The following is a 71,573-nucleotide window of genomic DNA, read 5'->3' on the forward strand; positions in this document are numbered from 1 at the left end:
GGTTTTCAAAACGTGTTTTAAAAGACAATTTTATAAAATTGTTCTGAACAGAAAAAACAGAAACAAACAGTGCTAAATCATTGGTTACATAACTGATGCTTCAGATCAAAGTCAGATATCTTTATTTCTTTTCTTTCTTTTTTTGGCCCAAAAGAGTTAGACATCTTACCGAGATTTAAAAAACAAGTACTTTTCCGGTTCTTAATATAAAATTTATTTAACTAATTTATTAGATTTAAAAAGTTGGGTAAGTTAGTTGATTATAAAAAATATGATATGTTTTTCTTAAAATATCATAATCATCTTTCTTAATATCCTTTTTATTATACTTGAAAGAGTATTTGTATGGATAATTTAAAATAAATTGATAGATATAAAAATAGATCGTAAATTTAAAAAAAACAACTTAATAATTATGTCGTATATAAAAACAGAAAGAGCAATATACTTGTGTTATAAAATATTAATATTTTATCCGTTAGCCCGGTAGCAGTCAACTTGCCTCGGGGATTAAGGGCTATTGCATCCATGGCTGCTCTTATGTATTGATTGGAAAAGCAGAGATATGTATACGTTAACCAGAAAAACAAATGCTCAAACTGCAAGTCGGTGATATTTGATAAATGTGAAGCAAAGCTTTATCAAGGTCCTTTTTTAAAAAAAAAAAACTATGCTGGACTTTTCGTTTTATCCAGGCCGATCAGAACTGAAACCCTCTTAGGATGCCACGGAATATGAGACGAAAAACAAAGCATCCATCTTTATTTAGGAGGGTAGGATTGCGACAGGGTTGTCCTAGTCCCATCCTATTCACAGAACAGCCCTCATATCTATGCTCAAGATTTGAATACCCTTGGATTATAATTAAATCCTTAATCAAAGCTAACATATTCTATGCAATCACAATAGTGACATAATAATTAAATAAAAATTTAATAAAAAAAGAAATTATATAATAATATATAAGAAATAGATTCATAATAAATCTAATTATCAACGTTATAATACTATAATTCCCGTAGGAAGAAAACTTACCATATGTACTCTGCAATCACCTTCTCAGTTGTATCAGAGAGGTTGAGGCTGATGAGACCTGAGAGCAAAGACATTATTAGTTTCTTAGGGCTTATCAGAAAGAGGATAGAAGCTAAGATCTTGATATATAGCTTATGATCTTGACGGGTTATGGACTCTTACGCTGGACATGAGGATCCTTTTATAGAGTAGTCTTTTTTTTTTTTTTTTTGGGGGTGTCGGTGTTAAAGGCAAGGTTATGAAATGAGTTAAAACGTGAAAAATGAAAAAAAAAAAAAGGGTCTGGATTTGTTTTAAAAGGGGGGAAATAGGAATTCAATAGGAAAATTGTGAAGTTTGATCCCTTTTTTTTTATTTTTTTAATTTATTAATTTGGATTCTACCCAATCTTTTCTTTAGACCAAAAGAAGAGCGACCTTCCGATGTCATTTGTTTGACTTTTTTTTTTTTTTGTTTACAATGATTTCAATTCGTCAGATTTTGTGGCTGGTTCCATTCTCATATTATCCCCAACAATTACGAGACTATAACAAAAAGAAATACGACCTAATGACGGGTTAAATGTTGCATTATGAATGGTGAGTGACAAATAAGAGGCTGGATTGGTTTCATTTCCTAATATGATATTCCTCCGGTCCTAAATATAAAACCCATTTTATAGTGTAAAATGGGTTTTATATTTAAGATCAGAGGGAGTATTATATAATATCTTAAATATAAGAGCAAGTTACGTTGGCTTTCAATTTAAGATCCATCCAATTTGTCTTTTCTTAATAATTTTTTTAAATTAAAGTATTAGATTTTAAAGCAAATAATTTGAAGGGACACTTTCAATATCTAATTTTTTAAATTTCATTAAGTTGGCTATACAGCTCCTATAAAGTATTAGGTTTTAGATACTGCTTTAATTTTTTTCCCCCCTCGTGAATCTTTTTACAAAACTAATGTTTATTAATTTCTCATTTTCAAATTCTATAATGCCTCTCTCCTAATTGTATAATTTTCTTCACTTTATATAATTTTTTTATTAGAAAAAAATACAGAGATAGATAAGTTCCGGCCGCGTCACAAGATAGAGAAACCCTAGCGCAGCATGCTCATGGCCTCGTTTTATTTGGTTTATTTGGGAAGGAAAAAAGAAGAAGTGACATCTCATTTACTTCTAACAACCCCCCAAAAAAAGAAAAAATTGTTTTTGCTGTATTATTGTTTGTGTTGTTTCATTTCGGCATAAAGTGTAAATTTATTTTTTAAATTTTCGCTCAGGATCATTGGCCACTCAAAGTTTTAATCATAGAAATATTACTCTATATCATTAAGAAATTAACATTAGTAATTAAAATAGTGATATTGGGTCGTTAATAGTTTTAATGGTAAAGGCTAATGATGTAGCAAATTTACATAAAAAAATATTTAATTACCTAATACTCCTAAATAAAAACTTTCAAAACAAATTGTAGTATAATCCGTTTATTTTTAATCTTTCCATTTTATCTAAGTGAATAGTAATCCTTCCTGTGTTTTTTTTGGAAAAAATTACAATGAGGTTCCATCCAAGAGAATTAAATACAAAAAAAATCTTAAAATCATGAAAGTATTCTGAAATTCAAAGAAACTTTATTATAATAAATTTATTTTTTTAATTACCAAATTACCCTTCTTCTTTTTGGAAGTTTGTATTGACAACTAAAAGAGCAATGGTTGACAACTTAGAGTGCAAGGATGGACAACTATCGCGGCAGGTATTGACAATACATTTTCTTAGCACATCACAAAATCACTCAAGGGAATTAAATACAAAAAGTCACTTAAAATAATGAAATTATTCTAAAGTCCTAAGGGATCTTATTACGATAAATTTTATTTGTTTAATTACTAAATTATCCTTTTTTAAAGTTTGTATTGATAACTGAAAGAACGGTGATTGACAACTTAGGGTGCAAGGATTAACAACTATCGCGGCAGGTATTAAGAACTAATCTTGTGATATACTAAGAAAATGTGTTGTCAATACTTGCCGCGATAGTTGTCAATCCTTACACCCTAAATTGTCAACTACTGTTTTTTTTAGTTGTCGATACAAACTTTAAAAAAAATAATTTGGTAATTAAAAAAATAAAATTTATTATAATAAGGTGTCTTGGGATTTCAGAATAATTTCATGATTTTAAGAGATTTTTTTATATTTAATTTCTTTGAGTGGGACTAATTGTAATTTTCTTTTTTCCATTTTTACCAACCTTCCCGCGTCGCTGTACAAACGTGCTGATTGCTTTGTTTGGTTCAATGTAAGGGAGGGGAGGGGAGGGGAAGGGAGGTCATGGTTTTGTTTGGTTGGAGGGGAGGGAAAGGGAGGGGAGATTTCTTATTTGGTTCATAAGGGGAGGGGAGGAGAGGTAATTATAAATTGACAAATATACCCTTATCTCTATATTTAGATTAATTTATTTTTTTAATACACACACGATATAATATATAATTATAATACACACATGTTATGATATGTATATATTAATACATATGATATGTATATATTATATAATTATATAATTATATTTTATTATCAAATATTATTAGTGGCTAAAAAAGAAAAAAGTGAAAAAAGATTTTTAATAAGATGGACAAACTTGGAATATTAAAAAATTAGTATGGGTAGTTTGGTTAATATTAGACATAATATTTCTCTCCCCTCCAAAAACCCCAAATTTGGAGGGGAGCATGGGGAGGGGAGGGGAGCACTAAAAGACAAAATTCTTCCCTCCCCTCCCCTCTATTTTTCCCAACCAAACAACTTATCCCCTCCCCTCCCCTCAACAACCCTCCAACCAAACCAAGCCTTAGTCGCATTAATAATTCCCAATTGACGCCCAATTTCCCAGTCAAATCTTCATACAATCATGTACACACCTTTTTTATTTTTTAAAATATGTGCTGCAACGCATATACGACTTTTTTTTTTTTGACCAGCCTGCAACGCATATACGAATGCAGTTCGTCAATTTAAAAATGTTTATTACATTTAAATCATGTTGATTAGGTTTTTTTTTATAATTAGGCACGGATCTCCTTCTATTGAATATAATATTGTTCAATGTATTATGAGACACTAAATATGACACCTTTCCCGGTATGAATTTAAACCTTCATTCTATATGTTGCGAGAAATTAATCCCTTCGCTAGACTCAACTTCAAATGGTAAATTATGTTAATTATGGATTACTCCTATGAGTATAAGTTCATAGCTCAGCTCAACTACTATTTAAACACTTTTGCATGGAGTATTCTTTTTATATACCACTCCAATTCTTATTATAAATTTATAAGTTATTTATAGGAAAAAATTTTAATCATAAATATAAGTCAGTTATAGGGTATTACTTTTTAATTTTACTTTTATTTAATTTTTTTTTACAAAAAGGAGAAAGGGAAGAGAGATGTGAGAATAATTTGTAAATGGCGCAAGAGAAAAAAGTTAATAAAGATAAATTTTAAAAAAATTATCAATTTAATGGATTTATTGATATGTGAGAATGAATTACTACAAGTGACTCATAATAATCACTAGGGGCTGGTCAACTATTTTGGAAGGGAGGGAATTACTTAGAGATAGTCTGTGTTGGAAGATAGGAGGGGGTAAAGTTTTCTCTAATAGGTGGATTCCCTATATTGAAGGTAATTGTCTGAGGACACTGGCAAGTTTGGTTGTTAAAGATTTGATCATAGATGAAGTGTGAAATGTTGAAAGGGTGGAAGGGTGCTTGAATGAGGAAGAGAAGTGCTATATTAGTAGAATTAGATTGCCAGTGACTCAACCGGTTAATAAATTGACGTGGGTACACAGTAGGGATGGTGGTTACTCAGTAAAAATGGGTTATAAGGTAGCTATAAATAAGCTGCAGGGTGGAGGTAGAAAAGATCCCCGTGATGCTATTGCAATTTTTATGAGATTGGTTGATGAACGTTTAGCATTGATAGAAGGTTTTAAATGTGCAGATTTTGTTAATACAGATAAAGTGGTGACAGAAATAGATTGTCATGAACTTCATAGTAAAGTGAAGAATAAGGAAGTTAAAGGTTGTGAATGGGATAGTAGAGATATTTTGTATCAGGGTGTGATGTTTTGGAACTCTTTGCATGGTTGTTCATTATCCTTGACTGCTCGTGCGGGGAATGAAGCTTCTGATCATATTGCAACTGTTGTTTTGAGAAGAATGGTTTCATCAGAATGTCTAACTCAACCAGCATCTTCTCTGTTGCTAGTTTTGCAAAGAGTTTAACAATTTCTGGCAAGAAAGGGACCGCTGCAAGATGATTAGTTGTTTTCGATTGTACCTTTTCAATTGAAATTGGCTTTGTTTGTTATGCTATTTCACAGGTATCACAGGATATTGGTGATTGTAGCTTTCCCTTTGTTTTTGAAATAAAATGAAGTATTATTCAGCTCAAAACTTAGGAAATGAAATTTGACTAATCAGGGGTGTTTTCATTTTCCAAAAAATAAACAAGCTCCAATTAATTTACCTCGAAAGTAAATTTTCACATGAAGATTAAAATATTATAATTATATTGAAATGTTCATTATTGTTTCAATTATTTCAGCCTTGATTAAAAAATATATTAAATAATGATAGGTAGAGCCTAAATACTTACTTAAAAAATAACTAACATATTTCATTAAAAAAATAATATAATGACATTTTAATAAATTATAATTAGATTTTGCTCTCAATTTATGCATATAATTTCAAATTTCCAGTTATTGGACTCAAGTTAGTGAGAACATGATTGCGCGCCTTGCCACGTAATCATGATGCGTTTCTTTAATTTAAACACGTGTTTCATTTGTTATAATTAATTTTAACTAATTATTTATTATATAAAAATTAATTTAATTTTTTTTAACAATAGCGCCATTTAATTATTTAAATTTATTATAAAAACTAGATGGAATAAGACAAGGTCAGCCGAACATAGAAAACCGTGTTCTTATGCTCATTTTTTTTGGGTCGAAAAATAGTATCATGCTTAATTGGAAATAACTCTTCTAATCCTGAAAACTCAGACAGGCTAAGCTACTTCTTAAGAAATTTAATTTTTTTAGATAAAACATAAAAATTAAATTTTTGTAGATTTGATATAAAAATAACATGACTTATAAAAATGAATTTTTCTTTCTATCCGTACTGAATTTATTTCTTCAATACATACGAGTAATTTTCCCTATTATTATTGGTACTACTGGCTCCATTTGTTTATAAGAACTTATGAATACAATACTTTTCACAAAATTTATTAAAATTTACATGACTTTTTGGCCCCAAAAAAAAAAAAAAACTCACACGACTCATTTTCAGAGGGATCATTGTTTCTTCCACGTTTAACTTAAATAGTAACTTTAATTTTGGTTGAAGGCAATTCTAAGAAATCATAAAAATTTGGATGGAATGGAAGAGAGTATTATTCTGAATATTATTAAACTCCACAGACAGAAGTGGGCATATCACTTCAGATCTTAAATGGTAACGAAATTCAAGCAGATGAAAGCCAAAGAGACGAGCGATAGGATTAATGGTGGTGATGTTGAGGATGATGTTCATGGTTTCCAGAGGATAGTGGTCTCTGCGACGAGGGAGGTGACAACGTAAGGATCCATGTTAGAAGCTGGCCTTCTGTCCTCAAAATATCCTTTCCCTTCTTTCTCTGTGTCTCTCCCTACTCTCACTGATGCTCCTCTGTTCGCCACCCCCTGTTCATAAATAGTACATCTCATTTCTCAGATTCTACATAGTTCATAAGTAATACTCCTCCGGTCCTAATTATAAGACCCAATTGACTTATTTGAGGAGATTAAAGAAGTAAGTTAAGTTGGTTATTTATAATAAATAAGTGTTGTCATTTTTAAAATATCCTTGCTAATTAAGTATATTGGCTAAAACTATCATTATTAGAAGGATTATCTTGAAAAAAAATACATAAATACAAGAGACAAAATGGATTTGGTCTTATAATTAGGACCAAATAAAAAGTCAAATTGGGTCTTATAATAAGGACCGGAGGAGTACGACTCATTTTGTCAGATTCCATATATGCTAATCAATCTTGGAAACAATTGGACGTACCCAGGAGAATGTGTCAATGTCTGCAGTTTCGTGTTTCCCTGTGAGACGCCTCTCGTTGCCTTCCCCGTAAGCACTTATGTGCTCTTTGTGCCTTAAACCAAGCTTTTCAATGGCTTTCTTTATCACCTCGTAGCCTCCCTCAGTTCTCATCGACTTTGTGCTGTCATTATCATCCATCTATTCTTATCACAACCCAGACATTCTTAAACTCCAAAACAAGTCTCAATTGATTATGACAGTACCTGTAGTTGGTGTGAGCCCCAGCTCCATTCCAGTCTCCTTGAATAGGCTTGGGATCAAACGAAACCACAACCCCGGCAATCTCTGCGATCCTCTGCCAACAAACCAACACATCCTCATCAATATTATATCTTAATCATATGTAAGAGAGCTAACGAGATTGGCTTTAAAATTTACCTCCAGAATGTAGCGAGCAACCCAGAGCTCGTCTCCGGCAGAGATGCCGACGGCAGGACCCACTTGGAATTCCCACTATATAAGCACAAAAGAACATTATATCTTAAACAAGATGAGATTTTAATGGGGTAATAAAGATAAAGACAGAATCTTTGTGATGATGTTTACCTGACCAGGCATCACTTCGCCATTGATGCCACTGATATTAATGCCAGCATAAAGACAGGCTTTGTAGTGTGAGTTTACTATGTCACGCCCATAAGCTTTATCGGCACCTACCCCACAGTAGTATGGGCCCTGTTCAAATGTCAACTCGAGTTTTACTCATACAAGCCACCATTCATGCAGAAACCCGCCAGCCAAGTTTGACCATTGGAAAAACCTTTGTTTCAATTTCAGCAAAACAGTTTCTATGCATTGTATCTCATCTTGCTTAATTCTGATTGACTTAAAAGAGAAGCGTTCAGTGCGACCAACTTAGAAAGCTACATGTTACCAGTGGAAATGCTTTTAACAGAATTTATGAGCCTTAATTTAATTTTGGCATGCCGAGAGTTGCAGACCTTGTGAAAAATATATATATATATATATTTATATCATTTTTGCTTTCTCGAAGAAGATAATCAAATGACATTTGGCCAAAAAACAAAAAAACAAAAAAAGATAATCAAATGGCCACTTAATTGCGTAACCAGTGGGACAGCAGTAGAAATGTCCAAAACCTAATAAGTTTTGAACAGAAAAAGCTACATATTACCATTAGAAATGTTTTTAATAGAATTGATGGGCCTTAATCTGATTATGTGAAAAAAATTGTTTTGATTTTCCCGAAGAAGATAATTAAATGGCCCCTCAATTGCGTAACCAGTGGGACAGCAATAGAAACGTCCAAAACCCAGGTTTTGAACAGCAGAAGACAATTCACTAATTGGTTGGGAGGTGGATTCAATGTTTCTTGCAAGACCTTCTTTTTTTTTTTGACACGCTTCTTGTAAGACCTTCTATTCATATAACCAATAATAGAACTGTTTGAAGCTTTTGCGGATGACATATGTACAAGGCAAGAAAAATTAAATAACTGAAAAAAGCCACAAATATACACTAACAGACATGGAAAAGTTTTTGCACCTGTGGTCCAGGATAGCCACCAAGTGGCCAACCAAGGGGCCAATTTGTATCCTTCTGCAACAGGGTATACTCCTGCTCTATGCCATACCTGTTTGCATACGCATTTCAGTATATTTGAAGGCCTAAAATGTGGAGTTGCATAGAGATTATTCATAAAATATTCAAATTCAGAATATCTATATGTACCATGGTTCCTCTGCAGCAACTTTAGGGTGGCTGAAGGTGTTGGCAGCATTATGCCTCTTATTGGTTGGAATGGGCTCTCCAGCTGGAGTGTAAGCATCACACATCACCTAATAAATAGATTTTTACCGGAAGTGAGTATACACCCAAAATTATGGAAGATAACTCTGAGAGAATGGCTTCTCTAATCATAAACTAGTTATATCTTCAAAGTTAAGACAAGCTTACAAGAATGTTTTTGCCTCTCCTGAATGGATCCCTGAAGATTGCTTGTGGACTTTGAGACAATACATCAAACAGAAAGGGGACGATAGTCATTAGTTTCTGTAGGAGTAATAAGGAAGCACTGATAGAACAGCATGAGGATGAGTATATGAACATTACTATAAGATGACTTCACTGTCTTCTCCAGGAGCTTGCCCTGTGCTTGACCCATCGTAGTTCCACTTGGGAAGTTTTGCAGGGTCAGTCACTGGGCTAGAAATAGTCTGTAAAGTCCAGATTTTAAAAAGAGGTAAGTTCAAGTGGCTTTTGGTAGTGGTTCACACAGTATTAATCATCCATAGAAGAGAAGGGAAGGGAAAAAAAAAAAAAAAAAGCGCATTTACCCTGGCTTTACTTCTGAGGTCCATGCCAGATCCACCGATCCTGTTTGTTCATATATAATCAAGGATCAATTTTTATGTGTCAACTCAGTTAACAGAGTAACCCCAGAACATGGTTTTAACAATCAGACGTGGTCTAGTACAATTTTATTAGCCTGATTGACTAAAAGAACCAATTGGACTAACAGGAGGATTTAGAAAATGCTGAATACGAGGATATCCTCGAATCAGAATAAAAACCTTACCCAAGGCTAACATATTCATCACAGTCTTGATGAACAGACCCAAAACAGAAACAAAAACAAAAACAAAAACAGAGAAGAGTCCTGTTGTCCCTAGTTTTGAGTATGTTCAGGAAATATGTTAAAAACAGATATTCCTGAGAAGAAAACTTACCATATGTACTCTGCGATCACCTTCTCGGTTGTATCAGAGAGGTTGAGGTTGACAAGATCTGAGAGCAGAGACATTATGAGTTGCTAAGAAGGAAGGGCTAATCAGTAAGATATGAGCAGAGGATGGAGGCTAATGGTCTTGATAGGCTATGGCCTCTCTCGCTTGGTATGAGGATCCTTTTATAGAATAGTCATAGGTGTGAAGACTGCATTCAGACACGCAACGCAAGATTCTGAAATGAATTGAACTTGGAAAACTAAAAGAATTTGGAATCAAATATTCACTTTCAGTTATTTATTTTTTAAAGAATAAAACAACAAAAAGAAATAAACAACTTGGTACCAAAAATGACGGACTAAAGGCTGCATCATGAATGGTAGGTAATGAATGAGAAGTGGGATTGGTTGATTTCATTTCATGATATGATATTATACAATACTTTGCTGAAAGCTAAGAAAGGTAAGAGATACTTTCAAGATGAAACTTTGGTGCTCTTTTCAAATTTCAACAACCTTTTCCATGTTCCCATCGTTAGGCAACTCAGTCCAAAATAAGGGTTATTTATTCTTGAATACTTAAAGGGTATATAATTTAAAATCTGTATTATAATAATAATAATAATAATAATAATAATAATAATAATAATAATAATAATAATAATAATGTTGATGTATTTTGGAACTTTAGATCTGGCAGTTTTTGTACGGTGTACGTTTCTAAAATGGATCATAATAATCAATAAAATAGGAGGGCACCGAAATAAAGGAGCTTCCAAGTAGAAAAGATGAGATTGGGTTCGTCCTCATAAATTCTGCCACCTTGCTCACATGAAACCCTAAAGCAGCATTGCTTATCTCAAGCTTTGATAGATCATATACGATGAATAATGAAGGTAAAAAAAAATACGATGAATAATAAACGAGTCAATTATGATCACCACAAAAAGAAAAAAAATCTATGTGTTTGTTCTCCACAAATATTCACATTTTTAAATATAAATTTATTTAAATAAAATTTCAATTAAAAATTAAACCATTTGAATAATTAAACAATCCTTAATACATCTAGAAATCAATAAAATTCAACCTGATTTTTATTTAAAAAAATTGCTAAATTAATAGTATATATTATTGTGTGCCTAAATCTTATTTTTTTTTAAAAAAAATAAAACTTCTCATCCTTGGAAAAAAATGATACCTTCTATTCAAATGTTGTTAGGTCTAGAGGGTAATCTTTCTAATTGTCAAAGTTCAAACTCTTGATGTTACTCAATAAGAATCAAATTCCTAATCACTTGACTCGATGCCATTAGTCGTATATCTTATTTAATGAAGTGAAATTATAATTTGTACCCGGAGAATCTTATGATGAAAGACCAACTTAAGAAATCATAAATAACAAATGGGAGGATAAAAAAAAAAATCTTCCAATACTAAAAATAAGACCTATTTTCTAGTATAAATTATACTGAAGAATGAGTCACATTTTAGGATAGAAGGAATATAGAGCTAAGGACTAAAATCTAAAATAAACTAAGCTTCAGTTTTTGGGGTCATAAAACATATGTAAAAAAATTTATAAAATTATACTACTTCCGATCCTAATTATAAGACCCCATTTATAATTTACAAACAGAGTCTTATAAATAGGACAGGAGGTAGTATATTTTAGCTAAATGCATTTGAGATGATAAGGGCCCCACTTGGATAAGAAGCCGCAGGCATTTAGGGGACCTATTACAAGCATAGATCCCTAACCATATATTTATTAAGTAATTAATTATCAATTAATATTAATGAAGAAGTAAATTTAAAGGAAAGAAAGGAATTAGGCATTAAAGTTTGGTGAATTAGGCAATGTAAAATTGGATTTGTGGAGTGAGTTAATGCAATTAAGATATGAAAATTAGGACACAACATATTTATAGCTTGCTTTTGCAAGTAATACTAATTTTGTGAATGGTGGCCCACCCACAACTTCATTATATTTCAATGTCATTACCCAATTGCACAATAATCCACCGTATCAGCATCATCAATATCCAAGATATTTTATTCCTTTTCTTATATTTAGTATTTTATTAATATATGTAATTATACTAAAGCCCATGCAATTTATACGAAGTCCAAGTATTATATAAATGCCTGCTCTTTAACATGTGAGTCCTCTTTTTATTTGGCGAGTTCTGGTTGGAGACCCAAGTTACCAAATTTAATTTAAATATTAAATTAAAAAATAATTCCAACTTTGGATGCTCTCATTTTTTGAATTATTAATTAATTGATTGAATATTTAAAGTATATAAGAAGGCCTTTCACTGTTCAGGGTATTTGTCAATTTTGCATAAAGCCAAACTTTTAAAACTTATCTTTCCTATTCCAATGATAGCATCCACCACGTATGTATTCTATGTTTTGTTTTGTTTTTTTTTTGAAAGCAGACTGTGCAACAATATCTGAAACCCCGAAACCAAACTTCTGAAATGTCATGTTTAAGTAACTATAGTGCTTTTCATATTATCAACTTTTCTTTCTGTCGCATTCTTTGGTTTTACAGAAAAACGGTTTTTTTTTTTTAAATATGTATAGGCAATCTAAACAATATCAGACACTAAATATGAACACATCTTCTAATAAATATTTAAATTTTAATTCATCACATTATGAGGGATTAACTATTTTCACTATACTTAATCCTGTTAGTAAAAAGGAGGTAAATAGGTTTGATAAAAGAAGTTGCAGATTGAAGGCGGAAAGCCTGAGCATTGGGTTTGTCGCTATTGCTGGCTCTCTATCGTGTTGTTGTCATTCATTATTTTTATAAAAATATAAAGTTGTTGTTATCAATTTGGAATTGAATATCTTTGATAACAATTACTATACCTCTAATCCTTAATATAAGATTCTGTTTGACTTTTAATTTGATCCTAAATATAAGACCCCAATCCACTTTGTCTCTTATATTTATGTATTTTTTTTAAAAAATAATTCTTCTAATAATGGTAGTTTTAGTCAATACACTTGATTACTAAGAATATTTTAAGAAAAACAACAATTATTTATTACAAATAACTAACTTAACTTATTTTCTTAATCTTCTTAAATTAGTCAACTAGCTCTTATAATTAGGATCGGAGGTAGTATTAAGTATATCTTTGATGTAGTAAAGACAAACTATTTATAAAAAATATTAATATTTTGAAATTTGGAATTAATTTTTTTAGTGCGAGTGAGTCTTAACTCTCAAAAGAGGGAAGAAAAATATAAAAGAGATTCAAACTCTCCTACTATAATAAAAGAAATATATGATAAGCATCTTTTCGGTGGACTGAAATCATGATCATAATTATAACAAGGTAACTTATTTATGGTTTGGCTTCTTAAGCTGCCCACCAGATCAACAAAGAAATCTGAAAAAACTGAATACGCCTAATTTTCCATTTTTACATGTCATAAAACTTTGCTATTAAGGTTGTTGGACCACAAACTTTGACATCCAGCCCCAATAAAACTAGGATTTGAATACTTTTCAAAATAGCAAAGAATAGCGGAAATCACACGAATTAAAGAACTAGACTTATCAAAAATACCTCTGATAACTTGCTTAAAACCTGACTGGTAAGAGTGATGCACAATGACCAGAAGATTAGTGGCTCGTTCAAAATTCCCTTCCTTGTATAGTAAGGTCATCCTTAGAGGCTGCAAAATCCTCTTGTGAAAAAAAAAAAAAAAAAGCCAACTATTTTCACAGAGAGAGAGAGAGAGAGAGAGGAGTGAAAATTATTGACCATATTATCCAGTCCGCCACTGAAATCAGAAGGAGCGAAAAAATGTGCAATTTATTTGCCATGCAATCATATTCATCCAACCCATTGTTGAAATGAAGATATTCATTCAAAGTTCAAACTTGGCAGCCAAGCTCACCTATAATATAAAATATGTAATATTCCGGTACAATACATTCATAAGTGAAACAGGGTCCATAGCCTTTCCAGAAAAGCTTTTCAGTGTTGCTCTATGAATTTTCTCACCTACTTTTAAGCTCCTCTAATATCTATCTCATCCATAAACGAATAAATGTAATACTGATGCATTTACTGTTTCACCAAACGATCAAAAATTGGACGTGTTTTGGTTTTCAAGTGATCCCAGATAAATTATTCAACAGTCTTCATGTCCATGGAACGGCTTAATATTGGTAATAGAAGTATCAATGTAGCCCTCAACGTTCCTCCTTTACAACTGGCATCATACGACCTGAGCCAATCACAACACCCAAATGAGATGATGATCTCGGCGGAATAATTTTCATGAAAGTATTATACAATGGCCACAACAATATGAATTGATTCTTAAGAAATTACACAGCAGGAAGCAACTGGGCTAAACGAGTTTTCTTAAATGACCTCTAGTAGACAGGGGAAAAGCATTAGCTGAAAATAGAAATTGAAACGTACATCAGACAAGGAAACACCTGTAGGAAATACCATGTACTGAAACCCATGAAGAAGCTAAGCACCTGCGGAAAAAGCACAAAAACAAGCTAACACGAGGTAAGTAAAAAATTACCATCATAAAGATCAAATTCTCTTTAGACCTATAAAATTCACCTTTCAGCATAGGATTTCATAGACACAATACTTCCTCAATGGATAAGATCTCCTTCTAGTCCACTTAGCTGCACCTTTCCTCATATTCTTGCATGTGTTCAATTTACCCAGACAGAAGTCATTGAATCAATGATAGATTCGAGGAAATATTAGTTGCAAAGGATCATCCCTAAAGTTGACCGCATAAAGCACCCAAACATAACACGCTGCATCGTTACACTTTATCAAAACTCGCAAGGAAATATTTCCATCTATAAAATAGATGCACAACCCCACTAATACTACGGGGAAATATCTAATTTCTAAAAGTTCCTAAAGTCCTCCCTATTCCAGGATGTTTCAAAAAAAATTGAAGAACTATCATAATAAAATATGCAGGTAAAGACTCATTATTATTATTATTATTTTTAAAACTACGATTTAAAGGACGTCTTCAGCAAATGTCAGTTTTCGTTATCTCTCATGCATAAAACAAGGGCGATGAAAAACTTTGAAAGCATCAAATATGAAGACACAACATGTAATGAATTGAGAGATTAAATTTGAACAAACTTCTAATACAATTCCGGAAACACATTATCTCCTCTGTTAGCAGATAAGCAATTAATAAGCAATTCGGTTGTGGCAGCATCAGCAGAAAATCCTTTATCTCTCATTATCTGAACGTATTTCTTAGACCTTGAAATCTCGTCTTTTTGCAGCAATGCTTGGACTAAGATATTATAAGTGTAACCGTTAGGTGCACATCCAGTCTCTTCCATACTCCTCACTAAGTCTTCAGCTTCATCTAGTAGTCCTTCTTCACAAAGACCTTTGATCATTATGTTGTATGTCCGACAAGTAACCTGCAACCCTTTAGTAAGCAAACAAGAAAAGAGAGCCCATGCATCATTCATTTTTCCAGAGTTGCACATTCCATCAAGCAAAATATTATAGATCACAATATCAAAATCCAAAGCCATCTTCTCCATTGCCCCAAACAAAGATACTACCTCAGAAGGAAAATGGCACTTGAATAGTCCATCCAAAATAATGGCACAAGTCTGGAGACTGGGAACTTGGCCATAGCTGTGCATACTAAAAAACAGTTCTTTTGCAGCTAGTGGTTTGCCCACTTGGCAAAATCCACCTATAAGAGAGGTCCAGGTTATAACATCCGGAATAAATCCTTTATTCACCATTTCATCCAAGAGATACATAGCCTTATTCAAGTTTTTAATCTTACACCATCCGTGGATCAAAGAGTTATAAGTTACAGTGTTTGGCAAACAGCCCCTATCAACCATCAACTTAAATACTTTCATGGCCTCCTTCAGTTGCTTTTGAATACAATATCCACCAATCAATGAATTATAGGTGACAACATTAGGCTCCTTCCCCATTTGAATCATGATACCAATAATGCTTTTAGTCTTCACAACCATTCCATCTTTGCAAAAAGCATCTATTAATATATTATAAGTTTGCAAATCTGGCATGACTCCCTTTTCCATCATTTCATTCAGTAAAGTCCTTGCCTCTTTCCATCTATCAGAATTACAAAGACCGTGAATTAAGCAAGAATAAGTGACAAGATTAGGACGAATACCTTTGCCAGTCATTTCTAAGAACAAATTTAAAGCCTCGTATACTGATCTATCCTTGCACAAACTATCCACAATTGTGCTGTAAACTACAACATTGAGTTTCCAATTTCTTTTTTCCATCTTCCTTAGATATCCAATGGCAGCAGATGTGTTTCCGGTCTTGCAGAGTCCATTTATTATTGCTCCATAGGTGTGAATGTCAGATTGATACCCGATCTTTTCCATATGGTCAACCAAACTTATAGCTTGAACAACATAGCCTTCTATACAGAGTCCATTCACGAGAGTGGTAAAAGTCACCACTGTGGGCTCCAGACCAACTTTGAACATAGTCCCCAAGACTGAGAATCCAAAAGCTGTCTGCTTCAGATAGCAAAGACAATTGATGATAATATCAAAAGTACAGACATTAGCTCTCATTCCTAAGAAATACAGATGTTTAACTAAGGAAATTGCTGTTGTGTAGTGCTTCATCCTCACAATCACTCCAATCAGTAGCGTAAAGTCCCTCTCAGGCGGCAGAGGCTTCATCCTAACCATTTCATGAAAGAAATCTAAGGCATCATCAACCTTTTTAAATTGACTGGACCTGCATTGATTTCTCATAGAATTCAAAAACTGAAGCCTATATTGTCTCTCACCCATTTCAACATCACCAACAGAGGTACATGTTGGAAAAGATGAAAAATAAGAGCTACCAACACATGGAAAGTGAAACGAATGACGCCATAGGAAACAAGGAGAGGGTCGGTAGTTAGCAACATAACTGATGTCTTGGAGAATGGGAAACCACAAAATATAAGCTAATTTTTGCAGCATTGCTTTCCTATGTTACATTGAGTTTCACCTCTTTTTCTTCCAAACATCACCACTTCATCTAGGTTCATAACTACAAATGCTAAATACAACAGGGAAAGTTGTCAGTGTTAGGTTGCAACACTTATCTTCTTGAGGCTGAGTCCATTGTTGTTGATGTCCACGTCATTTCATTTTCTCCGCTTAACTTTCTGTAGGGAAAGAAGGACACACTTAGTGATGTTAGAGAAACAATGTTTGACGAAAAGAAGTTAAAAGACACACGACAGATAGAGTGCTCAAAAACAAAATAATAAACTTTATAATGAACCATCAACTCAGCAAAATGTTGTACAGCGGAGCAGTGGTGATACTACTGTCTACTGACAAACTGTTTATCATTCTTAACTTGAGGATCATAATAACTCTAAAGATTTATCATTGAAGAATAATTATTGCATAATTTATTTATAATCAGATATCTATCTGACAAGTTATTATTGCTCACCCAGTTCTCATAGTGTCACAAATGTTCCTTTTCTGCTCTTACATCTACATAAGCCAAGAGGGGAGGAATGTTTTATGGTTCTTTTTAATGTCATAGCGGAATCCTTTGACAATATATTTTCCCATATAACATGAAGAAGAACTAATGGGCTAATGTGGAAGCTCAAAGCTGCCTCACCACTTCCAAATCCTAAGACTCTTAGTTCATAACAATTAGTTGGTTGCAGTATGTTACAATAAAGTTCGATTACTGTATAATTCTTGTAAAGAAGCTGATTTTGCAATATTATTCCAATGAAAATGATACATCTCAACTTTCTTCAAGTTCATTACACTTGGGAAAAGGAAAAAGGAATGCTAGCCACCAGCTTCACTTCTTGCTATTTAATCATGGCAGGATATCCTACGACAGATTAAAAGATAAGGCTATAATTAACATTACGCCAAAGTTAAGTGAATTTACACTCATGGAAGAAAGACACGGACAGATAGAGTTTTAAGAGAGAAGTAGGTTTTGAAATATTATTACAATCCAATTTGAAAACGCATTTCGATGGCCCGTCATGGGGATGGAATGACCAAGAAAGAATGTTTTTCCTGGTTTGTTTTGGGATATGAATATTTGAAAGTATTCCCGTAAATCAATGCGTCCCAATAAATTTAAGAAAGAAAGAAAAAACAAACGGCTAAGTTTTCTTCCACCTCTCTATCTGGACATGAATCAATTCAACGATTATCAGAAAATCAAAAGTAGTGCGTAAACGGTAATCCCGAACAGAACGACACCAGAAAACAAATACGCGTGCAAACCTGTAAAAATCTAGTCAAACATAGAGGTCGCCGATCAAATTCAAAGGAGGAGCAAACTTAATTGAATCCGCAACTATCGCAAGCAGGACGTCAGAAATCAAGGTGCCCAGAAACTTTATAAATCGAATGCTCCAATTGGACGTATAGCAGATACCGCGCCAGAACGAAAAGCGAAGGCAAGTAAGGACAGCAAAAATGGATTTCCTGTGCAGTACAGAAGAAGAAAAAGAAGGAAGAAGAGTGTCGTGAAGCTCTCGCTGCTAATGGAGCAGGTATTATTGCCGGAGTATTTCCTGCTCTATGCCCGGCACCGTCGGGATTTTGAAGGGAATGGACCAACACAAAAGAGGACGAATTAGACTTTGTTAGTTCCAGCTAGAGGCACTTGTCTTTGTTACTTGCTCCTCATTTTTTTTGGTTACAAGGGGCGGGATCGTATCCGCAACGCACACCCACACACACCACCCGACCAAACGGCCAGTGGTATTGGGTTTTAAGTTTTGATTTCTTAAAAGTAAATGACAAAACAAAGTTTATATTAACCTCAAATAAAAATTATAATAAATTATTATTATTTCCAATTGTCTGACTCATTAATTAAAGGTCTAATTTTTATGTAACAAAGAACTGATTTATTGAAGATCTATAAATATTTGAATATGATTTGCTTCATCAAATGATAATTTTTTTTTTACTAAATATAAAATGATAATTTACTGTTATAAATACTCGTTGAGTCACAAGTTTAACTAGAAATAATTATAAGAGTATGATGAATCATAAAACTTGCAACATAACATCAATAAAATTTTCAAGGATTGTATTTGTATGTAAAGGAATGCTTAAAAAAATGAATTACCTGGTCAATAAAAATTTGATAGTTTCATGTTATAGAACATCAACTACTGCAAAAATTAATTGAAAGGATCATGAAACGATAAATATAATACAAGTTCATTGATTTTTTTTTTTGTTGGTAAATGTGAGATTGTGGGTTTAGCTTTTTTATAGTAATTCTTTGTAAGGTGAAAAGTCAAGAAAAAAAATATGAATATATATACAGAAACAAATTTTAAAATGTGGCTGTGTAAACAATCTAGATTTGCAATAAATAGGATCCTAAAATAATTAATGTGTCACAGTGTATGCTAACCTACATATTTGATTGTGAGAAAATCCCACCATCGATTCACTCATCATTCATAATTGTGTATTAATAATGAATTTTGAAATGCATGACTCAATATAATTGATTCATAATGAAATGATGTATACAGTGAATGATTGATTTATAATATATTCCTCCAATTCTTAATATAAGACCCAATTCTTGAGTTAGTTTTGGTTCTAAATATAAGACTCATTTCTCATATTTATCAGTTTTCTCTAAATTATCTCTATGATACTCTCTTAACCATAATCAAGTAGAAGAGGAAGAAATGGTACTCCTCCGGTCCTTAATATAAGACCCATTTAACTAATTTGATTAGATTAAGGAAGTTAGGTAAGTTAGTTAATTATAAGAAATGTGACACGTTTTTCCTAAAATACCATAATCATCTTTTTTTAATACCTCATTTTTCTCTTCTACTTGATTATGGTTGAAAGAGTATCCATAGGGGTAATTTAGAGAAAATTGATAAATATGAGAAATAGGTCTTATATTTAGGACCAAAACCAACTCACCAATTGGGTCCTATATTAAGGACCGGAGGAGTATTAAGAAAGATGATTATGGTGTTTTAGAAAAACATGTGTCACTTTTCTTATAATTAACTAATTTACTTAACTTTCTTAATCTAATTAAATTAGTTAAATAGGTCTTATATTAAGGATTGGAGAAATATTGTTTATATGTATAAGGTGAAAGAGAAAACTATATAAATTGCATGCACATACATGCATGAATCTAGATTTGCTAATAAAGATGTGACAATGTATCTTAATCTTTACATTCATACGACTTTGAAATGCTTGCACAATCTTGCAATAAATTAATAAAAAAAGTATCAGATGTCATAATCTTAAGTCTATAATCAAAATAAAAAATGCCGGCAAAAAAATCAAAACAATAAAAAACTTATTCCGATTCAACCTACGAAAATAAAAAATGCAATCAAAACATAACATGATATCTAATTTCTTTTCAGGATGAAGTATCACCCATGTCCAAGATAGGTAGCTCTTTATTACTCCCTCCGTTCCTTATTATAAGAGACAAATAACCAAATTACGTTGATAAAAAAAACAGTTAAAATTAGTTGAGGACAATTAATATGTAAAAAGTATTATGTTTTTTCCAACAATACCCCCATTAATAGGAGAGAGAGTATGAAAGAGAACAATTAAATTATTAAAAAAAAGAGAAGTGAGAGGGAGAGAGAGTATGAGTTGGAGACAAAATAAATAGAGGTAAAATAGAAAATCAATACAAAAAAATAGAGACAACTTTTAAGTGTCTCTTATATATAGGAACATGTCATAAGCATCAAATGTCTCTTATAATAAGGAATGGAGGGAGTATTCTGTTTTGTTTTGATCATACAATTAAAGAAATAAATTAACCAAATAACTATGAGAAATTAAAATGAGATTTTTTTTCCCCATGCAAAATAGACAAGAAAATGAAGAAATTGTGTATTTGAAAAAAAAGGGCAGGGTTGAGTGATCACCACGCACGCGTTGACGGTCCGCCAGCAGGACCGCGAGGAGAGTGGGGACCACCCACACTTGCCTTTCGGCCCAAGTAGTTTCTCCTATATAAGCTTCTCGTCTCTGCCTCTCACCCTTGCGGCCTTGCTTCTCCCTTCCTCGGGTCGGTTTCTTAGACCCGAACTACTTTAATCCCGCGAAGTTGAACATTTCTCGTCCATCAACACCGACTCCAGAAAATCCGCCAGTACAGGCAACAATCAGGTATTATATAGTTTTGCTCTTGTGAATAATCTTAATAGCTTGATTGCATACGTGTTGTTTTCTACATCTCTCTTTCTTCTTGAATTTTGAATAAAAGAAGTTCACTTTCAAGTAAGTTTTGTCTGGAACTGATTGCAATTTGGTTGCCGATATCGTGTTAAATATGTTGGCTTCTGAAGATTTCATTTCGGCGAATTGTGAGGGAAAAATATGAATTTCTGAGAGCTGTTTTTCGTATAATTTACCTGGCTTTGTTTATGGCACGATTATCGAATTGTTATGAAATCGATCAGGTTATTTCAAATAATCATGATTTTCTTTGTGAGTTTTGTTATCTACTTTTCGAGGCTAGTCTATTTATGTCGGTTAGATGTTTATCTCTGAATTCAGTAATGCATTTTCAATCCATAATTCTTTATTAAATGTTGATTTGCAGTTGGAATAAAATCGGGTGTAACTTCTACTATTTTGGGGTTTGGTCTGTGATTCAAGTCTTAGTTCAGTGTTGGCTGAGACGAGCTTTGTGTGTGTAACATCACATACAATGAGCTTGCACGTCCGCCAAGAAAGAAGGGATCGGTCCAAGATTCCTGCCCAAGGTTCTCGTCAGGAATGGGTTCCTAGAGCATCTGCAGCCGCTGCCACGTTGAATTCGATACCATCAAATTATCCATTGGATCAAAATGGTATTGCTGGTTGCTCAAATAATAATGTTGCTCCACCAGCAAATCAGCACAGAAGCAATCATGGGTCAAGTGGTCACATAAATCGGCCTATTAATCATAGAAGGGAGAGGGAAAAGGGAAGGAATGACAATCAACTGGTACACGGAGTGAGGGACTCTAATTTGCCTCAACTGTTGCAAGAGATCCAGGATAAGCTTATGAAAAGTACTGTAGAATGCATGATTTGCTACGACATGGTCCGTAGATCTGCACCCATCTGGTCTTGCCCAAGCTGCTACTCAATCTTTCACCTGAATTGTATAAAGAAGTGGGCTCGAGCACCTACTTCTGTTGATGTCTCTGCAGAAAAGAATCAAGGGTTTAATTGGCGGTGTCCTGGTTGTCAATCTGTACAGCTGACGTCATCAAGGGAGATTAGGTATGTATGCTTTTGTGGAAAGAGGCCCGACCCACCATCTGATCCGTATCTCACACCACATTCTTGTGGAGAACCATGTGGGAAGCCTCTTGAAAGGGAGGTGTTGGTTAATGGAGGGAGAGGGAGCAAGGAAGATCTTTGCCCTCATGTTTGTGTTCTGCAATGCCATCCAGGTCCATGCCCTCCATGTAAAGCATTTGCACCACCGCGTTTGTGTCCTTGTGGGAAGAAAACTATTACCACACGGTGCTCTGATCGCTCCTCTGTTCTTACCTGTGGTCAACGTTGTGATAAGCTTCTTGAGTGTGGGCGTCATAGGTGTAAACACATTTGCCATGTGGGTCCTTGTGACCCGTGTCAAGTTCTAATCAACGCCTCTTGTTTCTGCAACGGGAAGGCAGAGGTTATTCTTTGTGGGGACATGGCCGTGAAGGGTGAAATTAAAGTTGAAGGTGGTGTATTTTCTTGTGGTTCTAATTGTGGGAAGAAGCTTAGTTGTGGTAATCATGTCTGCAATGAGATTTGTCATCCAGGCAGCTGTGGGGAGTGTGAATTCTTACCAAGCCAGATTAAGACATGCTGTTGTGGGAAAACAAAACTGGAGGAGGAACGACAGAGCTGTCTAGATCCAATACCAACCTGTTCACAATTATGTGACAAGCCTCTTCCTTGTGGGTTGCATCATTGTAGAGAGGCATGTCATTTGGGGGATTGTCCACCATGTTTGGTTCTAGTATCCCAAAAGTGTCGGTGTTGTTCAACTTCTCGAACTGTGGAGTGCTACAAGGCAATGAAGGAGAATGAGTCGTTTACTTGTGAAAGATCTTGTGGGCGGAAAAAAAACTGTGGAAGGCATCGATGTAGTGAACGTTGTTGTCCACTTTCTAATCCAAATAATCGTCTAAATGGGGAGTGGGATCCTCACTTTTGTACCATGCCATGTGGAAAGAAGCTAAGGTGCGGGCAACATGCATGTGAATCACTGTGTCATAGTGGCCATTGTCCACCTTGTCTTGAAACTATCTTCACTGATTTGACATGTGCTTGTGGTAGGACCTCAATCCCTCCTCCATTGCCTTGTGGTACACCCCCTCCCTCGTGTCAACTTCCATGTTCAGTTCCTCAACCTTGTGGCCATTCAGCCTCCCACAGCTGCCACTTTGGAGATTGCCCACCTTGTTCGGTGCCTGTGGCAAAAGAATGTATTGGTGGGCATGTGGTTCTTAGGAATATACCTTGTGGGTCAAAGGATATTAGATGTAATAAACTGTGTGGGAAGACCAGACGGTGTGGGTTACATGCTTGTGGCAGAACATGTCACCCTCCACCTTGTGATGGTCCATCTGGTTGTGACCAAGGTCTCCGAGCTTCTTGTGGTCAAACATGTGGTGCTCCAAGGAGAGACTGCAGGCATACATGTACAGCTGCGTGTCACCCTTCGGCACCATGCCCTGATATAAGATGTGAGTTTTCTGTTACAATTACTTGTTCTTGTGGCCGTATAACGGCAAATGTTCCTTGTGGTGCTGGTAGTGGTAGTGGTAATTATAATGTGGATTCCATACATGAAGCTTCCATAATTCAAAAGTTGCCTGTTCCACTTCAACCAGTGGAAAACAGCAAATTGATTCCCCTTGGACAAAGAAAGCTGGCATGTGATGATGAATGTGCTAAGTTGGAGCGTAAAAAGGTTCTTGCTGATGCTTTTGATGTCACCCCTCCAAACTTGGATTCTCTTCATTTTGGTGAGAACTCCACTACTGCTGAATTGCTCTCAGACATGCTCAGGCGTGATCCTAAGTGGGTTTTGTCTGTGGAGGAGAGATGCAAATTTTTAGTTCTTGGCAAGAGCAGAGGAGTAACCCATGGTTTGAAAGTCCATGTTTTCTGTCCTATGCTGAAGGATAAGAGAGATGCAGTGAGGGTTATTGCTGATAGATGGAAGTTGGCGGTGAGTGCTGCTGGTTGGGAGCCAAAGCGATTTGTCATAATTCATGTGACCCAGAAGTCAAAGGCTCCTCCCCGGGTGCTTGGGGTTAAGGGTACTACAACGGTAAATGCAACTTTCCCTCCACAATTCGATCCCTTAGTAGACATGGATCCCCGTCTTGTTGTCTCCTTTCCGGACTTACCAAGAGAAGCCGATATAAGTGCTTTAGTCTTGAGGTTTGGCGGTGAATGTGAACTTGTTTGGTTGAATGATAAAAATGCATTGGCTGTTTTCCATGATCCTAGCCGAGCTGCGACTGCAATGAGGAGGTTGGATCATGCAACAACTTATCATGGCGCTGTGGTGGTTGTACCAACTGCTGGGGCATCAGCAACATCGGCAGCAACTAATGCATGGGGAGGAGCTGGAACGCTGAAAGAAGGAGGAGCGCTGGCAGCATTGAAGGGGAATTCATGGAAAAAGGCTGTGGTTCAAGAGCCTGGCTGGAGAGAAGATTCTTGGGGTGATGAAGAGTGGACTACTGGTTCTGCTAATCTCCAGCCTTCTGCCTGGACGAGAGAAACACCTAAAGCCCCAATCACTGCTTCATTGAATCGGTGGAGTGTCTTAGACCAAGAATCATCTTCGAATTCAGCTGCTGAGTCCATTAGAACTGAAGTTTCTCGGAAACAATCAGCAAGTTCATCTTCTGGCCCAAAGCTGGAATCTGAATCCGGTGGTTCTGTTCCACGACAGCATCAAGGAAATGATAATGCAACAGAAGTTTCTGAAGTAGTAGATGATTGGGAGAAAGCTTATGAATGATAAAAGGGATCACATTCAGCAAACGCTTTTTTTCTTTTTTTGAGATGTCATTTTGTTGAAAAGAAATGGACAAGATTGCTTGACCTCTGGGCCTGGCTTATAAATTTTGGCCTGTTCAGGCAATTCCCCCATTTCCGGTCAATGTCCTCTCTCTGCGCCCCCCCCCCCCCCCCAAATTTTTTTTCTCTCTTTCGATTCCAACTCCTTATATACATCATTGAAGTGATAGTATCATCCCCGGCCAGAATTTGGTGTTCGCTTACTCTTAACGTAATCGATTTGCCCGAAAAATATTTGACCAGTCATATTATATTAGTTATGCTTCAGCACGCATTTGAAGCGTATCTATTTTAATGTATAGGATCTTAAAACGTCGCTTTCAGCTTGACATTACCGGCAAATTGAAAGATAATTTTTACTATTCAATAAATGAGCTCTTCAGGCGAATATGGGGCAGGTGATGTCGCGTCATTAACCTCCTGTTTTCTTTATTGATTTATGTTTCCTTACTTACCTGTGCATATCCCTTGATTGTTTTTCTCTCTATCGCGTCTTCTGGCTTGCACCTTGATCAAAATCACGTACATAACAAACAGTGCCTGTAAATGGAAATAAATAAAAGGGGAAGTTTATAACTTCAAGAAATCGTATGATTTGTTCTGAATTAGTGATTGGCTTAGACGGTAAAAGAAAATATGAGTTTTCTCGTTGGCTTAGATTTGCTTCTCGCAGAGTATTATGGAAGTAAGATTATGGTCATTTAAGAGACTTCCTTCATTCTACAATCTTTAGAAATGAAAAAAAAAAAAAATCAAAAGGATTTAGTCCCGACAATTTATATCTACTCTTAAAGCAAATGATCTGATTTGTTTTCGCTTAATTACTATTCATAAAACCTCGAGAGGTACAATAAAGAAGTTTCCATAAGATGCTCTGATGGCAGCATATGCAGCAATCAGACCACATGTGCGCTTGTTCACACTAGTGACCATTCCCTGACGGAAATCCATGTGACGCTTATTGTGGCTATCAATTTCCCTTTTCAATCATTTTGGTTCATAATTTACTAGTCAATTTTATCTTTATTATAATGCATAAAATATTATGTGCATCAAAATAAAAAATAAAAAAAATTAAAATATTATCCCTCACCTCCCCTGTTTCCCTCTCTCTGTCTGCATGAGATATTCTGTTGTCATTGTCACTTCGGCATGCCTAGGCTGCTACGATGCCACCTAACATGAAATAATATAAAAATATATATATTTTGAAGGAAAGAGTGGCTTGGCTCAGATTGTGTGCTGAGACAAGCCAAGTCACGGGATCAACAAGTGAATATCACTATGTGAGATATCTCTGTTTTTCAATGACTTTGGATATTGGGTTTGTAGGGGCCTTTTAAGCTTGGTTTACTCCGTATTCTCCTCTCAAAAGCATTGATTGAATCGCTCGTCATAAATATTTCTGCCCATTTGCTCGTCTTGTAACTTCTTTTCATAATCAAGTTCAAGCGTATGGTCTGCTTTATCACTTCGTGTTTATGATTATGGATTCTCGGCTGCATCCTGATGCATATTTTGATGAGGTTAAGGTAAAAACTCTTTCTTTGATCTTATGTGCCATCTAAAAAGATAACCAATTGCTTGAATAGAGCTTTTTGGGTGGATTTTACCTCGTGTTTATTGTTCAAGATTAGTTGAACTTTGTTCCTGTGATAGCTGCTGGAGAAAGATTGAAGAAAATACAATACGCCAGACATATACTTCGTTTTCAACCTTATGACTTATAAATCTCTGGCCCTTTGGCATTCAAGGTTGCACTCTCAAAATGTGTTAGGATTTTTGGAGATTCTGGAAATAGAGATGGTTTAGTTTTTGTAGGATCAAAAGTAGTAAAACTTCTGTACGTTCAGCTTTTGTCTCCGTGACCCCAGTCAATCCAAGATTGATGAAAAAAAGTCATCTTGGCTTTGAGATGGACCGCTATTATAAAGTGTTTTTTTTTTAGCCTTTTCTTGTCCTAAGTTATTTTATAATAGCTAATGATTTTTGGCCTTGAAGACTTGCGGCTTGATGGCTATTGTGCTCTGCACTAAAATGCAAGTTGCTAGTTCGAATAGGCAGAAACCGAAAAAGCTAATGACTTTTGAAGAAGCAATCAGGGATGTGATCCTTCTGATGATAAAATGTTCCTGTCTGAAAGATCTTATGCAGTGTTTTTTTCCCCTATCCATTTCTCTAAATACACATCGTGCATTTACTTGATTGATAAATAAAGGAAATCCGACCCCATTCCTATCTTCTTACTTTGGTAGAGTATTGTACATCTGAAAGTCAAAGGCTCCTAGCCTTTGGGTGTCTTATTCTGCGCAGGTAAACAATAGACTCGAATAAAAACAGCTCTCTCTCTCTCTGTTTTTTTTTTTTTTTTGGTGATCTTAAGATCACATAACTCTATCATTCAACAAAGTTTAGTAGGTAATATCGACTTTCCCAGATATAAGTAAACAAGATCTAAGTTTTGAAGTTACGTTATGCTTTCTGTTTTGAACCGCCAGCATTGGAGGGATCTTAGATTTGCCTACTTCGAATCAATAAGGAAATACATGTTGCTTTTGCAAATTCTATGATCTTGACTAATTGATCAGAGAGAGGTAATGCTGTTACCAATAGGTGAATTCATAGATTTTAAAATGAACGAAGGAAAATCAAAGGATTCTTAGTTACAGTGTTAACACCATGAAAGCCACAGTATATTGATCCATGGGCCACTTGTGCTTGGGGATGAATTTATGCATTCACATTTTCTTTATATGCACAACCATCACAAAGAGCAAGGTCTCTGGTGAAGATATAGTTAATGCAGTTCCACTGATAAGTGATCAGCAGTTCTTGTCATGGTGCATAATTTCCCCAATATATTCAGCACCAAATTATTCTATGCATGCTGTGTTAAAAAAAAGAAAGATAAAATTGTGGAACTTCAGGGGCGGAGTTATATTTTTGTCAAGCACACCTGGTTTAGAGCACTAAATCTCATTTGATATGAAGGGAGTCTTAGACTTTCTTGTTCAACCCAGTCAAGCATTTAACAGCATAATTCTGTTTCAAAGAAATCTTCTATATCAGTGTGCATTGAACAGTAAGTTGTCTGCGTATAAGTATTCAGCAAAACAGGATTGACTCCATGGTTTGTCAATATTTACAATCTCGTGTTGCTTTAATGTTTTATTCTATCTGTGTTAAAGATGCCAAAACTACATTTGAATTATGCAAGTTCTTTTTCTACTTGTCATAACCAATACCGTTTCAATTTTCTTCAGAAGAAAACATGGAAGCAAACTATTCTCCTGTCTTCTCAAATCGTTGGAGTAGTTTATGGTCAAATAAGCACTGCACCCTTGTATGTTTTTGGGACTATGCATCCCGGGGATGTGGATTCAAAGGATGTTGTTTACGAACTCTTTTCATTCATATTCTGGACTCTAACTGTCATTTCCTTACTGAAGTATGCCTTCATAATGCTGAAAGTTGATAATGATGGGGAAGGTAACTGATTATCTCCATAAACCATACAAATTTTGACAGAATAGAGCCTTCAAAATTTGACTTCTCATGGCAAAACTTTTTTAGGTGGCACTTTTGCGCTATACTCACTCTTGTGTAGACACGCAAAAGTTGGCCTGCTCCCGAGTGATAGAAGCACTGATGAGGTTATGCATTATGAGAAGAGTCCCTCTAACAGGAAGACGGATTCAAGGGCTCGAAGGGCCATTGAGAAGCACAAAAGCTGTCACTATTTGCTATTATCATTGGCTCTCTTTGGATCTTGTATGACTATCGGTGATGGGGTGCTCACTCCAGCACTTTCTGGTACACAAGCCTTATTCGCACTTTAATTTGCTAGAAGTAATTACTTGATTCAAGAGTTTTCTGATTTTTCTTGGGTAATCAAGTTATTTGGCTTCAATAACTTGGTTTATTTTTGGCTTCTTACCAGCCTTATCAGCTTCAAAGGGTGTTGAATGGTCCTTGGCAGATTTGTCGTGCTTATGTAAGAGCTAGGACCGAGGCTAGAAATTAAATCTAAATTTTTGTAGGCTTTATCATTCAATTGCTGGAATTAATTTTTTTTTAACCTTGTTGTCTATGACCAGTTTCCTCTTCACATCATTCTCAGCATTCAGTGCCAGAGGGTATTAAAAAATGTGAGTTCTTTCCATGTTCGTAGATATCTCAATTGGAATAATGTGCAGTTTCTTAAGCATATATTAACAATATATGTATCTGATTGACCATGCTTTCAGAACATGCTAATGACCCGTTTGCATTTAGCACATTTTGGCTTTATTAACCAGCCCTCATTACGTCATTTGTTCCAAGTTCTCACATATTATAGGATTTCCAAATATCCCAACCAAGCTTGATAACTTATTAACCAGCCCTTATTACATCATTTGTTCCAAGTTCTCACATATTATAGGATTTCCAAATTCTTTCAAATATCCCAACCAAGCTTGATAACTTCAGGGACGTCCCATGGGGTGAGAAAGCCATATATATTTTAACTCAATATTTGTCATACCTGATATCTTGTTCAACTTCTGCTCGACTCACTGCAGATGTACCTGTTCCCTCTGCATGTGTCATATTGGTTGGCCTTTTCGTGATGCAGCCTTGTGGAACGCGCAAAATTGGGTTCATGTTTGCTCCAATAATTTTTGTTTGGCTCTTATTTGTTGCTGGAGTAGGGGTGTATAATATTTTCCAATGGGATGTGGAAATCATCTATAAGATATCCCCACTATACATGTTAAGATTCATCAGAAATATTGATCGTCCCAGATGGAGGTTGCTAGGGAGCGTGATTTTATGTGTAGCAGGTTGATGTCTTCTCCATAGAATTGTGAAAACATAACTCATGGATTAAAATATAGAACTATACAGTGATTTGAATTTCTGTCAAATTACAATAACTTCCATCGCTATATGATAAGTTCCTTGATCTGCTTGTCTGCAGGATCAGAGGCTATGTTTGCTGATCTAGGTCATTTCTCAAAGAAATCAATTAAGGTTCTATCTACAATCTCTTTTCTGTAATCTTCATGCTAAGAGTGACTGAAATTATTGTAACTTAGACATGGTGCCTCTGCTGCAGATAACATTTATTTGCTTGATCTACCCACTTCTTGTTTTAAGCTATGCGGGTCAGGCTGCATATATCTCCAAGAACTTGGGAACTGAAGACTTCATTCATCTTAGTGGATCTATGCCCGGTAAGCTGGTAAAGTGCTTTAATTTCAAGACATTTGTTTGTTTATCCAATTAAATATTAGTGCAGCTAAAAATATTGCTTGGTGGTTTCAGGACACTGCAATCATATCTTCACAATACTATCCCTATTTGCTTCAGCTGTTGGAAGCCAAGCAACGATAACAGCCACTTTTTCCATAATTAACCAGTGCCTGGCTCTAAATTGCTTCCCCAGAGTAAAAGTTATTCACACATCAAAGAAGATACTTGGACAGATTTACATCCCAGATATAAACTGGATATTGATGATTCTCAGTCTCACTGTCACTATTGGTTTCCGAGACCTGGTGAAAATTGGTAATGCGACAGGTACGCTATTTTATTCCCATCTTATGCTTCTCCTGGAAAATTCTTGACTTTTATTAGTGATGGAAAAGTAACCTTCCCTCTCACATATCCCCGTATGCAATCATTCTTGTGTTTGATTATCAAACTTGAGTCGGTTATTCCCGATGAAAAAAAGGAAGCTCTTGAAATAATAAAAGTAAACTGTTATATCAGTTCTTGTGACCAAAGCTGAGTCTAGAAAACTTTCTGATGAGAAGGTTAATGACCTTGTCTTGATACTTGTTAAATATCTCTCTTTGACAGCTTTGGCTATAATTAGTGGAATGCTGGTAACAACCAGTCTGATGTCACTCATCATTGCTCTGTATTGGGAGAAGAATTTGATCATCTCTGCATGCTTTCTTATTTGTTTTGGCTCCCTTGAAGCTGCATATCTTTCAGCATGTCTGCTACAATTTCACAGGGGAGCATGGTATCTATTTGTTCTCTTGGTGGTGACCATGACAATTATGATTGCGTGGCATTATGGAACTATGAAGAAGTATGAGTTTGATATAGAGAACAAGGTGTCCACTGAATGGCTCATAGATGTTAGTCCAAACCTCAGCATTTCCAGAGTACCAGGAATTGGCTTCATTTACACTGACATCTTAGCAGGAATCCCTGCTTTCTTTTCACATTTCATCACTAATCTTCCTGCATTTCATCAAATTCTGATATTGGTGTCCTTTAAGTCTCTACCTGTGCCTTATGTCCCAGAAAGTGAAAGGTATCTCATAGGCAGGATTGGTCCAAAAGATTACAAAATTTACCGATGCATTGTCAGATATGGATACTGTGATCATGTTAGGGACACGGATGATTTTGAAGAGCAGATAATACGTTCTATTGGGGAGTTCATTAATGTTGAACAGAGTGATATTGAATCCATGGATTCCCCACATAGAAGGATGATCATCATTGGAAATTCATCATCATCACAGGGAAATGCTTTAGTTCCTCTAGAGGATCTTGAATCAACCGAGGGACCAAGCCTAGCAAGCAGCGAATCTCAGATAAGTCCAGTTGCTAGTCCTCCTCCTTCTGCTAGGAGAAAAAAGGTCAGATTCATGTTGCCTGCAAACAGTCCTAAAATGCAGGCATCAGTGAGGAAGGAGCTCTTAGAGCTAATCGATGCTCGGGAAAGTGGTAGTGCCTATTTCCTGGGACAATCTCATTTAGTGGTTCGTGATGGCTCCAACATTCTGAAGAGATTCCTAATCATGACATACCGTTTGAGCGAAAAGAATTGTCGTGAGCCTCCAGTGGCACTGAAGATTCCTCATGCTGCTCTTGTAGAAGTTGGTATGGTCTGTACTATATAAGCTGAAGAAGTGAATTCAGTTTTACTCATCATACACACATACAAGGGGAAGATGAAGGTTGAGAAAATAAAAGGGAATGGATATAGGTAACAAAAGAAACGTATTGATATTATATGTGAAAGATGAAAAATCATATTACGTGCTCTTAGTTGCATGGATAATCATAGAAAGAATTTTAGAGTCCTTTATAGATCCCCACCTTATATGTAAGTTGAACTGATACGGTTACCTTTCTGTCCATATCTTCCCTGATCTTTTCCTTCTATGCTTTCTAGCAGTTACATAAAAAATCTGCTTACTCAACACATATTTCCTAGTTTTGATTTGTGAGACTTTGCAGTTTGAACCTTTAAAGGAAAACTTTTTATGAAGCTTTGCCGTTTGAAATCAACTAAGCCTTTCAAAAGCGTGTCTTAGTTTTGTTAAGATTTACAGAAATAGCGGAAGTTTTGTTTTAGTTGCTTGTTATGGTTAATAAGCCATAATAAGCACAGTCCACTCTCAAGTTGTAACCAACCTTAAATACATCTATTAATGATATCAGAAAGAATTAGTTAGTCGGATTCATTTTAGTCGGATTCATTTTAATTGTTCTTAATGTTTGGGCTGAGATGCCTGAGCATAAGATTTGTACTAGAGAACAACTATATCTGCAGAAACTGTGCATTAATGATTCCTTTTAGTACCAGCCTTTCAATATGTTTTGGCACTAAAAAACTAGTAAAGTTATAACAAAATAAAAATGATTTAGAGTAAAATTAATTGAGGAGACAAGTGCTACCGCTATGATATATCTGCATAGACCAACACAAACACAATAATGGGGTGCCATGTGGGGCAAGCTTATTATTATTGAATTGAAGAAGACTTTATATATTTATAGGACTGTAGATCCACAGTGTTGTACTATATATGGATGAAGCTGGAGCAGGGCCCTCAATTATGGTACTTTACTATTTAGTGGAGAGATAGTTCTCTTCATAAACAGTAACATCTGTGATGATTTGTAGTCTTGTTGTGCTTGTCCATATTTGCAACACATAAAAGGCTCAGCAACACTTTATACAAACACGTTCGTCTTTTGCCAATTTATATGATTGTAATATTTCCTATACTATTTCAATATAGAAGACATTACATGACACATGTCCTTCCTTCTGCTATAAAAATTGCAGGGAAATTATACAGAAATACACACAAAAATTAAGTTCCTTTTTGAAATAACACTGAGTTCCAAAAAGTTTACTTTCATGTAATGCAATTGCAGTACAAAAGAAAAGAATAAACCTCAAATTTTCAACTACATCAAAAGCAAAGGGGAAGATTTGGACAAAAGAATTCTGAAAACTAGACCCTGGTTAATTGGCTTAACAAAAAATGAATCAATTTATCAAATGAAGATTAATAAAGTGTTGTGATCATATATTCCACAAGAAAGCGTTCGAATATTCTTGGAATCCTAAATCTCTACCACAACAGCATTGTGCTAAAAATAGATAGTCACACAAGTAAAGTATACCTCACATTAACCAAATTGACTGGAGTTAGATTTATAGAAGAAATTAGTGCCTCACAACATGACAGCTCAAAATTTAAATATAAAAATATGCCACACATTTCGCTCCAAATATTACTCTGTTTCTGTTTATAAAGTTACTTGTGAGAAAAAAGTTTGTTCCTGTTATAAGACAATTAATGAGTTTTTTTTCAATTTTATCTTTGTTAACTTAATAAATGCATAAAGAGAGATAAAGCAAATAGATAAGAGAGAATATAAAACATAGTTTTAATACCCTTCCTTTAATAAGAACACGTGCCAAAAAAAATATTAATTTAATATATTTCTTAGTTTGTAGGCTTGGATCACAAGTGACTTATAAATATGAACAAAGTAATATATTTATGCCTTTACAACATCAAATTAGTACAAAGAAAATCTGCGGGTCAAAAAAAAAAAAGTACAAAGAAAATCAAGTCCGTGGATTCTTTTTAGATCTGAAGAGCTCAGTGCTAGGTTAATTTACAAGTATTTTTGCAAAAACTTTTCTGAGACACATGAGCTTCTTTAAAATTCAAAGAAAAAGGCGAGTCGCAATTTCCCAAAAAAAAAACATGTCTTTAGATTTATTTATGGTGGATATCTGTGGAGGTACTTTATGACCATGCCTCTGTAAAGGAAACAGAAAAGAACAAGCTTCTGATAAAAGAGAAAGCAAACAAAGCGAACAGTTGGAGTCTTGGCCCGTTCGGTTGGACACTTAAGATGAAGATTTATGAATGAAAGAATCAATGGCTCCACCAGTAACACCATATATGTTTGACAGTTGAAACCAGTTTTTAAGAGAAGTGAGAAGGAAGGGAAAAAGGGGGAATTTCATAAGAAGATAAATTTTGAGTTAAGAATGTGTTTCATTAGTAAGAAGAAAAATATTATATCATGATTCTTTTTCATTAGAAGTTTGGTGTAAAGCAGCGTAATCATAGATATACAGTTTCAATGTAAAATACAAAACTAATATTTATATAGAGAAATGACATTTAATTTAAATATATAAAAATAATACTAACTCCAGTCTTAAATATTATAGCTAGTCGGAGGTTTATTTATTTATTTCTCAAAATAAACTCTAGTGATTAGACATGTTAAAATATTTTTATTATAATTTACGTGATTAACAATAATATTTTATGAAAGATATTATTATTATTTATTATAAATAACTAAATCATTAATTTTTTAAATATTTATAAATTAATTATTTAGTTTTTATATTAAAAACAAGAGATAGATGAAGGGGAAATCACAAATAAAGACCCTTGAATTAGCAAAATCACTCTATGGTCACCTGAATATGCTAAATTACTATGAGGGACCTGGTCTCAAATTGTAATTATGAAATCATGGTCAAATTACCAAAATACCCCTCTTTAAATTTTTTTTTTTTAAAAAAAGAAAGCCACTCCTCACCGGAATCCGGCCACCGGCGCCGGAGCTCCGGCGGCCGCTTCCGGCCACTGTCGGCGGCCGGACGCTAGGGTCCGGCCGCCGGAGCTCCGGCGCCGGCGGCCGCTTCCGGCGGTCTTCCTTTGTTTTTTTTTTGAAACTTTTTTTTTTTTAATTGGGGGGAAGTGAGGTTGGGGGGATTTGATCCCCCAACCTAATGCTTCCAAAATAAGGAATGACCATGAGCCAACAAATTTTTGTTAACATTATGATGCAAAAAAAATATAAGTTAAATCATTTACTCTTGTTCCAGGTGAACAACAATACATTTGGAAAATAACAAGTTCTGATTGTAAAATAACACGTCTGGAATAAAAATTTAACAATATGTTTTTTTTATACAATAAATTTTGGTGCAGGAAATAACAACAATACATTTTAAAAATAACAAGTTCTGATTATACAATAACAAGTTTGGGATTAAAATTTAATAACACGTTTTTTTAAACAATACACTTTGTTTCAAGTGATAACAACAATACATTTGGAAATAACAAGTTCTGATTGTAAAATAACATGTCTGGAATAAAAATTTAACAATATGTTTTTTTATAACAATAAATTTTGTTGCAGGTAATAACAACAATACATTTAAAAATAACAAGTTCTGATTATACAATAACAAGTTTGGATTAAAAATTAATAACACGTTTTTTTTATAACAATACACTTTGTTTCAAGTGATAACAACAATACATTTAAAAATAACAAGTTCTGATTATAAGATAATAAGTCTAGGATTAAAATTTAACAACACGTTTTTTTATAACAATTAATTTATTATACTTTTAAAAAATAAATTATTTATAACTTATAAAAAATATTTTAATATATTTATTTCTCTAAAAAAAATCTTTTTAATCTGTATATCTATACAACTCATTAAATCAAACTACTTCTTATAAATTATAAAGTATTTATAATAAGGCATTTTTTATTTATTAATCATAGTATAAATTTAATCATTTCATTCTTTAAATATTAAAAATAGTTTTTATATTTAAGAATAAAATAGTATTTTTAATTATAAATTAGAGATAAATTTCATTTATAAATTTAAGCAGTCAAAAAGTATTTTTAATCCACAATAAATTGTACTTTTTATAATTTATAAGAAGTAGTTGATTTATAATAAGTGTATAGATAATAGATTAAAAAAATTTTTAAAAAAATTAAAAAAGTGTGTTGCCATTTTCCCTAAATTTTATTTAAAATTTGAACAATAAAAAAGTATTTTTAATCTATAAAAAAATTATACTTCAAGTTCTGATTATAAATTGGAGATAAAAATTATTTTTTTTAGCAAATTAAATAGATTACAAGTACTTTTTATAAGTTATAAATAATTTATTTTCCAAAAGTATAAAATAATTAATTGTTATAAAAAAAAGGTGCTGTTGAATTTTAATTCCAGACTTGTTATTTTATAATTAGAACTTGTTATTTCCAAATGTATGTTGTTATCACTTGAAACAAAGTGTGTGTTATAAAAAAATATGTTGTTAATTTTAATCCCAGACTTATTATTTTATAATCAGAACTTGTTATTTTTAAATGTATTGTTGTTATCACTTGAAATAAAGTGTGTTGTTATAAAAAAAAACGTGTTGTTAAATTTTAATCCCAAACTTGTTATTTTATAATCAGAACTTGTTATTTTTAAATGTATTGTTGTTATTGCCTGCAACAAAATTTATTGTTATAAAAAAAACATATTGTTAAATTTTATTCCAGACGTGTTATTTTACAATCAGAACTTGTTATTTCCAAATGTATTGTTGTTATCACCTGGAACAAGAGTAAATGAGTTAACTTATATTTTTTTTGCATCATAATGTTAACAAAAATTTGTTGGCTCAATGATTCCTTATTTTGGGAAGCATTAGGTTGGGGGATCAAATCCCCCCAACCTCACTTCCCCCCAATTAAAAAAAAAAAAACAGTTTAAAAAAAAAACAAAGGAAGACCGCCGGAAGCGGCCGCCGGCGCCGGAGCTCCGGCGGCCGGACTCCGGCGTCCTGCCGCCGACAGTGGCCGGAAGCGGCCGCCGGAGCTCCGGCGCCGGTGGCCGGATTCCGGTGAGGAGTGGCTTTCTTTTAAAAAAAAAAAAAAATTAAAGAGGGGTATTTTGGTAATTTGACCATGATTCATAATTACAATTTGAGACCAGGTCCTCATAGTAATTTAGCATATTCAGGTGATCATAGAGTGATTTTGCTAATTCAAGGGTCTTTATTTGTGATTTCCCCTAAGAGAATAGTAGTAATAATACATAGTTAGAAAGCTATAAAACTTAGGGAAATCACAAATAAAGACCCTTGAATTAGCAAAATCACTCTATGGTCACCTGAATATGCTAAATTACTATGAGGGACCTGGTCTCAAATTGTAATTATGAAATCATGGTCAAATTACCAAAATACCCCTCTTTAATTTTTTTTTTTTTTAAAAAGAAAGCCACTCCTCACCGGAATCCGGCCACCGGCGCCGGAGCTCGGCGGACGCTCCGGCCACTGTCGGCGGCAGGACGCCGGAGTCCGGCCGCCGGAGCTCCGGCGCCGGCGGCCGCTTCCGGCGGTCTTCCTTTGTTTTTTTTTAAATGTTTTTTTTTTTTTTAATTGGGGGGAAGTGAGGTTGGGGGATTTGATCCCCCAACCTAATGCTTCCCAAAATAAGGAATGACCATTGAGCCAACAAATTTTTGTTAACATTATGATGCAAAAAAAAATATAAGTTAACTCATTTACTCTTGTTCCAGGTGATAACAACAATACATTTGGAAATAACAAGTTCTGATTGTAAATAACACGTCTGGAATAAAAATTTAACAATATGTTTTTTTTATAACAATAAATTTTGTTGCAGGCAATAACAACAATACATTTAAAAATAACAAGTTCTGATTATAAAATAACAAGTTTGGAATTAAAATTTAACAAACACGTTTTTTTTTATAACAACACTTTATTTCAAGTGATAACAACAATACATTTAAAAATAACAAGTTCTGATTATAAAATAATAAGTCTGGGATTAAAATTTAACAACATGTTTTTTTATAACAACACACTTTGTTTCAAGTGATAACAACAATACATTTGGAAATAACAAGTTCTAATATAAAAATAACAAGTCTGGAATTAAAATTCAACAGCACTTTTTTTATAACAATTAATTATTTTATACTTTTGGAAAAAATTATTTATAACTTATAAAAAGTACTTGTAATCTATTAATTTGCTAAAAAAATAATTTTTATCTCCAATTATAATCAGAACTTGAAGTAAATTTTTATAGATTAAAAACTTTTTTATTGTTCAAATTTTTAAATAAAATTTAGGGAAATGGCAACACACTTTTTTAATTTTTTTTAAAAAAATTTTAATCTATATATCTATACAACTTATTATAAATCAAACTACTTCTTATAATTATAAATAGTACAATTTATTGTGGATTAAAAATACTTTTGACTGCTTAAATTTAAATGAAATTTATCTCTAATTTATAATTAAAAATACTATTTTATTCTTTAAATATAAAAACTATTTTTAATATTTAAAGAATGAAATGAATAAAATTTATACTATGATTAATAAATCAAAAATGCCTTATTATAAAATACTTATAATTTATAAGAAGTAGTTTGATTTATAATGAGTTGTATAGATATACAGATTAAAAAGTATTTTTTTAGAGAAATAAATATATTAAAATATTTTTTATAAGTTATAAATAATTTATTTTTAAAAGTATAAAATAATTAATTGTTTAAAAAAACGTGTTGTTAAATTTTAATCCTAGACTATTATCTTATAATCAGAACTTGTTATTTTTAAATGTATTGTTGTTATCACTTGAAACAAAGTGTATTGTTATAAAAAAAACGTGTTATTAATTTTAATCCCAAACTTGTTATTGTATAATCAGAACTTGTTATTTTTAAATGTACTGTTGTTATTACCTGCAACAAAATTTATTGTTATAAAAAAAATATTGTTAAATTTTTATTCCAGACATGTTATTTTACAATCAGAACTTGTTATTTCCAAATGTATTGTTGTTATCACTTGAAACAAAAGTGTATTGTTATAAAAAAAAAACGTGTTATTAAATTTTAATCCCAAACTTGTTATTGTATAATCAGAACTTGTTATTTTAAATGTATTGTTGTTATTGCCTTGCAACAAAGTATTGTTATAAAAAAAAGATATTGTTAAATTTTATTCCAGACGTGTTATTTTACAATCAGAACTTGTTATTTCCAAATGTATTGTTGTTATCACTGGAACAAGAGTAAATGGTTAACTTATATTTTTTTTTTGCATCATAATGTTAAAAAAAATTTGTTGGCTCAATGGTCATTCCTTAATTTGGGAAGCATTAGGTTGGGGGATCAAATCCCCCCAACCACTTCCTCCAATTTAAAAAAAAAACAGTTTCAAAAAAAAAACAAAGGAAGACCGCCGGGAAGCGGCCGCCGGCGCCGGAGCTCCGGCGGCCGGACCCCAGCGTCGCCGACGGACAGTGGCGGGTGGAGGAAGCGGCCGCCGGAGCTCCGGCGCCGGTGGCCGGATTCCGGTGAGGAGTGGCTTTCTTTTTTTAAAAAAAAAATTTAAAGAGGGGTATTTTGGTAATTTGACCATGATTTCATAATTACAATTGAGACCAGGTCCCTCATAGTAATTTAGATATTCAGGTGACCATAGAGTGATTTTGCTAATTCAAGGGTCGGTCCCTCATAGTAATTTAGATATTCAGGTGACCATAGAGTGATTTTTGCTAATTCAAGGGTATGCTTCAAGTTAATGCTACGAAAAAAGTGCATGCGCTTAGCATTACTGAATTGCGGTGGTTATGTCAGTTTAGGGACAATAATGCCCCTTGACGGAAGATTTTTTTCATTAGACGTGCAACGTTTCCATCCACTCTTAATTTATAAACTTTAAATTTAGAAAAAGATATGGGCTATTTATAAGTTTCAATTTGATATTTGTTTTAATATTTAATATTTTTTTATTTTTATCTTTAATTATTTATTTATTTTCTCTCCTTTATTCTAGTCCTTTTATTATATTTCTCACACATTCTTTTTCATTATTTGTCTCATTTATTATAAGCGCATATTTAGAAACAAAATATATTTTTAACCTATTTATTATTTCTAACTAATTTTGACTAATAGTTCGTTATCCGCAAATTAGTTGTATAAAACTATAATAAGGATATTAGTCAAACCAGGGAGACTTTTGTAAAACTAAACAATCAATGTTACCAATAAATAGTTTAATTAGATAAATAAATACTGGTTAGTGCAAAATCTAAAAGCAAAAAGGTTTAAACCTATTTAATGGGTGGAAAAGGAAGGGGTAAAGCAGGACAAGAAAAAGAAAATGAGAGGGAGGCCATTTCTCGAGAAAGGCCTCTCTGACCCCTTTCCCCCATTGTCCCTTCACCCTTCCCATGCAAATTTCTCCCCTTCGCTTTCTTCCAAACTTAGTACAATCTTCTTCCACTGTTCACCGACCGTACCACTCATCCATCCCTCGCACTGCCCTCTCTCACTTACATTTTATATATACATATATATTCTATCCAGACACACAAGATCATATATATGGTATGCCAAAGGGTACTTTGCGTATGCTCAAATATGGATATGGAATCTGAGAGGCTTCACAGTGCTGAGAACAGTGAACAAGGTTTAGAAAAGGACGATGTCCTCAAGAGAAGAATCTCTAGCCATCCTCTCTATGAACTCCTAGTTCAAGCTCACTTGCAGTGTTTGAAGGTCTCTCTCTCTCTCTCTCTCTCTCTCTCACCTTCCTAGTGCATCGTTTATATTCATACTGTACAGAGTTTGTCTCTCATTTCATGATTTCTTGAAATAATCCTCTGGTCCTCCTAGCTGTTTTTGTGTCTCACTTGCAAAGAAATCACAGAGATATTGGATTGTCTATTCACAGATGATCAAGGCAAAAGGCTATCTTAAAACTAGCTAGGCATTTTGTTGTAATTTATGTTACATATATGCATTTGAATGTTCAGATTGGTTGTTAATGGAAAGAAAGAATAATGATTACCAGTAAAAATGAACTGGTCACTTCATAAGTTATTTCAGTTTCATTGTGTAGAGCAGAAAACAAATTCATGATTAATCAGTTTTTCTCTTTGTTCCAGGTAGGTGAAATTTCCGACTTGGAGAGAGCGCTGGAGATGGATCAGAGCTAATTATGAACAGGCAAAGCTTGGACGTATTCAGCGAGCCAGAGCTTGATCTCTTCATGGTATGACTTCTGCAATTCCCAGTCTCTCTATCTCTGTCTCTTCTCCTTGCTCTGTCCTTCTCAGAGCGGTCTCAGTTTTTACACAGAAGCCATTATATTGAAGAGCGGTCTCAGTTTTTTACACAGAAGACATTATATTGAATGCTTGAGAGATCTGACTGAGAGATGTACTACAGTTCAGGGAATCCCATGGAAAAAAGAGAGACAAAGAGCATCAAGATGGCTTTGTTAATTTCTTACATTGATGGAAACCTCTCATGGAATCCCAACATGTTCATGAAAAATGACTTCTCTGATGAATGTGCATAGTTTTTTGTTCCAACTCTATCACCAGTCTGTGTCCTCAAGGGCTCACTCGCCTTTATTATAAATGCTACAATTAATCTCCTCGGTGATCTATGTTGCTTCCTGTTCAGAAACAAAACATGACAAAATACAACTTTTTTTTAATTGACAATGTCTATTTTACTTAGCTAATAGCCTTAACCTGATACAAATGGCATCCTTAACTCTTAGACTTGAGTTTAACAGAAGCATCCTATTACCGGTCTCACGTCGGGAAGTCTCATAAGTCTGATGTAATTTTTAAGTCAAAGGGACTCTCTTGGCTAGTCTTTTGGGATCAAACTTTTTCTTTGAACTTGTGTTTATAATAAAGCAGGTGTTCACGGAGAATCACTGATGAAAGTTTATTATTTTTCCATATATGAATATTGAAAGGAAGCATATTGCAAGGCGTTGGGGAAGCTGAAGGTAGATATGGAGGAACCACAACAAAAGGTGATGGCTTTCATAAACAACATGCATTCACAGTTAAGGAGCTCACTTTGCCTGGTCATCACCCACCTGCTGCGTCGTCTCCCACAACTTCTTCTGCTCACTGCAATATTCTTCAAAGTGATTGATTCTTCACTTTAGAATTTAAATGAGAGCTTCACTTTTCTTAGTGTGGTTGTTATTATGATTAATGTGTTCGAATCTCCTAGCTAGGCTAATAGCTTATTATTTAAAGCCTCTGTTATTTCCCATTTGGCAAAGCTGATTCTGTTTAAAGCAGCCATATATGATATTAATTAAATGGGAATGATTGTGGTTTATATGGGGTTGTTATATTACAATGAGTTACAACTTACAAATACCCAAAAAACAAAAAGAAAGAAAAAAATCAACTGTCTTAATTCTTTTTTCTTAGAATACAAAGATTTGATTCTCTAAAACTTTTAAGTATTCTTTTAAATTTGATATGTCGTAAAGTTGTCCTTTTTTTTATCTAATTTCTCGCGAAGGAGATATTTCTCAACTTGATTTTTTTCTCAATTTAGCTTATCATAGCATTGTTTTCTCAATGGGATCCTTTGCATATATTTTTTGGATAGGGATTCTTTATACATAAGTATTCTCATTTTGAATAGTAAAACTCCTATATTGCATGAAATTTGAAAAATAAGCCACATTATTTATACTTAGAATAATGGGGATGATTTTTTATTATATTTGAATTGAATATTTATATTTGCTCTTAATAAAATTAACAGTCTACATATGAGATGACGACGACGATGATTAAATCACAATCTGTGTAGATGTTATTAGTCCGTTCATTGTATTTTATTTGTGAGAAACTGACATGATAACACTACTGACAATTATCTAGCAGTAATAAAGATTGAGGAGGAGGGTTGTGTTAGACTTTCGACAACTAACGTAAAAATCTATCAAATCTCATGAATATAGATCAACAAAATAATTATGCCATTGCAAGGTCGTTACCTAGAATAAGTAAAGTGTTGTATGGCTCGAGTACAGTGAGAAGTGAGCCAGAGCCACTGTATCATAGCCCAGATGTAGTGTTAAATGAGCAAGGGCTACCACACTCTTTTGGACAAAGGCGGCTAAAGAAGTTAGTTTATGAGAACAAGATTAGTTTGGCACTTGGAATATTGGGACTTTGAATAAGAAATCTATGGAGGTAGTAGGAGTTATGAGGATAAAATGATTAATCTTGTGCCTCCAAGAAACTAAACGGGTTGAAGAAGTTTTCATGGATTTTGGAGGGTATAAACTTTGGTACCAAAGAAGGTGAGTACAAGGAATGGTGTTGGTATCATCGTTGATGGAACATGGAAGAAGAATGTGGTGGAGGTTAAAGGTTTGAGGGCAGAATAATATCTTTAAAGTAATTGTCGGAAAGGATACTATAAATATCATTAATGCCTATGCACCTCAGGTTGGGGCAGAGGCACACCTTAAAGATAAGTTTTGGAAAGATATAGAAGGGTTCGTTCAAAGCATACCACTTGAAGAAAAAAGTTTTATTGGTGGGGATCTTAATGGACATGTCGGAAAAGAAGCAGGACAATTTGCTGAGGCTCATGGTGGTTTTGGTTTTGGGGAGCTTAACAATAGAGGACAATCTATTCTTAACTTTTCTCTTGCATACAATCTCAAGATTGTCAACACTTGTTTTAAGAAGCGAATGGAGCATTTAATCATGTACAAGAGTGGAGCCTCAAAATCACAGATTGATTTCTTTTTGGTTAACAATCCAAACAAAAGACTATGTACTAATTGCAAGGTGATTCTTGGGGTGACTGCTCAACATAGAGTATTTATTCTTGATGTGTATTTTTAAGAGTATCAAACAAAAGTATCATCAAGTGGTAAATCCCAAGGTCAAGTGGTGGCAATTAAAGGTTGAGAAGCGGGATTTTTTCAAAAGGACGCTTTTGGAGGAAGGGATCTGAGAGTTGTAGGGAAATGCAAACATCATGGGGGAAGAGATGGCTACAAGGGTTCGTATGGTCACTAAAACAATTTTGGGAGAATCCAAAGGTCATGGTCAGGAAATAAGGACTTGGTGGTGGGACAAAAGTGTGCAAGAGAAAGTCAAACAAAAAAAGGATTGTTTTAAGGCCATACATTTGTGCAATAGTACAAAAACTAGGACAAGTATCGTTTGGCTAAAAAGAGACGAAGAAAACAGTGAGCAAAGCACATACTAAAGCGCATGAGGATTTTTATAAGGAGTTAGAACAGAGGCGGAGGAAAAAAATATTTACAAGATTGCAAAGCAAAAAGAGAGGAAAAAGAGAGATTTGAACCAAATGAAGTGTATAAAGGATGAAGAGGAAAGATATTACAAGATTGCAAAGCAAAAAGAGAGGAAAAAGAGAGATTTGAACCAAATGAGTGAAAAGGATGAAGATGGTAAAGTTATAGTTACTGATTGTGATATTAAGAACAAATGGGAGGCTTACTTTTACAAGTTGTTTAATGAGGAAAGCGAATGTTTGACTCAAAACTTATAGGACTTGCTAATTAGTGAAGATAATCGGAATTTGGCCTTTTACCGTAGGATCCGCATTGGAGAGGTTAAGGAAGCTCTCAAGAAAATGGGCAATGGTAAAGCCCTTGGGCCTAATGGTATTCCTATTGAAATTTGGAAATGTTTACGCGAGGAGGATGAACTGTGGCTAACCAAGCTTTTTAATGAAATTTTGTGATCCAAGAATATGCCGGATGAATGGAGGAAAAGCATTTTAGTTTCTATTTACAAGAATAAATGAGATATTCAAAATTGTGCAAACTACAAAGGGATAAAACTTATGAGCTGTGCGATGAAGTTGTGAGACAAAGTAATTGAACATAGGTTGGGGTTAGAGACTTCTATTTCGGAGAACCAATTTGGATTTCTAGTGTGGAGATCCACAACTGAAGCAATCTATTTACTAAGGGGGTTAATAGAAAGATATAGGAGTAAAGGAAGGGATTTACATATAGTTTTTATTGACTTGAAAAAAGCTTATGATCGCGTGCCAAGAGAAATACTTTGGAAGGCTTTGAAAAATAAAGGTGTACAGATTGCTTATATCAAAGCAATACAATATATGTATGAAGGGGTAACTACCAGTGTAAGAACACCTAGAGGTAAGACAAAAGACTTCCCCATCAAGATTGGCCTATATCAGGGATCTTCTTTGAGTCCTTACTTGTTTAATATTGTTCTAGACGTTCTAACCGAGTTTATTCAAGAAAAAATCCCTAAGTGCATGCTTTTTGCGGATAACATAATCCTCATGACAGAATCAAAAGAAGAGATTAACTTTAAATTGGAGTTATGGACAAAGACTTTGGAGTCAAAAGATTTTCACTTAAATAGGAATAAAGCAAAATATATGCATTGCACTTTTGGGGGAGGCAAGGCAATGGTGATTTGGAGGTGAAGATGGGGGGATCAAATCATTCCTCAAGTATTAAAGTTTAAATACCTAAGATCTATTGTATATGAGGATGGTGAAATTGATGGAGACATTTCTCATAGAATACAAGCTGGCTGGTTAAAATAGAGAAAGGCTACCAGAGTTATTTGCGATAAGAAGGTACCTGAGAAGCTTAGGGAAAAATTTTATCCAACTGCTATAAGACTAGCTATGTTGTACGGTAGTGAATGTTGGGCGATAAAGGGAAAACAAGAACATAAAGTTGAGATAGCAGAAATGAGAATGTTAAGATGGATGTGTAGTCATACAAAAAAAGATAAGATTCGAAATGAAAATATCAGAGTAAGAGTCAATATGGTGCCTATCCAAGAGAAAATGGTTGAATATGGTTTGAGGTGGCTTGGACATATGTAGAGAAGGCCATTAGAGGCCCCAATGAGGAGGGTAGATCAGACAGTATAGAATCCCATAACAAGCGGAGGAGGAAGACCGAGAAGAACGCTAAATGAGATCATTAAACGAGACTTTCTGGTCAACAACATATCTCAGGATTGGGTTGCTGACAGAGTATAATGGCATCGTATAATTCATGTAATCAACCTCACCTAGTGGGATAAGGTTTATTGTTATTGTTGTAATAAAAAGATTAAATTAAGAAGGCAACATTTTTTTAAGAATCAAATAATATACTCCCTCCATCCCTTGTTAAAAAAAAAAACAACAATAAAGATCAAGCAGTTCAAATATTAGTTAGATTTAGTTAGAAGTACTCCTCCTGTCCTTAATATAAGATCTAATTGTTAAGTTAATTTTAATCCTAAATATAAGACATATTTCTCATATTTATTAATTTTTTCTAAATTACTCATATGGATACTCCCTCAACTAGAATCAAGTAAGTGAGGGAATTAGGAAAGATGATTATGGTATTTTAGAAAAAATATATCATATTTCTTATAATTAACTAACTTACCTAACTTTCTTAATCTAATCAAATTAGTTAAATAGGTCTTATATTAAAGGCCGGAGGAGTAATAAATATATCAGATTTTTTTTAATTATACCCTTATTTGCAAAAATAGAATATGAGAGATAATGAGTGAAAATTTATTACAAAGAGATAATATGTGGCATATACTTAATGGGAGTAAAAGTGAAAAGAGACAGACAACTTGTTTACTATTCCCTCCGGTCCTATATATAAGTTTCAAATAACTAAATCACGTTTAATGAATTAATAGTTAAAATTATTTAAAAATAATAAATAGGTCAAAAATATATTTTTTCCTAATTTGCCTTTATTTATTAAGAGAGTAAACAAGAGATAATAATTGAAAAAATAATGAAAAAAATATATAGGAGTAATATGAATGAGAGAGAAAGTACTAAATTCAATCAACTAAGGGTAAAATAGGAGAGAAAAAAAGTAATAAATGCTCAAACAAACTAAAAAATTAAACTTATATTTTGGACCAGATCCATCTCTAAAAATTAAGTTTATATATACGACCGGAGGGAGTATACTTAGGCACATTACTATGAAAGAATTAAAAAACATAATAATATTAGTGACTTAGTTAAAAAGTGTCGCAAAAGATGAATTGATGAAGTGAAATTTCAATCGTTTGATTGCATTTAACATAACTCGGAATCCGTACAGGTGATGGAGGAAGATGTTAGAATTATTCATCTTCTTGTTTTCTTCTCTGGGAACAAAAATAATTGAGGATAGAGATGAGTTATTTTATCTCAGTTCAATGGTTAGAGCTCTACTCACAACATTAACGTTGATTTTAGAACAATGGTTAGGGCCCTACTCACAACATTAACGTTGATTCAAGAAATTCCTATTCACAGTATAATTGCTTCTAAAAGTTCTCGTTGGACATTCATGTGGTACTTTGTAATTTTGTTCAGGGAACCACAGAAGTCTAAAAGAAAATGCCATGATAGCTGTGTATTGTCTTCTTTGAACTTCTGTGGAAATGGTAGTTCTGATAAAGGTACACAAATATTCACACATTACTCAGAAACATGGATTGAATATGAATAATACAAGAGACTTTACTCCATTGCCCCATTATTTATATCAAACCATACAGGAAGAAGACGCTTGATCTGTCTGGTTACATAGTTCAGTTGGAAACCATGCTTTCAGTCTCCTTCACGAAACCATCTCCTGTCCAGTCTTTATCAGACTGCAAACCTTTCCTTATGGCTTTCCTCTGTCGAATTGCTTCCTGTTGTCTCTTTACCAAGTCAGTGTGGGTAGTAAAATACTGGAGAGAGACCCTGTGTTTTTTTTTTTGACACAGATCAGGTAAAAGATTGTTAATGAATGAAATTAATATTCCAGAAATTTTGTCTTCTGAGCTTGTAGGCTATTGGAATCCAGCTTAGATGAAGTTCATACCCTCTGAAATCTTCTATGGATGTGAAATTATGCTTTTTCATGAAGTCTTTAAGCTCAGCACATAGTTTCTTCACAAGGCCGTAGCCATGCATCATAACCCCAGTGCACACCTACACCGTTTGAGAACTCATATGATAATCATCGTTAACCTTAACAACATCAAAAACTTTCATCGAAGAATGCTATGCTCAAAGATAAGGTAGAAATAGCCTTTATGAATTTCAAAACCTTCACAGGTATTTGAATCAGTTGAAACGAAACTCCAGACCTGGTTCTTTTCAGTCGTACAAAGCATCAAGTTGCACTAAGCCTTGAGTTTTCACTTAATTTTTTGAAGTGATATATCATGGATAAGGATAACCCATATTACAATGAATAAATACCTGAACAGTATTTGCCCCTAGAAGGATAAATTCAGCAGCATCACCACCTTTCTCAACACCACCTATGGCGGACAGTGAGTAGCCATCACTGTCAAACTCTGACTTCATCATTTTTGCAATATTCATCACCTTCCCCAGTGCAATGGGATGAACTGCCTTTGCAGAATAACCACCAGGAGTTGAATATCTAGTGAATTTTAGACAGCATTAGACTAGATGTTCATAAAAATTGAGAAAGGAGAAATCATAAATCTTTCGCCATTGAGATTACAAACCCCTCAACACAAGGCTCTGGGTGTAGTGTATCGAGATTGATTCCCATGACACTCATAATTGTATTTATAGCCGATACTCCCTCGCATCCTGATCTAAGAGCAGCTCTTGCTGGCTGTAAACAGTAGCAACAAAGTGCAATAACTAATATGGTCCAGAGTGAGTATGATCTACGTCAATCATAGAGCAATTAAAATATAAGTTACAGAGGAAACCTGTGTAATATCAGTGATGTTAGGAGTCATCTTAGCCCAAACAGGAACTGTAGCTTTCTCATTTATCCACCCACAAACCTCTTCCAGAAGCGCACAATCTTGCCCGACTGCTGCACCCATTTTGCGTTCTGGCATGCCATGAGGACAGGAAAAATTTATTTCAATTGCGTCCTACATGAATATCAGAAGAGTCAGATGCCAGAATTTTTGCCACAAAAATATTTTCTAAGTTCCCAAACTTAGCCAATTAAGGCATCTTACAACTCCAGTTTGCTCAACACGATCGATAAGCTCCTGCCAGGCAGATTTATCGTACTCCTCCATGATTGAAGCAATGAGAATTCTGTCTGGGTACTCTTCCTTTAATTGCTTAAATTCTTTCAACATAGTTTCAAGAGGACGGTCACTGATAAGTTCTATGTTCTCCCACCCAATAATTTCTCCTTTGGCAGAACCATTTGCGCCTGCCCGTAGTCGGGCATATCGAGGTGTAACATTAATGACTTTTGCTGCATCAAGTGACACCTAGCAGAAGAATGGCATCAAATTTCATGGTCACCTTTTAAGTGGGATACAAAGCATCAGTTGCATCTAAATTGACTACATCAGAATTACTAATACCAGAAAGAGAATATTTTTGCCATGGGGAGATTTGAGAAATTTCACTGCAAAGTGATCTTTTGTTCATGTAGTCTAAAAATGATGGTAAACAATGAAATTAAATAAAAAAGTACCCAGGTGCACTTGTGGTGTATAGGTACAGAGATTATTTGTGGAGCAAGTCTATAAAGGGAAAATAATAATAATTAAAAATTAAACCAACAAAACATTGACCTCACCAAAATTTTTGGTGCCAAGCAAATCCCCGATAAACATGTTAAAAAGTATATAATTTTTAATTAGATGAATGATGACCAGGCCTTTCTTAATCAGATACTGCTAAACTATAAAACATTTTGCTTGCACTCCAGTAAAAGTCAACCTTCATGTAAAATAACAAGCCTTATTCCACTAGGTAGGGCTGGCCACATGAATGGCACAACATCATTGTCTTTATCAACAACCAAATCCTTGGACTTCATGTAAAATAGCCATCACCAAATTTAGCAAACATCAAATTCTTGACAGCAAATCATTGTGAATTTCCTCGTGTTACTCCACCTAACTATCATCAAGTAGTTTAATGCCTCAGAGTAGTTTAATGCCAATAAAGAGGCGCAAAAAGTGGGGAATCTGAAGAAAATGACAAGGAAAACAAACAATGATATGTTTTTACAGGAAAGCAGCATGACCTGCTAACTGCTACAGATTCAGAAATTAACATGCTAAGATTGTCTTAGGCTATATGCACATATACAATGTTTGTACCATTCGCTTTCTGGTGTATTTAGAATGATGAACAAATTACAATTATTGACGGATTTAACAGACCATTCATCCAAAATTCACAAATAATAATACAACTAAAACAAATACTGAGAAGAAAAAACTTCCTCCATTTTTTTGGACAAACAGCTTAGCCATGGATCCAAAAATTAACAGAGTATATATAGCTTGAAAAGACAGCTTTAATATCTTCTCAGCTCTGATTTCAAATGACTCCTGTATTTACATCAATAGCAACTTACCTGTGGACAGCCTTTTAAAAACAAAAAAAAAAAAACAGAATTGTCCTACAGTCCCGATCCCAATAAACCCACGTCAACTATAAAGCTTGATTGCCTAAAAGATACAAGGAGTGGTCACCGGCTGAGGGCCAAAATGCATATCATTGCATGCCATGAAGATACAAATTAAAGTTGTTCATTTTAGCACCATAATCATAAGCAGTATTTATGTCTCTGCCACCACGTTGCCTATGCCTCAAAATTTTGTCTTGTGCAACTGGACACGTGACTCGATGGAAAGGAACGAAATATTCCATTTCATCCCACTCAAACTCCATTTCCTCTATGAAATGAAATGAAACCCAAAGTTTTGGGGAAATCTTGGAGAAAATCCCAAGGCTCATTCTGGATCAAGTCAAAAATCTGCATATTAGAAGCAGAATCCTCCGTGTTTCAAGGTTCAAGGAGGAAAAATCTGATGAACGAGTAGGTAACCCCAACTAATAAAAAAGCAGACAGTGGATTATGAAGAACTCCCTAAGACCAAAAGCGGCTTAGATTATATCAATTCAGAAAGAACAAAGCCTAACAAAGCCCTGATAGAATCATGGAGAGAACGGAAGAATCTTCAGACAATTGACTGTCCATGTCCCAGTCAAGCAAAGTATTTGACATCCAAGTTTGACAGCACAGATCACAACAGTAGAAAACTTTCTTGATTTTTAAGCTAAGAACAGTTAGATGATCAGGATAGATTACATAATATACAGTACTAATTTTCAGCCACCGGTGTTCCTTGAACACAAATTTACTGTAACTTTCCAGATGTCAGATCTCCATGATTATGATTGTTAGTTTAGTTTTACTGAAAAACGAAATAAGTAGAGACATTAATGCAGGGTGCGTAGTATATTATAAACGAAATCTTACAGTTTTGGCGATCACGGCTCCCCAGCCTTCGTCAAAGGCCCTTTTCATGACCGTATAGTTGGTCCCCGGTGGACCCGACCCAATTACAAAAGGATTGGGCATGTGTAATCCATTAACTTTAACGCTAAGATCTGGTTCTGCCTGAGTCTCCGAAGCATAAACCTTAAATCCACCTCTTCTAGGACGAATCAGACTTGTGGGACGACGAGATAAGCCAAACCCAGAAGCAGAAGAGCGCCCAGTTTTGATGTGGGTCCCGCTGAAGCTGAGAGATGCCATCACTTTCTGCAAAAAGCTCAGAAGTGGAGGAAGAATAAGGAGGAGGAGGTGGAGGAGGTGGAGGTGGTGGAGAAGAAAACTGAATCTGAGTGTAATATTCTTGATGACTTTTGGAAGCAGAAAACGTAAAAATAATGGAGGAATCGTTTGCGTCCGTAGCACTTGGTTGATTGTGGGAGGAAATCTCGAAATAATCTAAACAGTTACCCTGAAGGGTTGAACTTGCATGTGACAGTGACTGAGACCGAATTGAAAAGGAAAAAATTAAAATTGTTCCTTCTGGTATCTTAATTAGGACTTTTGTATGAACAAGAAATTGTGGGCGAGCCGCGAGGAACGGAAAACAACACAGGACGATTTTCACCGGGGTGAACAAGAGTCCTTGAAAATCATTTCCTTCTCGATATCCGTTATCCAAACGCACCAGCTTTCTCATCCGCTTTGCATGGAAGGAAATTCCTCCTATAAAATCATCATTCATAAAAAATAAAATGGTCAAAATAATGCAGTAGCCTCCTGTACCTAATAATTCATTCTCTGAGAGAATTTTATATCCAAGAATAATTATAATTAAAAAATATTTTTAAAAAAATTAATTTATATTTATTATAAATAATTAATTTAACCACTGTGTTTAAAGGGCAAAGTGTAACCAGCACCCTCATTTACTTTTAGAGATGCATCTAATACATACCATAAACTATTTAGTAATACAATTTTATTTCTGACCTAATAAAAATGGAGTTATTCCACCCAACTTAACATATTCCTTTTAACACCGTTTGCTAATTGACATATGGACTTTTTTTTTTTTTTCCAAATACTGATAGTACTGCATTGTGGCAGCCCCAACCTGACGGTCGGAAGGTGAAAACCCAGAATTGGGAGGGGAAATTTGAAGGTTTTCGTCATAAGATTGTGTTTCTATAGACGTTAGAGATGGAGACGTGGGAGAGAGAAGGGGAGAGAGGAAAGAGAGAGATAAAAGTTGTAGAGAGGAGAGAGAGGAAATCTGGAAAGTGGCAAAGCAAAGATTGAAAGAGGTGCGGGACGCTCCATCTCTGGTTGTAAAGCCATTTTAATCTAATGAAATTACTTACTAAGAAACATATTGTGAGAATGGAGAGGCTAGGCACAGCACAAATGATGAAGAGAGTGCAGCACATTTGCCGGCGATGCACAAGGTGTGGCGGCAACGCAGTATGTGTCATTATTAAATTAAAAAAAGAAACAGAAATGCCTATCTGTTGCTCAGCAAACGGAGTTAAGAGGACCTGTTAAATGGGGTGAAATTGTTCTATTTTTATTAGTTTGGGAATAAAATTATATCATTAAATAGTTTAGGGTGTTAGAATGAAAGCATTAAACGCATATTTATCCTTATTTAAATGGTTAACAAGTCAACACCATTTTACGAGAAAACAAGTCAGCACCACAGTACAAAGCTTATAAACCACCTATTAAAGTACGAGTGGTCGTGATTTTCATCTGTGCAAATAAGTTTTGGCCTACACTTGTTTTATATTTTTCATATACTCCTCCGCTCCTTAATATAGAATATAATTATTGAATTGATTTTAATCTTAAATATAAGATCTATTTTTTATATTTATCAATTTTTTTAAAATTATTTATGTGGATATTCTCCCAATTATGATCAAGTAGAAGAGATAGAGAATATTAAGAAAGATGATTATAGTATTTTAAAAAAACATATGATATTTCTTATAATTAACTAACTTACCTAACTTTCTTAATATAATCAAATTGGTTAAATAGGTCTTATATTAAGGACCGGAGGATTATATTTTTGTCAATGAAAAGAAATGTTAAGAATAAAAAAAATGTATGTGTGACGTAATAATTAATAACAAAATATACGAGTAAGAGGTTAAAAAATTTACTCAAACAATTTACTACCTTCAGTCATTAATATAAAAGTTAGTTTGATATTTACTTTGATCTTAAAATAAAATCCTAATCTATTTATTTTTTTTATATTTATCCATTTTTGTCCAAGAAAGTATTTGTAGTAATTGTATATGTTGAAAGTTTCATCAAATGGTAATTCTAACTAATACACATGATTAGCAAGGGTATTTAGAAAATACAGTACATATTTATTACAAATAACTAATTTAAATAATCTTATTAATCTATTCAAATTAGTTAACTAATTCTGATATTAAAAGATGATGTACTACACCCAATTTATATGGAGAATCATTCCTAAAGATGGAGGATTTCTTAAGAGGTTATCCATCATCAATATCAATTACTCATCCGATTCTAAATATAAACTTTATTTGATAGTATAATTTATACTATAAAATAGGCTTTAAGAGAAGTATATAAGAGATGAAGCTGAGAATGTTCAACTGGCACCCATAATGGAAGAGGATGTGGAATTAAATCCGGTGTGTGATGGTGTGTGTCTTCCTTCTGATGGGAAATAATTAAATTATGGGTAAATTTGTTCAACAAAATTACAGCAGATAAATAGTTGCCTCAATAGTACTTTAAAAAAAAATCATACGACAGAGACAAAGAATAACAAGGGATTCACAGTGAAAAAATTGAAGGTGAAACCCAATTAAAAAACTAAATAGTATTTTTTTTATTGTTTTGGATTTTATTATACATATATAAAAATAAAGTCTAAAATAAAATAGTTTTCTTTGTATTTTTAATATATATAAATCATTGTTGATCGTATATAGAAAGATACTTACTGGTAATTTAGTACTCCCTCCTGTCTTTTTTCTATCAGAGCGTGAAATTTAAATTGCCTTGGTGCTTTTTCTAAAATTATAACCGGAGTTGTATGTTTTTTTACCTTTTTTTCTAATTAATTTTATAGATGACATTAACTTAAAAATTGGTAACTTGGCATATTATATTCTATTACATACTTTTTCTCATTGCTACTCTATTTCTCTTTATAAATAAGTACATACTTAAAAATAAATTATTTCCTACAAATTTATTATTTAGTTAACCTTACATATTTCCCTAAATCGCGTAATGCAATACTCCCTTCAGTATTTTTTTTTTATAAAAATCTAATAATTAAATTGCACGATTTAAAAAAATAATTAAAATTAGTTTCAAATAATAAATATGTAATAAACAATTTTTTTAAACATATCCTTATTTATAAGCGACAAATAAGAAAGAGAAGGTATAAAAAGAGAATAAATTAAACCTTTAATTAAATAATCGCATAGAATGGGGTATAGGTGACAGGCTGGAGGCCACCGACCGAAGGAATGAGCATCTTTTTAATAAGAAAGTTTTTTATTTTTAATGTCTACTTTTTTTATTATCTATGGTTCCAAATTTTGACTATTTTTAAATTAAAGGTGCAATATCTATTTTTATTTGTTTTCTTTCTCAACCTCTATTTTCATCTAATATGCGTTTTTATGAAGGTGAAAATCGCTGGATTTATAGATTTGTTTAGGATGAACGTCATTGAGAATGAAAGATTTAATTTTGATCAGCAAAACTAATCATGGAAAATGGGCAGACACCTGAACTTGCATCATGACATGTCTGAAAATTATTTCAAAGCGAAATTACAAAGCTTGCCCAATATAAAATTCGGCTAATTCTCAATTCTGATAGCGACATGTGTTGTTTGACACTTTGACCTTGTTTTCACCACACAAAAAAACATATATTTTTTTAACATAATCTAAAATCTAACAAACAATTTTTATTATTAGTATCCAATTTTAAATAACTCTAAAAGAACAATTGGAAAAAAAAAAAACAACAAAAGGGAGAGAATGCTCAGGAAAAAAAAAACCCATGGAGATATACGAATGCATACAAATTATAATATTTAGTGATTAATTTTTATTTTCGATAGCCAATTTTTCTTAGTTTTGTTCATACAATACCTAACCAATTGCATAGCCACATCAAGAACCATAGTAGCTCCGTCAATGCTGGCTCTTAATCAGAACCGGTCACGTAATCAAATACTACAAGCTTCGTGCTAGTTTGTTAAGAATTTGAAAATAATATTTCTACATTTTACGAAGTCATTTGAGAAGCATATTGAGCTGATTAGTAATTGATTATTGTTGAATTAAAGAACCTTCAAATGAGAGACTCATCATCACTTAAGCCACTGAAATAATCAATTCGAAAGGCCTCATTTTTTTTTTGGGCAAACGAAAGGCCTCATATAAAAGCAGCTAGAAGTAGATGTGGGATGGGGAATATGGTCTTGGGCCTAAGCGAGGCCCACAACATTGAAGGAAGAGACAGGGGCCACAGGCCCAGAGTGGGGGCAAGTAGGTTCCGATTTTAATTTCCCATGAAATTGTAGGTGACTTAGATCTCGAGAACTTAGTAGAATCAGGACATGTTCTAAGTTCAAAAAATATTTATAGAAATGCTTATAGATTAGATTATCTGTCAATAAGATCCTAATAGTCATAGCAGTATTCAAACTTACAATGTTATGAATTATAAAAATTTGCAATAAATAGATGTCTTTTCTAAAATATTCTTACTAATCAAGTATATTAATTAAAACTACTATTATTAGAAGGACTACTGTGAAAAAATATATAAATATAAGAGATAAAGTAGATTAAAATATTATATTTAGAATCAAAATAAAATATAAATAAAATTTTATATTAAGTACCAGAGATAGTAACGAAAATGGAATTAATGAGAGGGACTTGTGGGGGCGAAGCGTGAGGCGTGAGTGGGGGAGGTGGGGGATAAGGGATAAAGGAAGGAAGAAAGTGACGTGAAGCAAAGAGGGAGAAGGGTGGCAGATTCATGCATCAGCGTGACACACGCACCATCCTGTGAGGTTCACCCCTGCCTTTGGCTGCTTCTTCCCATGTGTCACGTGTCTGGCTCCTTCCATATGCTTTGGTGTTTCTCAAGGAATCTATTTGCGCCACCCCTCACGCCCCTCCCCTCCTTCCTTCCCACGTTCCACCTCCCTCTTTTCATTTTTCACGATCCCTCTCATTGTTCTCTCTTTTCTTCTGCCTCCTCCTGCACTTCTGCTGTGCACTTCTTAATTATATTATTCACATGTTGGAGTGTTTCTAAAATAACATTTTTTTATAAATTAAGATAAATTTTTCATATATTTATTTCGTATATTATAAAATTATTTTTAAAATTATAATTTGATTTCTATTTAAACATGTATTTACATGCCTCGTAAATCTATATCTATATTCATTATATATTTATATTCCCCCCTTTTACATATAATAAAATACAAATAGTTATATTATATTAATAAAAAAATATAGTTCAATTTGATTGAAGACGACGACCGTCACGTTTTAACTCAATCACCACATTTCATTTCTCCACCGCATTCTTTTTTCCTTGCCTTCCTTTTTTCCGACCGCCCTCTCCTGTTAACCGACACGTGTTCGCTTTGCTGCTGTTTACAGCACAAGAAATACTGATTTTAGCTGACAATATCATAGTAGTATATAATCATACATTCCCCCCCCCTTTTAAGGAATAAAAACACCATTTTAAAGAACAATTCTGACTATATATGATTGGTCATGAGCATGGCATTTTCTGGTTTTAGATCTTCGGAGTTGAATTTGAATGTTAATATTACTGTCATGGAAATGGCTATGTGAAATTTTGAATTTAGTTAGTACTATCTCTGGTCCTAATTATAAGACCCAGTTGGCTAATTTGAGAAAATTAAGGAAATAAGTTAAGTTAGTTATTTGTAATAAATAAGTATTGTCATTTCTAAAATATCCTTGTTAATTAAGTATATTGGCTAGAACTATCATTATTAGAAGGATTATCTTGGAAAAAAATACATAAATATAAAAGATAAAATGAATTGGAGTCTTATAATTAGAACCAAACTAAAAGTCAAACGGGATCTTATATTAAGTACCGGAGGTAGTACTCTTTTAAAGCGGAAGAGAACCGAATCTACACAGGGAATGATGCAACCTCTATTTTTGTCTTCTTTGAGGCAAATCATGACGGTTTCTACCCGAGGGAGTAGCAAAATAGAATCCCGACGGTATCTACAGTTATTATTACACCTAAACTCACAAAATCCGGGTCCTACCCGATCGGATATCTAAAACCCGGACACATACGGCTAACATTTTCCCAACTTCTTCGACAGAAACGGATGATTCAAGAGCTGAGAGGCACTCGACCTCTCGCTCGACTCTTTCTTCAGGCAACAATCTATGAAGCTCCGAAACTCTTTTGAGGCCTGCACCGGCAAGCTTGGCGGGTCTCCGAAGCAAATCGCGCACATCAGGGTCGCCCAATCGGGTCTCTGACCCGCCGGGAGAAACGGGAAGTGACCCACGTACAGTTCGAACAGGGTCAGACCCAGGCTCCATATGTCGCCCGAATACCCGTTATAATTCCCGCCGTACGTATCCGGGTCGAATCGCTCCGGGCTCATGTACGCGCAGGTCCCGACGTATGAATTGCACGCGTCCAGTGTGCGGCACATAACCTTGCTCACTCCGAAATCACCGATTTTCACTTCCATTTTCTGATTCACCAAGAGATTAGAGGGCTTAATATCGCGGTGAACAATCTTGTGCGCGTGGAGATAGCTCAGCCCGTTTAAAACCTGACGCGCCACCCCCGCGAGTTGGGCTTCTGAAAACGTACCGTTCCTTTTCAACAAGGTGTCTAGTGTTCCCAAATCCATATACTCCATGACAATCGCCACATCTCCAGAAGGCTTCTCGAAGAACCCCTGACAGCGCACGACATAAGGCGAATCGGTCCGGCGGAGGATATCCATCTCCCTCCGGACTTGGCGTCGGGTCATGGGGTCGGAGTCGCTGTGGACGACCTTGAGAGCATAGACGACGGAGGTGCGCTTGTGACGGACCTTATAGACAGTTCCTCCGTTGCCGTGGCCGAGGACCTGAAGCTTTTCGAGATCGTTAGGGGCAATATCGGCAGCGACGGAATTGTTAGAGGAAATAGAGGAGGGTGGAAGGGGAAGCGGGAAGCGAGGTCGGCGCTCGGAGGGCTCCGGCAGAGGGAGACGTAGGTTGAGGTGGCGGCGATCGCGGACGAGAGCCATTTGATGGCGGACGAGGAGAGGAGTTGAGGAGTAAGGAAACTGGGAAGGAGAGTGCGGGGAGGAGAATATAAATACGAGAAGGGAGGGGGCGGGAAGGCGACGGCTAAGGAAGGAGGGAGGAGAGAGCCATGTGGGGCCCAGTAAAAGTTTTCAGTCCAGAACTCCAGATACAAATTGAATCATCGATGACGATGAAGATGACGATGAGTCAGTGAGGGTAGTGTGTGGGAATGTAATTGGCAGATTCACTTATCTGGAAATTTGTGCATGTGACACGATTTGAGAATTATGCTCCTCACTTTTTTCACAAAATTGCGGAAATTAATCTCCTTAAAAATATGTAAGGGTATATTATTATTATTATTATTATTATTATTAGGAGGAGGAGTTTGAAAGCACTTAGAAAAAGTATTTTTTAAATTTTAAAGAATAAAAAATTTATATAGTATTTATTTAAATTTGAAATTTAGTTTGTTTTTAATCTAATTAATTAAAACGATTTGACTTTTGTGAGTATTATATAGGGGGTGGGTGAATTCCCAGGTACGTATGGCGATATGTCACGAAGCTGAGTTCGTTACTTCACTTCGGCTCCAAGCACCTGGAGCTGGAGGGCAAATGTCTGTGACAGGTAAGCGTTATATTTGAAGATATTAGTTTGGAAAATTCAAAATAAAAAGACTGTATTGGAAACATGAGAGAAGTTTTCCACGATGACTTGTATGGAAGCTGATTTCGTTGGTTTCCTTAGGCTCCAAGAACGTTCCTTGTCCAAAAAGATTCACACGTGGTGTTGATCCCCCCCGGGCAGTGAATTAGCCACCCTTTGTTATACTCCTCTGGTCCTTAATATAAGATCCATTTAACTAATTTGATTAGATTAAGAAAGTTAGGTAAATTAGTTAATTATAAGAAAAGTTACACATTTTTTCTAAAACACCATAATCATCTTTCTTAATACTCCCTCTCTCTCTTCTACTTGATTATAGTTGAGGGAATATTTATAGGGGTAATTTAGAGAAAATTGATAAATATGAGAAATGGATCTTATATTTAGGATTAAAACCAACTCACTAATTGGATCCTATATTAAAGACCGGAGGAGTATTATACGTATTAAAAAAAGAACTACTCCTCTTGTCTTACTTATAGGACAAAGAGAGAAGTTTTTTTTGTCCTATTTATAAGGCATTGAAAAAAATTTGTTGTATGAATATACAATTTTAACCATTGTTTATTATTGTGTTGACTTTGTTTATATGAGATACTCTCTCCGTTCCTTATTATAAGAGACATTTGATGCTTATGGCATGTTCTCATATATAAGAGACATTTAAAAGTTGTCTCTGTTTTTTTGTATTGATTTCCTATTTTACCCCTATTTATTTTGTCACTAACTCATACTCTCTCTTCCTCCCACTTCTCTTTCTTTTAATAATTTAATTGTTCTCTCTCATACTCTCTCTCCTTATTAATGGGGGCATTGTTGGAAAAAACATTATACTTTTTACACATTAATTGTCTTTAACTAATTTTAACTGTTTTTTTTATCAACGTAATTTGGTTATTTGTCTCTTATAATAAGGAACAGAGGAAGTATAACATATATTAAATAAGGATAAAGTTGAAACGTTATTAAATTTTAAATGAGAGTTAATAAAGTTTAAGATTTCTCTTAGTCTGTATAAAACATGCTGAGAGTACCTTATAAATATTAAATAAGACCAAAAGAATACATGATATGTAATTTTTTAATTCATGAATAGTCTGGCCTAATAATTAGAAGTATTTATAGTATGTGGATATTTAAATAATTTTTTAAAATGGCATTAAAGGGCATGCCCTCTAAGGAACAACAATTATTTGTAGTAACACATTTTATTTGGAGAAAACTAATTCTTTTCTTTTCTATGCTAACTAAAATTATATGTAAGTTACCATAAAATTTAAAATAAAAAAGAGATTTAAAAAAATGAAATAAAAAATTTTCTACTATCAACATAAAAATAAAAAAAAACTTAGGTCAGATTCTTTATGTTTATTGTGTCAAGTTCTCCAATCACATATAGTCGCATGTCTTTTTTGTTCATTTAGATTTGTAATTAAATACTACTTCCTTATGTTCTTATTATAAACTTTAAATAACTAATTAATAAATAACAAACTATTAGTTAAAATTAGTTAGAAGCAATAAATAGGTTAGAAATATAATTTTGTTTCTAAATATACCTTTATAATACATAAGAAAAATTATGAAAGAAAATGTATGGAGAAATGTGAAGAGAATAAATAATTAAGGGTAAAAATAAAAAAAATATTAAATGTTAAGACAATTTCTAAATTGAAACTTATAAAATAGACTACATAGTAAGGAATTTGATTTAGATATTATCCAGATAAAAATTATGATGTTCATAACTGTTTCTCTGAGTTTATGTATAATTTGACTAACATTCATCTAACAAAATTGCTGAAATTAATCGATGTGACACTGATAAATAATAAATGAATGGTGAGGTATGATTTTATTTTTATATGACATCTATAATTCTTAACAAAATGATTGAACTTTTTTTTATGATAACGTGATTGGACTTTTTTCCTTCCCTTTTCAATCATTCTTTATTCAATTTATTTAAACAATATAAATTTCAGCGGTAGTTCTTTAAAATGGCCAGGGTGGTAATGATGTTTATTTGCCGTCTTTGCCTATTTTAAAATCAGACAATTATATTATGGACAAACTTTAATAATTAAACTTCTTAATTAATTTATTTGCTGGCAATTTTGCTGATAATATTGAGCACAAATCTTATTATTCGCATGCAGTTGTGGGAATAATCATTTATATGGGACCGAGATTCCAACTGCCAACAACCAAAAAAAAAAAATCAAACACACCTAGTACTTTATAATTCCCACCACTTACAGCTAACAAGAACAAAAATTAATAGAAATAAAGTAATAATATTTGAAAATGAAAATAATAACAAATAAGTTTGGCCCCGGCAAATATGCTTTAATTTAATTACGGGAATCTACATACGTCGATCATGCATATAGCTTGAGGACTACTCATAACATTTTTCTTTTTCCTAAGTTTTGTTGGCAATGTTGTGTCTCATATATTTTCTTTTCAAAGAAAAAATGCAAGATCCAAATTTTATTTGATTCATTATTTATTTATTTATTGATTTTTAATAAAATATGTAAATCATAGAAATTTTTTTAAAACTCAGGGCGGCGGTGATGATAATGATTTGCAAGCCACCTTCTTAAATAGGATTATTGATTAGCTGTCTCATATCCACGCCACACTCATTAAAGGTTTCAATCAATCAATCAATTAAAGTTTTTTCAAATTAATAGTATCTATAAATATTTTAAAAATATAAAAAAATCATATTATTCTCTAACTATAAAAATTATATTATTTTTTTAATTTTCGTTAAATATTAGGCACATCTGCCTAATAGAATATTGTTTGCATTCTTGGCTTACTTTAAAAAATAAACAAATATTTTATCAAAAATTTGCAAGAAACTCTCTCTCTCTCACTTTTTTCTTTTCAAAAGAAAGTCCCTAGATCAAGTACTTCATATCTATTTGTTAAAAAAAAAATCTCATATATTCATAAGTCAAATTTTCCAATCATATATGGTCGTATATTTTTTTCCTGTAGATTTATAATTACATAATAGTATTTTAAAAATAAAACATGTTATTTGTATAACGTAAGTATTAAAACTCGAAGATTAGGTGGCAACTTTATTAATTAAGCACAACGTTGGTGGGAATCATATATGTACCATGTAAATGGGACCAAGATTTCAACTACTAACCAGAAAATAAAACACAAGTGTTTCATCGCCACTTGAAGAATGCCTAATAACTAATAAGGATATTACTTACCAAAAATAAAATGTTCCCAATTAACAAATGATAATGATAAATCTGGGTAACATGGGTCCTACAGTCCTACTGCTAGATTTCAAGTTGGACAAGTGGCAAATAATTGAGGTTTGGATGCGAGGGATAAATGGGTAATAACATTATAAATACTAGTGTAGTGGAGATAAGGACAATTTTGTTAGAGAAATTAAATATGTCAATTTCTTATTTTTCATAAATTTATATTCAAACCGCATTGTGGTCTATGAAAACTTAACATTATTTCTTTCATTGTTTGAAAAAGTATTAAATATCTTTTACCTAATTCAATTGCCACCGTACATTTTTTAAGCTATATTTAATTAAAATATATGTCATTTTAGAAAATTCGGTATAAGTGATCTTATTTATAATTTATAAAATATTACAACTTTCCCTAAATTTCATACAATATATATATATATATGAATAAACTTAATTAAGTCACTTATATTTATTATATTAAGTTCTCTAATCACACATGACTAATCATTTATGACCACGTGTTCTTTTTTATTCATTTGGACGTATAATTAAATGCTATTAAATGCTAGTATTTCAAAAAAAGGGACATATAATTATGTGTAAATTGGAGAATTGGACGTAACTAATCTAAGCAACTTAAGATAAGTATTGTTTGATGTAAAAATACATAAAAGATGTCCAAAAAAATAAATTGCAAATGTGCATGCATGACTTCCCTCCCTCTTCATTTTTTTCAAAACTATAATTAAACGCTTTACATTGAAAAAATTTGGATAGAAAACCTTGATTTTAAATCGGTTTTGAAAAAATACTTCAAGAAAAAAATCATTTTAAAGTCATGAGCTATAATTATCTTCTGTAATGAGATTTCTTGTTGGGTGCAATTTTCTTAGAATAATTTTAAAATTAATAACTTCAATTTGTCATGTAAATGTTTTAAAATTCAAATTTTTTTGTCCGAAAAAGGCCATAACCTATAAGCCCACACTTTCCATTCTTTTAAAATAAAAAAATACTACTCTAAATAATTGAGTTGATTACTAGAATGTAAACTTCACTGTATGAATATATAGGGGATAAGGTTGAAGTGATGGCTTGTTGTGGAGTGGGGTTCATAACTTCAATATTTGTTCTTTAATTCCCTGGTCTGTCCTTTTTTTCATTTTTTTAAGGCTCCAACTTGCTCAATTTGAAGCTCACTGGGGCATCCCCCCCCCCCCCCAAAAAAAAAATCATGAAACCCGAATAGTTGAGTTTTAGATTATGGTATCAGATAGGATATTTCTAGCCTACATCACCACAAAGGAGGTTTGCAGCTCACTTACTTAATAGTACGTTTAATATTTAATATAAAAATTAATTGATTAATTTAAATAGATTAAAAAATTTTGTTATATTAAATATGTGTTGTTTTTTTTTTAAATATCCTTGCTAATTATATGTATTAGCTAAAACTAGCATTTGATAAAATCTTTAACACATACAAATACTACTTTTTAAAAAAATAGATAAACATCAGAGACAAAGTGGATTAAGATCTCATATTTAGGACCAAATTGAAAGTTAAACAGACTTTTATATTAAGGACTGGAGGTAGTATTGTACTTGGAATTAATGATAAAAATCAATGTACAAGCTACGAAAATTGAATCATCTTGAATCATATAACAAAAAATATTTTAAAAAAAGCCTATTGTCCTAGTTTTGCTTGATATCACTGTAACTTTTTAATTAGATCACTACAATTTCCTCAGTTACATCAGAGATTAGTATCCCTTGTAATTTTTTCAGTTGAGGTTAATGTAGATGTTAGCTAAGCAACATACAAGATATCACAAGATATAAAATGAAAAAAATTCAAAAATAAAACAATGAAATAAAATTTATTTATCAACATAAAAATAAAAAAAATTTAGTATGCTCATGATCTCCTTACAACATTATATAATCTATAATCTAATTAGTTTTCATTTAATTTGAGTTCACGTAACAAAATTGATCAAAGTAATAAGTATATGCTAAGTAAGAGTCAAAATTTATCAAAATAATGTTATTTCTCTTACAAATTAAAGGATTACGAATGTAGAATTAAAATCTATAATTATAAAAATTATAAGGACCTACTGAGACAAAAAATGGAGAAAAATACAAAGAACTAATCAAAATAATATGACATTATAAAAGCTTGTATATTAAGTTTTACAAAGAATTATTACAAGGAGAAGTTGTCAGGTATGCAAGTGATGAAAATGTTTAAATTTTTTAGTACAATTTGTTCTTAAGATGTCTTCTACAATTCTACTATTTAATTTTATAGTGTAATTTATACTACAAAAAAAGTTTTATATTTATACTACAAAATGAATTTTATATTTAAAATTAGAGAAGCACATCGTCCAGACTCCATAGTAAAACTGAATTGCCATTAAAAAAAAGGGTAAAACTAAATTGAGCCAGCTCTTGAATATATATATATATATATATATATATATATATATAGAATAGATAATTTATTTTTTAAGTTGGCAAAAAAAGATAGTTTATTTTTAAATGCAAAATAATAAGACGAAGCCCGGCAATTAAACAATTATAATTCCTGTGGGCTCAACACGTTTATGAGATTACTAACAGATTTTAACTATATATAATTTTTTTTTAAAAAGGGAGTTATATGGACACGTCACTTCGAATCTGCTTTTGGGTTTCCAAATCCACTTCCCGCGTACTCTTAATGATAAGGATGAGATTTTTTTTTTCAAATTAAAAAATTCTGTTAGTTGCAGGGGAGTTTTAATTAATTATATATAAAATAGTGGATTTCTTTTTTACTTTACTGCGGACCTACTCCTCCGGTCCTTAATATATGACCCAATTAGTGAGTTGATTTTGATTTTAAATATAAGACCCATTTCTCACATTTATCAATTTTCAACCATAATCAAGTAGAAGAGGAAAATGAGGTATTAAAAAAGATGATTATGATATTTTAGGAAAAACGTGTCACATTTCTTATAATTAACTAACTTACCTAACTTCCTTAATGTAATCAAATTAGTTAAATGGGTCTTATATTAAGGACCGGAGGAGTATCATGTAATGAAAAGGCATGCCACTAATTAATTAATTAGTTATTAATTTAATTACATGCTACCCTCTGCATCAAAATCAAATCTTCCAACTAAAATGGAGTATAGATTTATGAATCTGTTTGCTGTGCCTCATACTCTTTCTCTTATCCTCCCGTCACTTTCCAAATCCCAAAGGATCTATTATTTATTTATTTGCTTAAAAAGTGACAAAGATGTATATACCTACCCTACCCACACCCTAAAGACACATAAAGTTGAATATTATGATTTACATATATATGGTTCGAGTGTACAAAGTTAAAGTGGTTGCCATTTTGAGCTCTGGGAGTTGTTTGATGAAAAGGGCGATCAGTTAGGGTCTTATAACTAAAATGTGACAGATAATTTTTTTTAAAAATTTTTTAAGTATAAGGTTATGAGTTAAAATTTCTCATTGAAAAAAAAAAACGGGGGAAGGGAGATTACCGAATTTTCAAAAGCATGCTTAAGGCGCACTTATTTTTAATTGGGCCCATTCTGCTTATTGGGAATGACGCAGGACTAAACAAGCGCAAAATTATCTTGACCTGAGAAATTAATTGGGCTTCAATTTGGGCCCATTAGAGATGATTGGGCCTCTGATGAAATGTTCATTCAAGGACAAGAATATGTGTCTGGACTTAACTAACAGGGGTTGGATCTAGTGAAAGGGGCTAGTCCCTCACAACGTGACCAATCAAGGTTCGAATCCCCGTTGGGAGAGGTGCCCACATTTAGTGTCTGACAGTATCTTGAATAGGATTGCCTCCAATTGGAGGATACCTACACTTTAGCAAATGAAAAAAAAAAAATCTGTGCCTGGACTTTAGACATTAGACCCACCTTATGTTCAATCAGTATTCTTAACTTTTTCTTGGTGCAATGTGCCTATAGAGGTTTCAAAAATGATGCGATGTTATGATATGGTCAACATTGACCTTTGGTTGAATAATTCTGGTTAGTTTAAAAGTTAATATGTAGTGTTGGTTCATTGGTAGGGCTATTCACAAGATGGATCGAGACTGAGACAGGCTTGTTCCAATTCCGTCCCAATAAACAGTAACGGGACAGAAAATCTGTCTCGTGTCCAGTCCTATTTTGGTGTTATCCCAGTCTCGTCGTCGGGACGGGACGGAACTGGGATGGGATCGGGACATCCCGATATATATATTTTAAATTTTTTTTAGTTGTTGGATCTGTTATAATAAAAACTAATTTTTTTTGCCTGGCTGTAATTTTTTGGGCTTAGGCCTTGTAAAAATATCATTTTGTTTTCTTTTTTATTTCTTCGGGCACCCTTAAACAAAAGCTCAAAATATTACATATAATAGTCATTAGAAATTCTAGACAAAAGTTTTTTACACAATAAAAACTTGCTAGAAATTCTAATCATCAATAGTCTTAAATCATCAACAAATATAAAAGCTCTAAATAAATATATCCATAATTTCATATAATAGTCTCAAATCTTAAAAAAATATTAAAAAAATGATATTATATAAATATGATAAAAAAAAAAAGGGATCGGGACTGGATGACCCGTCCCGTGTCCCGTCCCGGTTTGTCACATTTTAAAAAATTTCAAGATGAGCTCGTCCCGTCCCAATAAGGCCAAGATCGGAATGAGCCGATCGAGACGGACTGGCTTTAAACACCCTTATCCGTTGGCATGCTGAGCTAAGCCTCACTCAATTTTTTTTGGGGTCAGATGCCCCACACATTTTTAACTGGACAAATCTTTTTTTTGTTTTTCGGTGTACACTAGGCACGTCTTTCTTATTGGAAAAGGTTATGCACGTGGCAATGAGAGCAGACTAAACAATTATCTGGGCTTCAATTGGGCCCAAATACCTTTTTATCGGGCCCATGAAGAAGTGGTCGGTTAAGTGCAATTTCTAGCTTAAACCCATTTATTAATGTGGATTTGAACTTGTGCTTAAAGATGAAGCATAGAATTGTAACCCAAAAAAAAAAGGATGAAGCATACAAAGAATTTAAAAATATTAATGATATAAAGATGATGAGAAAAATTAATCTACTAACTTTTATAATTTCAATGAAGCCACACTAACGGGTTTTCAGAGTTCTTAAAAAGGTAAATTTATAAATCACATATATATTATTATCTCTAATCTTAATTATAACACTTTGTTTATAGGATCGGAGGTAGTAATAAAATCCTCATACTACAAGCGCGCGCACACATATATATATTCGAATTGATGTCTTTATACTATCCTTGACCTTATCAATTAAATCAATTTTTATTGTCTCAAAACTATGCTTTTACCATGTGATATTTAGGGGAAAAAAAAAGAAGGAAGAAGGAATCAGTTAAAGAATAATTTTTACTAAACGAAAAGGTTTTCAAGAATTGATTCGGGCTGATATCTCTTCACTTGTTCCTTTGGTTTCCCACTTAGCACTGAACTTATGCTTTGGCAGTGATTAAACCAAAAAAATTTAAGATCAACCTATTAAATCATGAATGTTACATGTTTGAACGATGAGAAGGTAAATCATGCATGGATTGAATGTAATATGAGTCTGGGATGCGATTAATGATCCCAAAGGCATAATGTGAGGCGCACATAAAGTTGAAGTAATCTTATACTTATGAACAGTACGATTCTATGTGATGCAGGCGACTTATTAATAAAGCAAAATGTTAAATTCGATCTTCTCAACACACGGACATTCTTCAGAAAGCATTTTGTGGAAGGAAATGATAAGAAAGATCATGAGCTTCCATAGACGGAACAGAAGAGCAGAAGAAGAAGACGACGAGGTGGAAGAGGAAGAAGCAGATCGGAGTTTGCGTTCATCTCCCACTCATCTTGGCGCTAACCTCTTCATTCGTCCCCATCGATGGTCTCTCCCTCGTTATTCTCTTTCCATTTTTTATATTCGTGCCTGATGTAGCGGATTAATTAGCGTTTCGTCTTCTGAATTAAATATTTATGTTATTATATTGCATCCTTTGATTAAATATCACTTGAAGATCAACTTCCCTTCTTCCCATGAATAATGATGCAGTACAGACTGCAAAAACTGTCAGTCTATGAACTATGAAGCTTATTCATGCAAAAGCAGCGGAAAAGGGAATTTGTACAACGGTCTAATACAATCATGATAAATACTACTATATTATTAATTTTATATTTTAACATCAGATTTTTTTTCCTTAAAAAATTCGCTTTCTGCTTTGGCGCCAAGGAAATGCCTTCGTCTTCTTTGTTGAGAAATGGCGCTGTCGTTGGCAAAATTGCAGGTGGTACGTAGTGTGGAAGCATTTCATTCTGATATGGGCAGTGTACTCTTCCTTCTTCACTCCCATGGAGTTCGGCTTCTTCAGAGGCTTGCCCGAGGACATCTTCCTCCTCGACATTGCTGGCCAATTTGCTTTCCTCGTCGATATCGTCATCCAGTTTTTCCTAACCTATGGCGACACCTCCTCAAATACCTGGGTCTTGGATCACCGTCGAATCGCGAAGAGGTGCGCGCCCTTCTTATTTGCCGGTGCAATTTTCATCTGGTTCATTTATCGTTTACTTCCTTGACTTCCGTTGATCAAAGTTGACGTTGCAAATTCCAGGTATTTGAAGTCTCGGTTCACGCTTGATTTTGTGAGTTGTCTGCCTTGGGATTATATTTATAAGGTAAATTATGTCCCTTTCTTTTTTTTCATGGCTATTGTTTTGTTTTTCGTTTGGTAAATTCTCATGGACAAGAAGGTTTGGAGTCAAAGCCTATGCATCACTGATCAGAGCACTATATTTTACTGTCACCAGTAAAATGCAGTATTTGCAGCGCAACACGGCAATAGTGAACTCGTTAATACTTTGTCTATTTTTGTTGTTGTTTTGTCTATGAGATTCAGCAACTTATTGGTGAATTATACCGATCAGCTTATGATATGTTATGGCGTGTTTGAATGGGGTCTTTTATGCTTGACCAATTAATTGCCGTGATCAAACTTGATGGTGGTTGGATAACACCCAGAAGTCGTATCACTCTGATTTTCTAACCATGGTTTCTAGTCCTAAAAAATTTGATTGATATATGTTGTCATGATATCTTCTGAACATGCCATAGTTGATTTTGCCTTATTGCTTTTTATGTTGATATCTATTTACTTCTCTTGTCAGGCTGCTGGCAGGAAAGAGCCAGTCAGATATCTTCTATGGATCAGGCTATGGCGAGCATGGAGAGTGGCTGAATTTTTTGAGAGGCTGGAGAAAGATGTTAGGATCAATTACCGCTTTACTAGAATTGTGAAACTTCTTGTTGTTGAACTCTATTACACACATACGGCTGCCTGCATCTTCTACTATCTTGCGACCACTTTGCCCCCCTCCAAGGAAGGTTATACATGGATAGGCAGCTTGACGATGGGTGACTGCAGCTATTCGGACTTCAGGCATATTAGTCTTTGGAGGCGTTATGTGACATCACTCTACTTTGCAGTTGTTACTATGGTAACCGTTGGTAAGATTCTTGAATTATTCGCAAAACAAAGTGTAACTTCTATAATCTTTGTGAGGGTTTATTTTGTTTCTTTTGGTTGTTGTAATCATTTTTTTAATGCCTGGTAACAGTTGTATTTGAATTAGTAAATGGTATTTGTTTGGAAGCAGATTGCAGGTTAATGACAATTTAACTTGGCTTTGTAATTCAAGTATTGATTCAATGGCTGCTTGATATGTGGGAATTGGGGTAGTAAGCGGAATTGGGTGTAAAAGGGTAGTTTGGGTAATTAGCTTAATATCTCTGTATAGGTTCTTGAAGGGTGTAACGGGGTCCTGTGAATGAATATTTGCTGTTTTACTCTATTTTCTCCTTTTGCCCCTATCAGTGTATCATTGTTAGTCCCCCCAATGAATATGTTTGTGCTTGGGCATGTCTCCTTTTTCCTCCCTTAAACATATTATTTTATTAATGAAAATTTTTGTTTAAACGTATTCAGAACCTTGTGTCGTCCTTGTTCACATTAATAGACCAACTGCGAGCATAGATGAGATCGCACATGTAGAAAGCTGGTCATGCGGGATGCAATGAGCGGTACAAGTAATGCTGGTCCAAAAATTAAATTGACTGGTCTTGATGTCAGAAAGGCCCAAATTAATAAATAAAACTTCTTTGCAATTTTCTCTAGTGACATTGATACTAGAAGGAATTTATAAAGATTCGAGAACTATTAAAGAACTGAAGCTACGTACTGTCCATTCATTTCTATTAATGGAATCCCAAAATAGGTGCCGTATCAATTGTTATTGGAGCTTTTTCCCCTCCTCTGAGAACAAGTTTGATAATTTTTTTTATCCTTTATATATGTATATTTTATGCGAATCCCTTGTATTTGAATAGCTCACACTCTAGCGTCCAGCAACAGGTAGCCAATCTCGCATAGGCATAGGCCACACTCTAGTATGATATTTGTGCTGATTTCACTTCCTCTTTAAGTTCATTTGAATCTAGTCCTTTGATTCTTCTCGCTGCTTTTGAAACTGATAAGCTTTAGAGATAAGCAATGTGAATATAGCACTGCAGTGGTTTTAGTTAGTTAAGACCTTCTATTTGATGATGATTTGCTTTTAGTTCCAATAATAATTAGGTCACTTGGTACGGTTAATCTTTAGAGCATCAATAATGATGTTTTTTGTGCCCATGCGCTCCCGGCTAATCATTCATGGTTTATGCCCACATACACCATTAAAAGCTTAGATGGCGCAAATGAACTGAAGCAGTTCTATATATTATTTTGCAGGCTTCGGAGAAATTCACGCAGTCAATGTCAGAGAAATGATATTTGTCATGATATTTGTTTCCTCTGACATGATTTTGGGTGCCTATCTTCTTGGTAACATGACAGCATTAGTTGTGAAAGGATCAAGAACAGAGAAGTTTAGGGACAAGATGTCTGAAC

At 33.8% G+C, this 71,573-nt stretch overlaps 6 protein-coding genes and 3 pseudogenes across 12 annotated transcripts; 4 read left to right on the forward strand and 5 right to left on the reverse strand.

Annotated features, from left to right (window-relative positions):
- LOC114760398 (glutamine synthetase nodule isozyme-like) overlaps window positions 1-1,109 on the reverse strand; it is a 4,830-nt pseudogene extending 3,721 nt beyond the window's left edge.
- Window positions 1,110-6,454: 5,345 nt separating this feature from the next.
- On the reverse strand, window positions 6,455-10,087 carry LOC114760397 (glutamine synthetase cytosolic isozyme 2-like). The gene is made up of 11 exons (XM_028949649.1): window positions 9,885-10,087; window positions 9,492-9,531; window positions 9,268-9,371; window positions 9,112-9,160; window positions 8,887-8,993; window positions 8,701-8,788; window positions 7,741-7,869; window positions 7,573-7,647; window positions 7,398-7,489; window positions 7,156-7,315; window positions 6,455-6,782 (listed from the first exon to the last, which is right to left on the reverse strand). Exons 1-11 carry the CDS (start codon window positions 9,956-9,958, stop codon window positions 6,630-6,632), a joined length of 1,071 nt encoding a protein of 356 aa, XP_028805482.1. The 5' UTR covers window positions 9,959-10,087; the 3' UTR covers window positions 6,455-6,629.
- A 3,638-nt stretch (window positions 10,088-13,725) lies between these two features.
- Window positions 13,726-18,528, reverse strand: LOC114760408 (putative pentatricopeptide repeat-containing protein At1g12700, mitochondrial). Of its 7 annotated transcripts, none has more exons than XM_028949660.1 (5): window positions 18,192-18,528; window positions 17,715-17,784; window positions 14,494-17,086; window positions 14,358-14,402; window positions 13,726-14,140 (listed from the first exon to the last, which is right to left on the reverse strand). In XM_028949660.1, exon 3 carries the CDS (start codon window positions 16,896-16,898, stop codon window positions 15,048-15,050), a length of 1,851 nt encoding a protein of 616 aa, XP_028805493.1. In that variant the 5' UTR covers window positions 16,899-17,086; window positions 17,715-17,784; window positions 18,192-18,528; the 3' UTR covers window positions 13,726-14,140; window positions 14,358-14,402; window positions 14,494-15,047. The 7 variants fall into 7 exon arrangements, with proteins under 7 accessions (XP_028805493.1, XP_028805492.1, XP_028805497.1 ...); XM_028949659.1 differs by having other exon boundaries at window positions 17,633-17,784; XM_028949664.1 differs by lacking the exon at window positions 17,715-17,784 and having other exon boundaries at window positions 18,281-18,528.
- Window positions 18,529-20,995: 2,467 nt separating this feature from the next.
- On the forward strand, window positions 20,996-25,257 carry LOC114760405 (NF-X1-type zinc finger protein NFXL1). The gene is made up of 2 exons (XM_028949654.1): window positions 20,996-21,107; window positions 21,544-25,257. The coding sequence occupies exon 2, from the start codon at window positions 21,652-21,654 to the stop codon at window positions 24,964-24,966; it is 3,315 nt and encodes a 1,104-aa protein (XP_028805487.1). The 5' UTR covers window positions 20,996-21,107; window positions 21,544-21,651; the 3' UTR covers window positions 24,967-25,257.
- Window positions 25,258-26,291: 1,034 nt separating this feature from the next.
- Window positions 26,292-32,195, forward strand: LOC114760396 (potassium transporter 2). The gene is made up of 10 exons (XM_028949648.1): window positions 26,292-26,557; window positions 28,289-28,514; window positions 28,599-28,838; window positions 28,966-29,019; window positions 29,123-29,173; window positions 29,588-29,848; window positions 29,986-30,038; window positions 30,124-30,241; window positions 30,333-30,587; window positions 30,870-32,195. The coding sequence occupies exons 1-10, from the start codon at window positions 26,507-26,509 to the stop codon at window positions 31,928-31,930; spliced, it is 2,370 nt and encodes a 789-aa protein (XP_028805481.1). The 5' UTR covers window positions 26,292-26,506; the 3' UTR covers window positions 31,931-32,195.
- Window positions 32,196-40,587: 8,392 nt separating this feature from the next.
- Window positions 40,588-42,139, forward strand: LOC114760404 (homeobox protein knotted-1-like 1; annotated as a pseudogene).
- Window positions 42,140-47,369: 5,230 nt separating this feature from the next.
- Window positions 47,370-51,925, reverse strand: LOC114760401 (dihydropyrimidine dehydrogenase (NADP(+)), chloroplastic). The gene is made up of 7 exons (XM_028949651.1): window positions 51,263-51,925; window positions 48,987-49,250; window positions 48,726-48,896; window positions 48,513-48,625; window positions 48,238-48,424; window positions 47,855-47,964; window positions 47,370-47,733 (listed from the first exon to the last, which is right to left on the reverse strand). The coding sequence occupies exons 1-7, from the start codon at window positions 51,539-51,541 to the stop codon at window positions 47,577-47,579; spliced, it is 1,281 nt and encodes a 426-aa protein (XP_028805484.1). The 5' UTR covers window positions 51,542-51,925; the 3' UTR covers window positions 47,370-47,576.
- A 5,569-nt stretch (window positions 51,926-57,494) lies between these two features.
- On the reverse strand, window positions 57,495-58,649 carry LOC114760402 (mitogen-activated protein kinase kinase 9). Its single transcript, XM_028949652.1, has one exon. The coding sequence runs from the start codon at window positions 58,623-58,625 to the stop codon at window positions 57,669-57,671; it is 957 nt and encodes a 318-aa protein (XP_028805485.1). The 5' UTR covers window positions 58,626-58,649; the 3' UTR covers window positions 57,495-57,668.
- A 9,680-nt stretch (window positions 58,650-68,329) lies between these two features.
- LOC114760400 (potassium channel SKOR-like) overlaps window positions 68,330-71,573 on the forward strand; it is an 8,488-nt pseudogene continuing 5,244 nt past the window's right edge.

The sequence above is a fragment of the Neltuma alba genome, unplaced genomic scaffold (genome assembly GCF_004799145.2).
Source record: "Neltuma alba isolate B1F8T4 unplaced genomic scaffold, ASM479914v2 tig00010974_pilon, whole genome shotgun sequence".
Classification (NCBI taxonomy): Eukaryota; Viridiplantae; Streptophyta; class Magnoliopsida; order Fabales; family Fabaceae; genus Neltuma; species Neltuma alba.

Bases quoted from the DNA above. Each gene is read 5' to 3' on its own strand.
- LOC114760397 (XM_028949649.1), bottom strand. From the start codon at position 9,958: ATGTCTCTGCTCTCAGATCTTGTCAACCTCAACCTCTCTGATACAACC. The intron at 9,532-9,884 runs GTAAGTTTTCTT...ATGAACAAACAG, and splicing joins GTGATCGCAGAGTACATATG to GATCGGTGGATCTGGCATGG. The intron at 7,316-7,397 runs GTACTGTCATAA...TGATAATGACAG, and splicing joins GGGGCTCACACCAACTACAG to CACAAAGTCGATGAGAACTG.
- LOC114760408 (XM_028949664.1), bottom strand. From the start codon at position 16,898: ATGCTGCAAAAATTAGCTTATATTTTGTGGTTTCCCATTCTCCAAGAC.
- LOC114760405 (XM_028949654.1), top strand. From the start codon at position 21,652: ATGAGCTTGCACGTCCGCCAAGAAAGAAGGGATCGGTCCAAGATTCCT.
- LOC114760396 (XM_028949648.1), top strand. From the start codon at position 26,507: ATGATTATGGATTCTCGGCTGCATCCTGATGCATATTTTGATGAGGTT. The intron at 29,174-29,587 runs GTGAGTTCTTTC...GACTCACTGCAG, and splicing joins GCCAGAGGGTATTAAAAAAT to ATGTACCTGTTCCCTCTGCA. The intron at 29,849-29,985 runs GTTGATGTCTTC...GCTTGTCTGCAG, and splicing joins CGTGATTTTATGTGTAGCAG to GATCAGAGGCTATGTTTGCT.
- LOC114760401 (XM_028949651.1), bottom strand. From the start codon at position 51,541: ATGGCATCTCTCAGCTTCAGCGGGACCCACATCAAAACTGGGCGCTCT. The intron at 49,251-51,262 runs GTAAGATTTCGT...TTCTTCTGCTAG, and splicing joins GAGCCGTGATCGCCAAAACT to GTGTCACTTGATGCAGCAAA. The intron at 48,425-48,512 runs GTTTGTAATCTC...AAAATTCACTAG, and splicing joins CCAGAGCCTTGTGTTGAGGG to ATATTCAACTCCTGGTGGTT.
- LOC114760402 (XM_028949652.1), bottom strand. From the start codon at position 58,625: ATGGCTCTCGTCCGCGATCGCCGCCACCTCAACCTACGTCTCCCTCTG.